This window comes from Lytechinus pictus, chromosome 9, assembly GCF_037042905.1.
Source record: "Lytechinus pictus isolate F3 Inbred chromosome 9, Lp3.0, whole genome shotgun sequence".
NCBI classification, from domain to species: Eukaryota; Metazoa; Echinodermata; class Echinoidea; order Temnopleuroida; family Toxopneustidae; genus Lytechinus; species Lytechinus pictus.
Genome location: NC_087253.1, coordinates 22,595,537 through 22,667,625, shown reverse-complemented (window position 1 = coordinate 22,667,625; position 72,089 = coordinate 22,595,537). Strand labels below are relative to the sequence as shown.

The following is a 72,089-nucleotide window of genomic DNA, read 5'->3' as shown; positions in this document are numbered from 1 at the left end:
TTTGAAGTACTCTTGAAATTTGTTTTTCTCCATGAATTTGTACACAAATTTGATTAATTTCCCTTTGACATTGTATGTACATGTATAAAAAAAAAAAAAAAAGATTAAATGGACCAAATCTATTTTTAACAGGTAAAAGTGAAAAGAATTGTGACTGGTAGTGTAAGTGTCCTACTGTATGTGTATTATTTTCCCATTCAAAATGTAACTTTTTTTTTATTTGAAAAATTGTTTTTGAAAAACTTTATATTAAAAATATAGTAAAAAGCAAATTAGATATTAAAACTTTATGTGGTACATGTATTACATTTTCATACTCAATTAAATTAAAACTTCCAACAGATGCCATTTACAAGTGTTTTATATTGGGAAATCTATAAAAAATTACCTCAAATTGTTATGCAATAGTGATATTGCATTATTCATTTCATAAAATATCAAATTTTTACCATTCCCCCCAAAAAATAATGGAAAGGGGGGGGGGGGGGTTCCATGTACATGTACCACCTACAGCCATCTCACTAGTTTTTTTTATGTTCTTTTTTTCTTAGTTGTCCAAGTAAATACCAATCATGAAAATTAGTATCTATATCCTCACATATTTCTTGATGAAAGTAAAAATTAAAAATAAAGGACTTTCTTATCCCATATATGATTTAGAGGAGCTTTTCTTTGACTGTTAAGTTTTCTTAGATGCATCATTGTATGACCCTGTTCACATTGTTTCATGCTAACGATGCTTTACATGTTGTATATAAAGTGCTGTAAAAAGCAAACTCTATGAGAGCATCTATAACAGATTTTAGAGGGCATTGCAAGTTCATCGGCTCACTCAGGCCAGATGTAGTCCCGAATGCTTGGATTGACGTGGGCAATGAACAGCTGTGAATGCCGACTTCAACATGATCTCTATATATCAGCATCGCATAATGAGATCAGAAACCAACTGGTTGAGTTGAAATGTCAGATGCTCTTTACCTGGGTTGACAAGCTTGTCACGCTATCATTGCAAAGGGCATCTATGGCTATCTCACCAAAAGGAAGGAAGTGTTATGTGACATACGCTGTATGCCGTCATAACCCTATTCATACAATATAATTACTCCTGTTTTTGATATACATGTATACAATATAGGCCTACAGTAGAGCATACCGTATCTACATAACATGTACATTGTAGATGCTATACTGTAGGCCTATAAAAACGTGTATGTCATGAAACTGAAAACGAATTAACCATAACATTTTGTGCATTTTAAAAAATAGCACCATACCTTTTTTTGCAACCAAAGTTCATTTGTGATGTGGAAGCTGTTTTTTGTGTGTCATGCTGGTCACACAGTGGGCTTATCTCCAAAACTACATGTTATGTAAAATGAGAAATCACAAATTTGAGGGTCTCTGCCTCTCCGGAATGGGAAAAATAGGAACTTGTATGGATTTCTGAATTGGTGATGCTCTGGAATAGAAATTTAGGCTGAAAATGGGGGTCTCAACTGCGGCACATACTTCCCGGGGCACAGGGCTATAAAATTACAATGTAAAGGGTTCACTATCCTTTTCCCAAACTGCACATGCATGTATGTACAAGGCTAGTCCAAAGTATAGATTAAAGAGGACATTTGTCATGTCCAAATAGGAAGAGGAAAGAAGAAGGAACACAAACAGAAACCTGTAATCTTATAGGAAGTTTCTTTGAATTCTATGAATTGGATTCATTTCCATGTACATGGTCAACATACATGATGTACACTGTACAGTCTGTGCAGTATAAAATAACACCACAGAATCAAAACTTGAAATGTTTCATAAATCTGTTTGTAAACCCTTTAATAATGGATTATTATCAAATCTTCATTCATCATTTTATTTTTCTGTGTTTTAAAGTCACTTTAAACTTGATGATTTCAGTGAAGGGTTAAATTGAACATTCACATGAAAATGTCACCACCCCCCCCCTGGCAAGGCAGCAAGTGGGTTTGAATATGAATAAAGTACATGTACATGTACAGTTGTAGGCATAATCATATAATTGCCCCTGTACTCTAAAATCACTTTAGATTTGTCTGCGAGTTAAATTAGAAACCCTCCGTATTAAAGGTACAATGTATGTACAGTACATTATCCTCTTCCAGACAAAGCACAGGGGATGATTCATCCATGTGCAAACACAAAGGCGAATCTTGACATTGGCAATTAGAGAATAAAAGGGTTGCCAATGACTGACATCAGTCCTCACAAAGGAGGACAGGTGTTCATACACAGAGCAAAAAACTGTGGTGTTACATACATGTACATGTACATGTAGGTGTAAATGGGTCTTTCCATGAAGTTGGGGTATGAATTGTGTCACTTCAGCACAACTCAAGACTTTATTACAGTAGATTGTTTGTAGGCTTTACTTTTAATAAAGGCATACATTTTGCTGGAAATTTGGGGCCATTTAGACAAAAATCCTATGAAGTTATTGAGCAAAACAGAGAATGATGCTGTTACAGGTACACAGTGTCCGTGTAGCATCGGAATATTCCACAGAAGGGGACCTTTGAAGGACCTTTGAAAGACCAAAAATTGGCTAGGTCTTACAGCAGTCTCCAAGATCACTGAAATTTGTCATCTCTGTGGAATGGCTCATATATACCCTTTTTACACACGCTAAAATTTCCTTAACCCCGTACTCTAGGTGGGGCTAAATTGCTATTTAGCCCCACCTATAGTACGGGGTTAAGCTTAGCCCACTTTCTTTTTACACAGCATTTATGCAAAGTGGGCTAACCCCACCTTTAGTACGGGATTATTTGGCCCTGCAAAAAAGCAGGGTTATCCCAGCAATTGCGGTGCTAAGAGCGATAGTACGGGGTTAAGATCGCTAGTGTAAAACGAAAGTGGGCTAAGCTTAACCCCGTACTATAGGTGGGGCTAAATGGCAATTTGGCCCCACCTATAGTACGGGGTTAAGGAAATTTTAGCGTGTGTAAAAAAGGTACGAGAGAAGTACTTGTACTACGAATGATCGACAAAAACCACTAGTCCGGGGTTAGCGAGTTTCGTGTGTGAAAAGCAAGCATTCCTTATCCGGGGTTAGAAATAACAATTTGGCATGTGTGAAAAGGAAAAAAAATAGTACGGGGTTAAGGATAGTACGGGGTTAGCGATAGTCCGGGGCTAAGAAAATCCTGTGTAAAAAGGGTAAAAGACATGTATCTCAACGAACTCTGAAATACTGTTTGATATTTCTTGTCTTACTGGACTTAGACTAATCCTACATGTATAGATATCTTTCAATGGTCTTTCAGAGATCTTTTATGCAACAAGTGATCTATCTGAATTCTTTCAGTGGACTTTTTCTTGTCTTTCAATGATCTTTCAATGATCTCTCATGAGTCTTACAGTGATCTCCACAAAATCTTGAGAGATGCCGAAACTCAAAAGATCATGGAAAGACTGATAAGAACTTTAAAAGTTCATCAAAAGACCGCTGAAAGACTGCTGAAAGACCACCAAAAGACAATTTTTTGAAAGACCGCTGAAAGACTGTTCTGAACCATTTCAAAAAGTTTTGGGAATCACGAGGACCACAAAGACCAAGTTTTTTCATCAGGAATCATGAAAGATCTCGGAGATCTTTGAAAGTCTGTTGAAAGACCCTTGAAAGATCAAGCAAGTTTCATGGTCTTACAGCAGTCTTTCAGTGGTCTTGCTCTCTGTGGAATGGTGGTAAAGTCAAATTATGGCAATTACATGTACTGTACATGTAGGTTGACCAACACTGGATACAATATGCACATTTTTAATACTTTACTTGTTAAAAAATGTCACTATGCTACTCAGTGTCCACCAAATGTGACATTTCCCTATGCTACATGTACATGGACACTGACAATTTAAAAATTTTCTTTTGAATCTATGAAATCTACAATGTAGCTAACTGAATTAACAAGTAAAACATGTATTGTTTCAAGTTTTAGTCAGTCTAATTGCATTAAACTTTTAGGACCAAATATCCCGATGCTACATGGACACTAGTCTGCAGGCGCAGACGGCAGACCCTTATTGGAACTTTGATCAACAAGCGTGCCTCCACGCAAAGACTAGAACGAGAGGGCCTTCAGTACACAAGGCATGAGTAGGCTGCACATTCAGACCCTTAACTCGAGTGAAGGGTTTGCCCAACAGACTACATGGACACTGTGTCCACCATACACTGTAATAACCTAATGGAAAATTAGTCTAAATGGCCCCAAATTTCCAGTAAAATGTATGGTCTTAATTAATACAAAGCCTACAATAAAGTACATAAAATAAATGTATAGTATTGAGTTATGCTGAAATGTCACATTTTGTGCCCCAACTTCATGGAAAGACCCAAATACTTTACATGCACATGTAGAAGATCATACCAGTCATCTACTCCAGTGTTAAAGGAGAATGAAACTCTTGGAGCAAGTTAGCTTTTGTGAAAGCAGAAAAATCAAAGAATAAGATCAACAAAAGTTTGAGTAAAATAGGACTAGCAATAGAAGAGTTATGAGCATTTGAATGTCGAGATCACTAATGCTATGGAGATCCTCCCATTGGCAATGCGACCAAGATCTATGATGTCACAGATGAACAACTCTCCCCTTTTGGACACTGAAAATATACCCCAAAACATCTCTTTTTGCTCATTCTAATGATATGACAAACGATTCATCAATGATATAATGTTGTGAAACCTCTGCACTTGTCCTCTCATAAAGAGAACACCTCACCTTGTGATAGACTCTATAAAAGTGAGAATATAAGTGAAATAAGTACTAAAGTAATGAGGGAGTTGTACGTGTGTGACATCACAGATCTTGGTCGCATTGCCAATGGGAGGATCTACATGGCATTAGTGATCTCAATATTCAAATGCTCATAACTTTCTTATTATTCATTCAATCTTCCTCAAACTTTCAACAATATGTTTCTTTGATTTTTCTCTTTGATATGGATTCAGCTGGTTTCAAGGGTTTCATTCTCCTTTAAATTTGCAGGGTTACATATACATGTACATGTAGTTGAACACCAACTTGTATTGTGTTATTACAACATCTTGGTTGTTACTTAATACACTCTAATACCACTGTCATACTGACGGCCAATGTGGAGTTACTCTGGAGTCGAGAAGGAGTTACTCCACTTTGGAGGGTAGTATGGAAATTCTAGGATTATTTTGATCCGGATTCAAAGCGGAGTTCTCAACCCACTTCGTGAAGAGGGTTACAAACGGAATTAGTCCGCAACAAAAGTGTGGTACACCTCGCCTATCTCGCACGTAAGTTCATTCATTTCATTTCCGCATGGTGGAGATTCTGCGTGCCACACCTATGGTGCGAACTCGCTTGGAAACCATAGCAGACCTGCCAACCAGTACGTTTTTGGCGTATTTAGTACTTTTTTTTTTTTAAATCAGAATTTATTGAGAAAAATCATCTCTATATGTCTCTATTTCATAAAACTTACAAAAATATGGTTATTAGATCAATGTAATTTCAGGTAACTTTTTTTTCAATCATTTTGTTAAAACCAGGGTGAGATATACACATGTTTCAATGTTTTTTTTTTTTCATCTCCAAGAGCAGTGCACATTTTAGCTTGCATGCAGCTTGAGCGCCGCGATTAGCGAGTGGGCCACGCATTTTATTATGAAATACACTTTTTTGGGAAAAAATACATTTTTTAAATCACAGAATACAATTTTTAATTCCCAGAGGTTGGCAGGTCTGCCATAGAAACGACTGTGGATACACCGCTGCAGAGCTTGCCAGTTTGAAAGGGGGTGTAATGTTGGTCCGCAGTACAAGCGTATCAACTCAATTGGAGTATGAAAACGGCATATGTTGGTGTTATGTTCAATCTCTAAGGTGTTATTTTAATACCATTCAAGGTATGGTCCTCTACAGTTTTAACACCCCAATTTTTACACTGCACATTAGATGATTTCAAGTTGGTGTTGAACTTCACGTGGGACTTGTCAAATGATATACATGTAGTGCTGTTTACTACATGTATGTGCAAGTGCGCTTTGATACATGGTATCATTACCCCTGCCGTAGCTGAGCCACCACATCGGTGCGAAAACATCAAGGAATAAATCCTACTGGGTATCCATTCACCTCACCTTTGATTTCAAGTTGGTGTTGAACTTCACGTGGGACTTGTCAAAGGATATAGTGCTGTTTACTACATGTATGTGCAAGTGCGCTTTGATACGTGGTATATTATTACCCCTGCCGTAGCTGAGCCACCACATCGGCGCGAAAACGTCAAGGAATAAATCCTACCGGGTGTCCATTCACCTCACCTGGGTCGAGTGCAGCACAATGTGGGTAAATTTCTTGCTGAAGGAAAACATGCCATGGCTAGGATTCGAACCCACATCCCTCTGATTAAAAGGCGAGAGTTGTAACCACTAGATTAACACTTATGAAACATTTATTAGATCCTATACCTACATGTATACTGTATGAATTACAGCAGTCTGAGTTGCTGGTATACTTGGATAATCCTTTAGGATGTTCAGAAATCTGAGATAAGTGTGATTTATTGCATTTACTAGATATAGAAAAATACTGGTACACTGCATTGACATGATTAATGAGAGAAGTTTGGGAGGAAACAATATGAAACTACATGTAGTGCTCTTTGAAGACAAACAACAGTCAATTAGAAACTACGCATTGGAATTTTTTCAGTGTATACAGTCAAATGAAATCTTTTGTTGTATCATGCACATATTAATGTGTCAAGCATGAATGCTCTGACCCCTCAGTATACTGGTTGCACAAAAACCTTGTTAGCGCTCGCAAACATGAATAGGCCAGTCACATCTGTCGGTTACATTGATCCAAGATGTATGTAAATAATGTGATATGAGGCATCGCTGAGACACAGACATTTGTTGTAACAGGGCCTCTGTTTAGTGCATGGTTAATAGTGCTTTAAAACAACAGTTTGTGCGACTAGAACAGATTGTACAAGTAATAATACATGTAAAGAAGAAAATATTCCTTTATCATGCCCCCCCCCCCTAAATAGACAAGACCATAGACCCCTCGGGATGTACATGTACATCTGGGCCCTGTTGCATTACTTTGCCATCCAATCAATGACCTTCATGAAATCTTTGATTCTGATTGGCTGATGAGCATTGTTACCAATCACGGTAGTTACCATTGGATGGCAAAGTTACTAAAACTTTTATCTATTTTTTCTAAGAGATCTGTCAGAGACTCTAGAGAAGTCACCTATATGGATGTGGTCTGATGGTCCGACCGAACTTCTCTCATTAATCATCAGGTTTGCCATATCTTTCTTACATGTACCAAGTCTAGACTCATTTGGGTTTAACAGAGAGAATTGATGTTTTAAAGGCCTACTGTACATGTACATTAGACAGCTTGCAGCCGTCTGTTTTGAGGAGTATACATGTAAACATTTTTTAAAAACTTTTTTTCTCCTCGTACACATGATGAGTGGAGCCAATGGAGTTCAGCAGAACAACCAATAACAGAGACCTTTTGAGAGAAGCTTTTGGTACATGTATAGCCAGGCCCACATTTACATGTAATACAGCAGATGTACGCGTACCTGTAGTACCGGTACATGTTTTTTGCCAGGTGGTAAAATTCCATTTTCATAATTGACTTTGGACATGCATCTATGAGCAAAGAATACTACCCACCGATTCAAAGCAGTGTGTGCATTGGTGCATGATACAGACATTACATTTTTGCTGAGGTTGTGCAGGTAATGGATGGTACACTAAGTCATAAAAATCAATCAAACCAAACAGAAGCCTTTCATTATAATTAGATCTATCTAGTGTTTACAATCAAACATCCTTGTTTCAGAATTATTGGACCTGTTCTCACCTGGAGTGGGAAACCAATGATTTTGTCAATTGGGATTAATCTCAGGTGTACAATGCAGGCTTCTTTCAGTTGCAGTGAGTTCATGAAAAGGGATTAAGGGGATTATCGAGGCTGAAGTCCATAAAGGGATTAGATCTGCTTGGATCAAGGATTAACTCTAAGGTGATTCAGAGTCTTGTTGATATGAATACTGACTTTGAACTGTGAAAATTGACTTCAGGAAGCAATGGCGGATCCAAGAGGGGCGCAGAGGATGCACACTGCCACGTCCTTCTGTATTTTTCAGAATTGCCCATATTGATGTAGCTGCAATTAAGAATATTGTCTGCACCCAGTCTATTTTCAAATTTGCTTTATGTGTGCCCCTCTATTTCGAAATCTTGGATCGCCACTGGCTTTGAAATGTGAAGCTTTGGAGTTTGGATCTGAGAATTACAGCACTTCAGGCCTTTAAAGGACAAGTCCACCCCAACAAAAAGCTGATTTGAATAGAAAGATAAAAATCAAACTAGTATAACACTGAAAATTTCATCAAAATTGGATGTAAAATAAGAAAGTTATAACATTTTAAAGTTTCGCATAATTTCTCAAAACAGTTATATATGCACATCCTGTGCAGTATGCAAATGAGGGGACAGATGACATCACCCACTCACTATTGTATTTTATTATGCGAAATATGAAATATTTTGATTTTCTGTTCATTGTCATGTGAAACAAAGTTTCATTCCTCCCTGAACACGTGGAATTCCATTATTTAAATATTTTGTGGTTCAAGCAAGGGGGTCTTAATTCTCGCTACCCCAAATAGCGATTTTGCCGAGATCCGGGAAAATCCCTGTAACGCGCATTGCATTATGGGATAGCTTTTCGGTATTACAACTTCCTGTTCGGAAGTCCTATGCACTGTTTTGCCATTCAGATCAACAGTGCCGTCATGCACAACAACACAACGCAACGTCGCTTTCGCTCGGAAAGTTCGTGATCAGTGCACAACCCTCTCTCTCACGCTACAGGTTAATGGCCTTTTCTGCTAAAGTCACTAATTCTGCCCGACGCTTTCCATTGCACGGTATTCCTCTGTCAGTTAAGATTTTTTAAAGTTCCGAAACTGATTTTGTTAACCATTTTGTGGTCGACGAAAAATTGAACGGAATGAATGCTGTATATATTTAGCGTCTAGTCGAATACGATCGTGATGTCAGGCCGGTCGCTAAATGCAAAATTGTAAGATATTCATTTTTTGTTTACTATTTTTATAACCAAATAAAAACATAAATAAAAATTATTTTCACGTGAAATATTAATATATTATTTTTATTTATAATTCAAATGGAATCAAAACTGACCAAATTAAATAAAAACTATTATAATCTGTACATATTACGCTGATTGGCATCGATTTCAGCGTGGTGTAAAACCATAGAGATGTGCGTTATTAGTATATATATCTCTATGTGTAAAACTCAGTATCGCGAACCTCGCGCGAGCATGACTCTGAACCGGAATCGGTGATGACGACCCGACGGAGTGAAAATTATCTCGTCTCGCGCATTATGAGATTTTTGCTCCTATTTGGGGTAGCGAGAATTGTCAAATTCGTGAAAATTTAAATATTGTATAATTCAAATAATCAAAACAAAAGAAATAGTGAGTGAGTGATATCATCAACTCTCTCATGAGTGTAGAACTGTTTTGTGAAAAATAAGTGAAACTTAAAATGTCATAACTTTCTTATTTTACATCCAATTTTGATGAAGTTTTCAGCATTATTCATGTTTGATTTTTCTCTATTTATTTAATTCAACTTTTTTTCAGGGGTGGACTTGACCTTTAACCAGTGAATGCCTTGTACATGTAGTATGTACATGTGCAGTAGGCTATTCTATTAGACTCCGGAACATATACTCTGTGAGTGTGATTTGAAGATTTATTTTTTGAATCATAGTTCAGATCACAGTCACAGTTCACACTACTACTTTCTGTTTGTAATTAATGAGCATTTGTGGCAACTTTCCGCAAGCTGCTGTATGTACATGTAAATTGCCTTCATACAATGTATGACTCCAAGTCTCCATGATGTTTGACATCCGGCAGGATGTACTGTAGTCCAAACATGGTCCAAAGTATCCAGTCCAAAGTTTCCAGTCCATGTCATTTGCTTTGCTGACTTGCTTGAACCATGACAAAAATCTGCTTGTAAACATGTACATGAACACAAATTCTTTGAATTTTGAACAGTTTAAAGAGAAATGCCAGTAGTTGCAGTAAACACTGATTTCATGAGAAAGTCTGTAAAACCAGGCTTAATTGTCAGTTTATCATCGAGGATCTAGATCTGGTACAGTTACATAAACTGAACTTTGTGAAATCTTGAAATCTACACTGAATAATTTTCACACTGAAGATCACCAACACAGATAAGCGCACGTGGGACAGTGTATTAATATTGCTTTGAATGTCGGCCCGATGCTTGACCCGAATCCTGTGCTTATTTGCTAATTTCTCAGCAATTACACAATTTCTTCCAGAATCCTTTGGCACATATTTTTTATTTATAAATACAAACAGAGTACAGACACTTTGGTGGTCATTTCATTGGATTCTGTACGAACTCATTTTGTTATCGTTACCACAACTGGCATTTACCTTTAGTTATAAACCAGTATGCATTTCCTTGTTTTTGCCTCTTTTCTATAAAAAAACCCCCACCACATCCTTTTGTTCTCTATTGGCATTTTGCTAGTTGATACACGTAACATGTAGGTGTACATGTAGGTCATTGACAGGCCACACTACAGTGTATATTCATTCATTGAGATGAGTAATAGGGATGACTTTCCTCTTATCTCTGGGATGACGATGGATTCATTAGTTGAGATTGATGATGTTTGAGGGAGATGGAGACAGCTTCTTGGTATATAAAAAGGATGGATGACTTCATCAACGTCCGGGTTCTTTATGATGTTAGCAAGTTCAATGCTACAATGTACAAGCTGTGCTTTACAGAGCTGCCACCACCAGTTATATTGAAACCAATTTGAAATTCATAATGCTGAACAAAGATTTTTATTAATATTATGTTATTTTGTTGAATCAAATGTTGAATCTTGACTTGAATATTGTGATGAACATGACGGCACCTTTTCATCAAGAGGCCAAAAACAATAAAAAGAAGATTTAAACTAGACTACATGTTGTACATACATGTATGTTTTTTTCTCACAGAATTTCTGAATCTTTTGTAGTCATACTCAATTTCTTACTATCATCATTAAAATTAAATCCAGTTGAGTAAACAATAAAAATAGCCATTGAAAATGAAGGAATGTCAAAAATTTTCTCTAGAACTGTGCAATCATCCAAACATGAAATATGGTATAATGTTAGAAATACATGTAAATATTGAAATAGATAGTGAGTAAATGCAGATGTGGACCAATACACATGAAGGCCCTACAAGTGTACTTTTACATTGTAGTATTATAAATATAATCATGAAATCTAATGAGAGTTTATAGAGTTCACTCTATTCCAGAGATGCCAAGTTCAAAAAAATGTTATGCGTGAGATTTTCATGACTTGTCGTTTCTGCGCGCGCGCAGCCAGTACTTACACTTGTACAGTACGTTTCGAAAAGGCGCACGCGAGATATGGGCTTCATCATGATATCGATCCATACTACAAAACCATGCGATGCACGCATGCGATTCTATCACGTACTAGCTGTGTGCTGACTGCACTTTCGATTCGTCTCGCGTGCCGGGGTAGACGCAACGGCGTGCGAAGACGGTCGGCCAAAGCGTATAATCTAGCGAATAATGCTACTTGTTCTCTCTTTTTTTCTGTCTGGTCCCGATGCGTGAGAAAAATGGGTGCCATGCGTGAGATCGTGAGACGGACCCTGAATGCGTGAGTCTCACGCACAATGCGTGAGACTTGGTAGCTCTGCTATGCATGGAGCTACCATGCTCTAGTTGTAGATGATTCCATCATGACTCATCCATTGTCAAATGTACAGTGGCCCAAGTTCAAACTGTTTCATTGTTTGTGGTTTTGAGTTTTAAGAATACAAATTTTCCCTAATAAGATTAAAAGGGGTTCATGAACTAAGAAAAAAAGAGAGATTATTTTAGCCTGCTTTCAAACAGGTACATGTTGGCCTAGATATGAAGCAATTATTTTCCTGGGAATCGTATAGCATTGTGCCACATTTTTAAAGGACAAGTCCACCCCAACAAAAAGTTGATTTTAATAAAAAGAGAAAAATCCAACAAGCTTAACACTGAAAATTTCATCAAAATCAGATGTAAAATAAGAAAGTTATGACATTTTAAAGTTTTGCTTAATTTTACAAAACAGTTATATGCACATCCTGGTGGATATGCAAATGAGGAGACTGATGACGTCATCCACTCACAATTTCTTTTGTATTTTATTATATGAAATAGGAAATATTCTAATTTTCTCCTCATTGTCAAGTGAAACAACGATTGATTCCACCCTGAACATGTGGAATGGGTATACTACTATATGATTCAGTCAAGTTGGTCCTTATTGTCATATCTATAAAAAATGAAATATTGTATAATTCAAACAATAAAAAACAAAAGAAATAGTGAGTGAGGGACACCATCGACCGTCTCAATTGAGTTGTGCATATCACTGTTTTGCGAAAAATAAGCAAAACTTTAAAATGTCATAACTTTAAATAGTTTACATCCGATTTTGATGAAATCTTCAGCGTTTTGCTAGTTTGATTTTTCTCTATTTATTCAAATCAACATTTTTATGGGGTGGACTTGACCTTTAAAGACTGCTACATGTACAGTGTAAATTTACACAAAAAGCCCTTTGTTTAGCATTTTTTTTGTTTTCCATTGGTAGAGTTTCAGAGAGCTTTTATCTTGGTACCGGTAAGCAAAATTACTTCCTGTATCATGACAGGGGTGGGGCCAGGTTAAGAAGCCCCCTTCCCCCCAAAAAAACATGGTCTCTGATACGTGCATATTACTCTTCTTCCTTCCTTCCCTAGTTACATGTAGCTGCTTTCTTTTTTCACTACTTTACATAGGGGGTTAGATGCCCCTTTGCCTACATGATGCCATCACTGGTTCATACATATGTATATGTCTTTGCATTGAAATGCTAGAATATACAGACATGTACATGTAGGCCTCTATATAAACATTAATATTTTGTTTTGATCTGTTTTTGTTTCAGTTTCCGAAGAGCTTTAGGTCCCAACTGTCAGGATTCATCTGGTTACACTCCTCTTCACCATGCTGTACTTAATGGCCACAGGTAAATCACTTGACTTTAAATTACAGTTATTTTAATAAACTTTTTTCAAGATAAAAACATCAAAATTGCCTTTCCAGCTACCGTTAGTATAAATAGTACAGGTAGGAATTGCCTGAGTTTACGTTTGTATTACATGAATTCCTCAAGTTTAAATGCCTTTGAATGGGATATTGAGATATTATGTAATTGTTTTGAATTCATGGATTATAGGAGATTGTCATGCCTTTCAGAGTGTAACTTTGGAGCCCAACTCTCATATCTCAGAAAACTAAACTAGATTCATTCCAAAATTGGCTGTTAAAAAAAAAAATCGAAATCTGATGGTAAAAAAAGAAGAAATCAATATGTTGAATGCTGTATCTGCCTATCTTTTAAAATTTTCATCAATATGTATGTGCAAAGTGCTGGAATAATACTCAATTTAAAATGCATTGTGTCTTTGTCAAATTTGTGACATTGTTTTGTGTTTAATACTTTGAGTGTTTGTCTGCAATCAAATAGAGAATTACGTGTATCCAGCAGATCCTGTTAATAATCCCCTAGTGCCGAACCGAAATAGATGCGGCTGTATCATTGGCAAATATCATTAGATATGAGGCTCATGACCTATTCACACAAGGCAAAAATATGATTTAAAAACTTTCTCAGGCTGCTTTTCGGCTCAAAAATTTCTACATAGTACATGTAGTATTACAGTTTTTGAAATTAACAATCTTTATAAATATTGATGACGTACATGTAGGCTTTAATAATAAGAGAAGGAAAACTACAAGCTTCAATTTGATGTACAATAATGTTTAAAAAAAACCTTGACGTCAATTTTAGGGTGTTTTCAATTGATAATATGCTAGGATCATCAATGAAAAGACGAACATAAAACTTGTTTCGCTTTTGCACAATCTTTTCTAAAATGCATGCTTTTAATCATTTCATTCAGTTTACATTTTCAAAGATGTTGTTTTATTATGATTGACAAAAGTCACTTGAGCATAACCATGGTTCAAACAGAAAAGGTTTGAAATCCAATGTTTAGATAAATGTGTCAATTGAGCATGGTCGTAATATTATGGATGTGTGGACCATGTTGCATGAAATACATGTTTAGGATTACGATATTCTTCATCTTCCAATGGTACATCATACATGTACCATGGTAACAATGCATTACAGACAATCAAAATGCACGATAGCTCAGTCAGTAGAGCGGGGGACTCGTATCCCGGTGACCCGGGTTCGATTCCCACTTGGTGCGCTAGTGCCCTTTGGTAAGGCATTAATCCTCAGTACCAGGTCCTTCGGAGAGGACCTTAAGCCGTCGGTCGTCTGGTTGCTTGCTTACAAGCATTCATGCTTTCTTAGCAATCAGGTAAAAAAATCACCACCAATCCAACAAAAAATCAAGGATCCCATTCAAGTTACCATTGATTTATTAGCAAGCTACCGTACATTGCGTAGGAACTCTTATGCGATGTGTGCGACAGGGCTCTGATACAATTTCGCAAGTTTGAACAAGGACGTCTGAACGGTTCCATGACATTTGCTCCGGCGACAATTGCTCCGATGGAAAATCTACACATTAAGCAAAACATAAAACCTAACGTCCAAAACTAAATAAACCCTAATCGTAATCATTACAATATTCTGAACCAAAAACTCTATTACAATCCTAACTCTAATCCTATGCCTTCTGAGATATTAAGACCGGAGCAATTGTCGCAGGAGCAGATGTCGTGTCACCGTCTGAACAGAAGGAAGAAGCAGTAATGAAAATCCCGATGTCGGTGGGCTGCCTAACATTTGAAAGATGTTAGATTATGGTGGTAATATTGAGGGGTGAAATTGGGGATTTCCTTCAGCTTCCGAAGGATTCTGACAAGCTTACTGGAGAACACTGGCAAGGAAATGGCAAGTCTACGTGCTATTCTCATGCGCATTTTACAGTTCGGTGCAAAAAATTATATTATTGATGATTATTTTTCATCATGTGACAACCATTCATGTCAAGTTTGTGATGCTTAACTTTAGGACCCAAGTCCCAAGACATAATAAAAGACTTTTAGGGCAGTATACATGTACTATCAGTTATACCTGTTTGGTCTTGGATAAAGTGGTGCGCTAGTGCCCTTTTTTAAAGGCATTTATCCTCAATACCAGGTCCCTCGGAGAGGACCTTAAGCCGTTGGTCCCATGGTTGCTTGCTCACAGGCATTCATGCTTTTTTTATAGCAGTCTGGTAAAAAATCTTGGTATAGAATCAGAATCTCGGTATAGAATACCAGGCCTATATGCCTGAGTATTAGCAATTCAATGGCTATACGCAGCAAGGATGGCTGAGCAGGGGACTTTTGAAATCTCGTGAGAATCTGTGTAATTTGACACCATGATCACCAACCTGCGCCAGATTGTCAAAACCTATTTTTATCTTCAATTTTTCTCTACTCTGTCCTACATGTAGACAACAGAGACTGCAACGTTTTTTTTTTTTTTACTTACGTACACAAGAACCAATCGAAGCAATGAGGCATAAATACTCTTTGAAAGAAACTTTCTTTATTAATACACTGTAAACAGATTTCTTGCATAAAAAGTTTCCTTATGAGGCAGATAAGATTATCCATGAGGCTGTTCTCACTACGTTCTTAAAACTAGTTTACTGGAAACTAGTTTAGTGGAAACTAGTTTAATGCGTAGTGAGAACGGTCGAAGCGGTCTTGGAAGCGATCTTCCAAACCAGTTTGGAAAACCACCTCGCGATGTAGTTTTCTAGATCGCTTTGCCTCGTTAAACTGGTTTTAGCGTAAGTGAGGACACAACCGTTCTTCGGGAAGCGATCTTCGCACATTTTGAGCGCGCTACTCCACACGACAGGTGTAGAATGCCTATGCTGCGGTTTTGAATTTCGCGCGAAACGTGTCACCCCACTGAGAGCGTTTCCATAGCAACAAGAGCGCTTTACGTGAAGTGATTTTGAAAACCACTTTCGTGCGATCAAGTGAGAACGCTAGCAAAGCGATCTTCCAAAGTGGTTTCCTGAATCGGTTTCCAGTAAACTAGTTTTAGAAAGCGTAATGAGAACGGCCTCCATGGCTCGCTCACTCGAGACATCCACCTAAGTGTTTGATGTTCCTTTTGTGATGACTGTAATAGGACTGTATGCCCTACATTTAGGTCTACAAATGTGTATGCAAAATCTGCACCTGATTTAAAATTTCAATAAAAAAAACCTTGTAGGCCTATAGCACGGTATTAACTTAAATAGCTTTCTTAATATTTTAATATACCAGTATATTTTTGTGTATACATGTCGGCCTACATGTACACTGTACATGTACATATATACAGCCAACACAGCTATTTTGTTCTTGAAGACCTTTAACTTGATTAGAAGTTCCTGAGCCATAATAAAGAAGGAATGTGTGACCCCAATACCCACTAGGGATTAGAGGTTTTTCATTTGACCAGGATAATGAAAAGTAGGTCACTTGGAAATGACCTTTAGGTTTCTTTACCCCCCCTCCCCCAATCCAAAAATACATGAAAGAATGCATTTCAGTTTTTGTGATGTCAGTTGTAAGAATGCACTTCAGTGCGAGCCATGTATACTGATTTGTGGACCAGTGGAACAGAAGGTACATGTACATGTAATTGAGGGAAATAGGCAGAGATTGTTTATTTATGTGTAAGTCATTGAAGCATGACAACATAATAAACAGTAACTTTTCATAAAAGACACTTCTGCTTGGAGTTGGAGGACATCCAAGAACAGGAGGATTGTTTCCTGAAGAGAAGAGAGCACACACAAAGAATTGAAATCAGGAACTGCCATCATACATGTATACCTTGGTGAAGTTGACTTGAAGACCCTTGGTAGCAGGGACAAATGCAAAATCAAAAGAAAACAAACAAGAACCAACACAACAAATGTCTTAAACAACAGAGATGTTTAGCATTCTCAGCTGCTGGCATTAAGGGGGGGGGGGGGTGTACATGTAGGTCCTGGACTTCCAAGACCAAGACCCCCCCCAAAAAAAAAAAGGAAATGAAAGAACACTAACAATATTATTAAATCTTTCCAAAAATTAGAGTTTGATTTATAAAAAAGTTGAAAGTTTTTAATTATGACTATAAAGAAATTCTGCCTACATGTGCCCCTTAATTTTTTGTTGTTGTTTATACGCCTCTGTTCTTGGCCACAATGACCATTGGAATGGGTCAGGTTTCAACCAAACATTGAAAGTGTATAAAGGTCTAAAATCAAGACTTTTCAAATTTGTCAAACTTCACATGTAATTTGTCACTATCCAATATGATTTAATACTCTTTATTACAGTTGTACGTTTATGCATACATGTGTACCTAATCCACTTGTACACCTGCCTTTATATGTGCATGGACTTGCAATACTTAAATACGGCCATTGTAAAGTTGATTGATTAGGCCTACCTATAATATATACATGTACTTGTATAGGCCTCCTGTGCTGTACATACTGTAAATGTACTCACATGCAACTTCATTGTAATGTACATGTAGGTTCCTAATCAAAACCAAAACCAACCTTCTAAAAAAACAGAGATCAATATCAGATATAAAGCAGAAAGGGGGCAATAAACCTGTGCTACAAAACAGGAAGGCATGGGAAGAAAAAAAATGATTGATAAAAAACTGTCGTAAAACTAGATTATTAGATAGGCCCCCATATATATTTTCCAAGTCATGAAGAGAGAGCATACATGTATATTCTTTCAAAATATACACACAACAGACTGAGAATGAGAAGTGAATTACTGTATACAAACAGGAAGAAACAAAAACCTGACAGTAAAACCCATGGTAAAATTAACTTCTTAATTTTGTCCAAATTGTGGGAAGAGCATAGTGTTTTTAAAGATGAACCTCAGTATATATCACAGCAGAATGAAAATCTGAAGTCAACAAGTATTTCTGTTGCTCATGAAGATTTTTGATGAAAGTCAACATAAATGATACAGAAGAGCCAGGGATTATAATATAAAGTGATGGGGGTCCAGGGGCTGTCGCGCCGGGGGGGGGGGGGGGGGGAGGTGGTTTGGGGCTTTTCGGGCTGGGGAGGGGCACTTTTTTAAAAACCATGTACAAAAATGTAAAAATTACTATCTGAGTATCTGATTGTGATTGCTGCATGGTTACTGCCTCTACTTTCAAAACTGTTCCCCGGCCACTGTGGTCGACTGTAGCGGGTAAACGGAAAGAGAATCACAGGGAGCTTTTTAAGAAATGTAAAAAATTTCTTAGTTTTGATGTAAACACGCCTGAATGATTATGCCCGATCATATGAAAGAGAAAAGAGTAGTTTCCATTATCAAATTGCAATGGGGTGGAACCAGGATTCTCAGAAAAATAAATGACAAGCGGAAAGAAAAAAAAAAATCTCCATTAAAAAAAGGTGACCTACATGTATGTACATGTATTTTGATCTTCACTTCTATTTTTAAGGGGGCACAAGAATAGGCACAACATACCTTTAGTATGGATATTCATACAAATTTTTTTATAAAAGGGAAGGGGCACTTGACCCCGGTGCATGCCCCCAGGATCACCATCTGCAACTCTGCAAGAACAACGTTATGAAAGATGAAGACGGACGTTTATTACAATGTTTTTTCCCCCTAAAATACCATAAAAATGTCCACTTTCTCTTTCTTTCAATCCAAGTGTCGGAAACATCAATCTTCCTCACTTTCATTCTTTTGTGTGTCAACATTTAAGGCATTTTCAAAGAATTTGGTTTCAATTTTTAAGAGTGGATACTTTACCTCTAAAAGAGGCCCTCACTCCCCTGGTTGAGCTTTAAGTTTTCGAACTGAAAATAGTCCACTTTTCCGATATTCTGGCAAAATATCTTGACCAGGGCCAATCGCATAAAAAAATTACTATTGCGTGGTGTACTCAGACCTACTTCATCACCAAAATGTCTGTTAAATTCTGAGAACTTCTTCGAGCTACAAAATACTATACACATATATTTTCTGCATTCATTGAATCAAAATCAAGGATCTAGACCAATATTGGGGGAAAAATGCCCTAAACTGGAAGATACCCTTTAACCATTTCCCCCTATTTTCTTAAAAAACATGTAAATGTATATATTTTTCTTTATACTGATAATACTATATTTTTGTGTAACAAAATCCAAAATAAATAGTTGGTCATCAATTGCATGTCTGTACAACGTAAGACGTGCATACTTGTATTTACTGTTTTTTTCCAAAATCCAGCAAAACTTTGAAACTTGAAACCGTATTGTCACTCTGATGTCCAATATCGCTCAAAATTTTATAGCTGCGCTTATTAATTTTTCCTCTACTCATTCAAAACAACTTTTTGAGGTTTACTTGACCTTTCAAGTTCCCCTCAAAGTCTGATTATCTCTTTAATAATTACATTGAACCACTCCTGCACCCCATTGACCGTCTCGGTTTCGGATTGGATCTGACAGCTTGTGGAAGAGCTCACACCGGGCCGGGTGAGGGTGTTTTCCTAAAATTGGAAGTGAACTTGAAGCACCTCAGTAGGCACCCCGGGGTCACGAGAATGCTTGCTATTTTTAAGAAAAGAAAGGTGTTCTGAATTAGGGCAGCTTCTTCCATGCTGTTTACGTGCGAAAGCTCATGTAAATCTTACTCTACTGTATATGTACTGTATGTTTAAAGAGCTTTATGCAGGCTTTAAATGCCAACTAGAGTTTTGGTGAGACCTCAATGCAAATGAATGCTGTTTTCAGCTAGTGAGTAGCTAGCCTATAATCTAGGCAGGGGCTTCAGCTTTTGTCTTTTCGTTTATCATGTTTATATGAGTCTGATGTTACACAAAGCGTTCGCAATATTCTTATACAGAACACAGAAGACTACAAAACGTTGGCGGCTACCGCCTATACTGTCCAGTCCTGCGTTATAGGTTTCCTTTTTTCTGATGAACGTTCGGTGGCAGTTTTTCGTTATGAAAAAAACCAGCACAGAATCAAAGGTCGATATTAAGAAAACAAGTTAAACTGCAAGACAGGAGTACATTGGAGCTGTTCAGCGTTTCATAGTGTTCTGTATCAGGCTAATTTCGCACAACAGCATCAGACTCGTATGAAGAAAATAAAAAAGCTGCAGACTTCTAAAAAAATTTGTTTCAGATATGAAGTGATTAATATAATTAATCATTCTGTTAAAAATTTACAAGTATATAGACCTACATGTATAGACCTGTATTTCCAAGCGTGACATACGAAACATTGTACATCTCTACAGATTGGTTTTGTTGACGAGCTGTATGCTGTAGAGCGAGGTCTTCGATCAATCATAGACACAATCAGATGTAAATTATTGCTGATTACCAGGCATTGTTTTTAGAGCCCATTAAGCACCCCCAGTCAGTATATTTTGTCTACCAATAAACATCAATTACCCCTGTCAGGGAAGCATGCAATCATGTCATTAGAAGTTAATAGCAGGGTCCCCAGTAGTCTGCAGGCACAGACCCTCATTGGAACTTTGATCAACAAGTGTGCCTCCACGCAAAGACTAGCACATACAAAACTTGCTGTTCCAATACAGGGTCTGCATAATCTTCCAAAAATCATTTCTCACGCTCCAAATCTGGCCCCACCTCCTTCTTTCAGAGTTACTTTCCATTGGCTAGTAAACATTGTCAATCAGCCTCCCAGGGGAACTTCTACCAGTGGCCAGTGAGAAGATAATTGATAACTCAGATAAGATTTAGCCAGTAGTTAATCCAACATAAACAATGTCCCATGCCCAGAAAACCCTCCAGGGATCTTGTGGTCTACATCCAAACGCAGAAATGAAATGGTCATTATAGGGCCTATACTGTATACTCATGGAGCAATAGCTCTATGGTATAATACCATAGGAAATAGTCACATATCCCTGCTAGAACAAATCTTCCAGTCCTAAGCAGGGAAGTACACGTAAGCTATAGAAATGTATATTTCTTGTATTGGCCCATTATAGTTTGTTCCAATACCAACAGTTTCTTTATATCTTTCTGTTGGGTCATTTTTTCACTTTATATAGGTTAGAACTTCCTTCATGTATTTTATTAGCCCTATAATAGATTATTATTATAACTAAGGATCAAGGACAAGTTCACCCAACAAAGAAGTTGATTTGAATAAAAAAAGGAAAATCCAACATTTTATAACACTGAAAATGTCCTCAAAATCGAATGTTAAATAAGAAAGTTTAATCACATTTTAAAGTTTCGGTTAATTTCACATACAGTTTTCCACATCCTGGTCCGATTTGCAAATGAGGAGACTATCCACTTTTTTGCATTTGATTATGTGAAATATTCTAATTTTTAACAAATGAAACAACGACCAATTCCTCCCTGAACATGTTGAATCAGCTTTTTTATTACCATGGTTCAGTTAACTTGGTCCTTATTGCACAATTTAAACAATAACAAACAAATGAAATAGTGAGTTAGGATTATAAACTGTCTCGTTTGCATCCCAGGTGTGCATGTCACATCACTGTTTTGTGAAAAATAAGCGAAACTTTAAAATATCATACATTTCTTATTTTACGTCCGATTTTGATGAAATTTTCAGCCTAGCTAGTTTGATTTTCCTCTATTTATTCAAATAAAAAAAATTATAGGGTGGACTTGACCTTTAAGATTTCATATAATTTGCACGAAGTCCATTTCTCTTTGGCTCTCATTTTTCTTCCCTATTCTCCACATTTATTTGATTCTATCTCATTACTCCTTAATCACTTTTCTTTTTTCTAGTTAAATATTATTACATCTTTAATTCCAATCTGTCATTATAGCCAGGGCTGTTGGCAACAGAAAACTGTGTGCAGGTTATAAATAGTAAAATTAAATTCAAATACTTAAAAAAAAAACAGTGAAGACTTTATATTCACAACTTAAAATGGCATGTAAAATGAGAAAGACAATGATGTCCCTCATGTTATACTTTTTCTTTCTTCTTCTTTCATTAAGAAATAGTTTTAACGATATTTCAATGTTTACAGATTTGACATAAAAGACCAACTTGACTGAACATATTAAATGTTAGTACCATGGCAATGCCACATGTTTAGAAGAGAACATTTTGCTTCACGTGACGATGAGGAGAAATTTGAAACATCAATATTCAATATATTAAAATACCAAAAAAAATAGTGAGTGATGTCGTCAGTCCCCTCATTTGCATACCGACCAGCAGTGGCGTACTGTGGGTCACGGCATGGGGGGGGGGGCACCAGCAAAAATTCTGAGCCACTTAGTGAGCGCGCTTCGTATGTATCTAACTGATCAAATAATGCGAGCGCGAAGCGCGAGCTGAAAATGTTGGATATTCAGACCTAAAAAGGGACTCAAATTTTTGTAATCATTAAAAGAAATAGTGAATGAGGAACATCATCAACTTTCTCATTTGAGTTGTGCATATAACTATTTTGTGGAAAAATAGCGAAACTTTAAAATGTCATAACTTTCTTATTTTACATCCGATTTTGATGAAATTTTCAGCATTGTGCTTGTTTGATTTTTCTCTATTGATTCAAATCAACATTTTTCTGAGGTGGACTTGAGCTAAAATTATGCTGGATTTGCCTATTGAACGAGATAGCACGGAAGATAACATGGAACATTAAATATTCTCATGATTCTGTTTTAAGTCAATACATGTATGCACAAGTGATTTGAGTTTTCATTATTGTTATATGAGAGATACATCATCCTGTTTTTTATTACAAAAAGTGTTCAATATCAAGTTTCCAGTTCGCTCTATCGCTTTCGTATATTAAAATGTCCGGTGTTTGAAATACCAAAACCTTTCAGCTCGCACTTCACGCTCGCATCAATTATTGTTGATTTAGATACCTATCCTGTTCATGATTCAAAAAGGTGCTTATTCCTTTGAATGTTAATTTTTTTTAATTTTATATATATATAAATTGCAGCTCCCACTTCACGCTCTCATTTTGATTGGTGAGATAATTTTGATTGGTGATTGGTGATAATTTTGATTGGTGAAATAATTGGTGAGATAATTCGGAAGTCACTGCAACACTAAGCAATCCTCAATGGGGTACTTCGGGCAAAAATTATTATCTAAACAAATAAATAAGAATAAAATTCACTGAACACAATGCTTAAAGTATAATCACAGTATGATTTAAAAAATAGCAAAGTTATTGAATTTTAAAGGTAAGCAATATTTTGTGAAATAATGCATGTTAATTGTCAGGAATATTCATGATATGGGCTGATGATGTCACATCCCCGCTTTAGTTCTTCTTATGTCATGTAGAAATCATGATTATTCCAAAATTTTCATTTTCATACGTTTGATATGCCTCCCTTATGATAAGTGAACTTGCTGTACACGGTAAGAAATAATGATGCATTAAATGAGTTGATGATCTTACTTTTATTTATTGGAACACAATATTCAAATAAACATAATATCAATGATTAATTGACATTAAATACTTCAAGAACACATATACGTAATGTATGTTTTTGTTTTTAAAATAAGAAAGATATAATATTGACATAAACAATACAAGAGGTGTCTTCATTAACATTTTTAGGTGAACTGTTGATAAGAAGCTTATTTGGGGTGAACATGATGGTGTCATCTGTAATAAGATTGCAAAAAAATGTTGGTGTATACAATAGGCATGCAGCTTTCATAGAGGAATTTTAATTTTATACCAAGTCTGGGGAAATTTTTGTAAATTTCATTTTACACACAAAAATACATGTAGCAGGAAGAATAATAAATCGCGCCCCATTCCTTGCTCATACTGAACCAACATTTTCAAATAGTATAGTACTAAAAGTCAAAGCTATAATTATAATTTTAACATGGCAATTTTCATGTATTCTTGCCACAATAATGTTTTACCAAGGACATTTTTGCAATATTTGTGTGTTAATAGTTCATTACATATATATATGATAACGAATGCAACAAACTTTCACTTGTCATCTTTTTGTATTATTCACAATGCAGTATTTTATCAAGGCCCTGCCATTTGGAATTCAATTCCAACTGAAATTCGTAAAAGCAAATCACTTAAAGGACAAGTCTACCCCCAACAAATAGTTGATTTCAAAACAGGAGAAACATCCAACAAGCAAAACACTGACAATTTCATCAAAATCGGATGTAAATTAAGAAAGTTATGACATTTTAAAGTTTCGCTTAATTTTACCAAACAGTTATATGCACATCCTGGTCGGTATGCAAATTGGCAGACTGATGACGTCACCCACTCACTATTTCTTTTGTATTTTATTATATGAAATATGAAATATTCTAATTTCTCCTCCTTGTCAAGTGAAACAAAGTTTTATTTCTCCCTGAACATGTGGAATTACCATTATTTTAACAGTTTATGGTTAAGTTAAGTTGGTCCTTATTGTCAAATCTGTAAAACTTGAAATATTGTATTATTCAAACAATAAAAAACAAAAGAAATAATGAGTGATGGACATCACAGACTCTCATTTGCAAATCGCTGAATTGTGCATTTAACTATTTTGTGAAATATTAAGCGATACTTAAATATTTCATAACTTTCTTATTTTACATCCAATTTCGATGAAATTTGCAGCGTTATGTTTGTTTGATTTTTCTCTATTGATTCAAATCAACAATTTTCTGGGGTGGACTTGACCTTTAATGTTTTCATTTTTTTTCTTTCGATCAGTATTTCAATTGATATATAGGTTTTAGTAGTTTTGTATTTTCCAGGGTTTGTTCGGCTTTTTGCTGTCTCATTTTTAGTGTATTTCTATAAAATGTTATTTCTTTCTTTTACCATTTTAAGTAATTGAGTTGGTGTTTAAGGTAAGAATGTTATGACATTAATTTTTCACAAAACATTGAGTTTAATATTTATGCATTTGTACATGAAGGCCTACCTCCTGATCATCATGCAAATGAGAGAATTACCCATGTCACACACCATTTTCATTTGCATTATCTTATGATGTGAAATATTTCAATTCCTTCTGTTTGTAATCATATATTATGAAAAATTATTAATATGATTGAACAAATTTGTACATGTGGAACCACAAAAGGCATATTGTAGATGAATATGAATTATTCGAGAGTATCTTTGATATCAAATTTAGTGAGTGTAAATTGATAAATGCTTTGCTGTTTTCCAATAATTATAGGGGAAAACAAACCCATATAAGCCTACAAACTAAAACTTGATAATTAAGATAATATCAACAAAATTGATATTGATGTTGCAGTTTTGGAGAATATTTCCCAAACTTTCTTTGCCTTCTAATGCCTATAGGATAAAATGTTATGCCTGCGCTGTCAAAAGATTATTTTTGTTTGATAAAACTTTGCTGTAAAGTGTTAATTATAAGCAACGAAAAAGGCTTTGTTTAAAAAAAACACTCTATGATCCAAAAGAATAAACATAGCAACATGCACAATTAAAAGAACTATCAAGATTAAAAAAGAGAGAAAGCAACGTTTATTTATCAGGGAGTCAGGGACCATGGCAAGACATTTGCCATATATGTATGCCACTATGCTATTGCATAATGCTAGACTGGAGTTTCAATCAGGAGTATTAGTGCGATGCAGCGTGTAATTAAACAAACACCAGTTGATCTCCTGCCCAGCAGGTTACTGGCCCAAATGACCAGCTAGTGGGAGGAGAGTTCAGAGAGGGAATGTCATGGTAACAAACTCACAATGATTGACATAGCAAAATTTGTGCCCAACTTCCAAAGATGAAGCAGACCCTGAGCGAGAGAGCCTTCAGTACACAAGGCATGAGTAGGCTGCACATTCAGACCCTTAACTCGAGCGAAGGGTTTGCCCAGCAGACTAGGTCCCCAGCTAATTCATCAGCTAACTTCAGCCATGGAGCTACTTGTCAGTAGCTTGAGCCATATGGAAGCCTGTTCACATTCGTGTACATGTATGAAGTTGTTTTTATTGTTGTTTAATTTTTAATAACACTCTCATTGAAAAAAGTTTATACAGTATGCGCCACCAAAAATTGTATGCATGTAATTATCTCACTTTCCTGTTTTTCTCATTAGATACATTGGATTTAGATTTAAACCTGAATGATTTTTATTGGAATAATCTCAGATTTAGAAATTTATATGCATCTTTATGGTCCAAATGAAATCCAGAGTTTGTGTGGTAATGAATCACAGCTGGTAAAGATATACATGTAGATATTATGATGGTATGAAATTACATCCCTATTTATATACTATACATGTATGTAATCAAATTGCTGATACCTGGGGACACTTCATAAAGCTGTTCATCAGTTTATGTACATGACTTTAACACAGGACTGGTGACCTGTTCGATTGTCCTGGATGTTCGTTCATGCAGCTGACTTTAGAACCTACATGTAGGAACATGATTTAGTTAATAGTCTTGCTTAAAGTTGTGAGTGACATATATGTAGGAACATCTTCATGAAATCCTGTCTGCGCAGTCAAAAACTGTTTGTAGGATTTTTGAGGTACTGGAACATGTCGTAGAAGCAGAGTCAATTTTATACTGTAGGGATATCATTAGCAGAACAAAGGGTCACCTGTTGTTTCATGCATAATCTACAAACAGCTATTGCTCCTGGTATTAAATTCAACTGAATTTATTCTGTCATTGAGTTATAACAATAACTCTTATTTACCCAGGGTAGCTTCTTCAGTTGAAAGCTGTTCTTCCAGCAGGGACTGCATGTTCAGTGTAAGTTTATTATTACCCTTTTGCAAGCACCTGACAAAAGAGGCATAAGGTCCCATTATTAAAGTCTTTGTTATGACTATAAAGCCAGGGATTGAACCCACAATCTCCTGTTCATGGGGTGGGTACTCTACCACTTGGCCACCATGCCTGGTTAGTTGATGAGCTGTATTTATGATTTATTTTCAGAGATGCGGTCCAAATGCTGCTCAAGTTTGATGCTTCACCGACAGTGCCTGACAACAGAGGGAGCAATCCCCTTCATCTTGCGGCGTGGACCGGTAACGTCGAGATCGTTCAAACTCTTCTCACTGTCGGCGTCAGTAAGGACCAAGTCAATGAACAGGTAATAAGAGGAGAGCAAGAAAAAGAAATAAAAAGATAAATGAGTAGAAAAAAATCTCTCTGCTTTCTTATTTAGATATGGCTGCTATATCAGGCAACACTACACAACATCGGTGAAAATCTGTTACAATTGAGCAGCATAGTTTGTGACATGTATGAATCCATCCATGTTTCAGAGCTCAAAGTTTCAACAATTACATGTACAGCAGGAAATAATTTCAATTGTAATTTTCTATGGAAATTTTTTTTTCAAATTTTAATTAATGTTTTTATCCAGATACCAAGAAAATAATCGATTTTCTCTGCGTTCAAATGCATGTACATATTGATGTTAATAGAAATCAAGGGACACCACTCCAGCTTGTTGATTTCGCTCAGAAAATATGCCACAGGTCATGGGATCATGTTCATGTGCATTTCAGATATTCAAAGAGATCTTGTTCTCTGGTCTATTTTGAGGCTGATGGTGAAAGATATGTAGGGGAACGGAAGGGGATACCTGGCACATCACTCCTTTAGAGTAATACTGGTGGTATGTCTTACCATGGACCTGTGCAGTAGGTCCATGGTCTTACCATGTACTTGCAGGTTGTTCACATGTATCTGTACTTTAATGTCATGGTGCCAAGATTTTCCACCAGGATTTTATTTTTATTAAACTTGGCCCTTAATATGCAAAGTCCATTGTTTCATCTTTGATTAGGCCTGATTAAATCATTAACAGTACAAGAAGTCATTCATTTGGCCATTCATTCATTTCTTTGTTTGTTCATTCATTCATTCATTCTTTCATCCATCCATCCATCCATCCTTCCATCCAATCATTTACGTACTCACTCACTCCCGCACTCCCTCATTCACTCACGCATGCATTCACTCACTCATTCATGCACCCACTCACGCACCCATTCACTGACCCACCCTCCCACTCACTCACTCACTCAACCACTCACTTTTAACCCACTCACTCACTCCCTCATTCCTTCATGCACCCACCCACTCACTTACGCACCCACTCACTCACCTACTCAACCACTCACTCTTCATTCACTCAATCACTCAATAAAACATCCACTCAGTCACTCATTCACACACCCATTTACTCACTTCCTCACTCACCCACTCACTCACTCCCTCATTCACTCATTCCTTGATGGACCCACTCACTTGTGCACCCACTCACTCACTCACTCATTCCCTCATTCAATCATGCACCACTCATGCACCCACTCACACACCCACTCACTCACTCATTCTTCATTCACTCACTCAATAAACACCCACTCTTTCACACACCCTCTCACTCACTCACTTATTCTCATCCATCCATCCATCCATCCATTCAATCGATTCATCCCATTATTCATGACTATAATATCCTCCCATATGTAAATCACTGTTGATGATGAAACCAAAAACAGAGATGAAGTTCAGGTTTTCCCTGTGGTTCAACACATACAATAAATTTTCAAGACATATTTCCTGTCCCTAATGTGTAGTTTGAAAGGTTTTTATTCCTCCCATCTTTCAATATTATCACTGCTGCAAAGTGGCATCTATGTTTATTTTTCTTGCCATCTGAGACCTTCCAAAGCTGAACCCAGAAAGAAACGGGGCATTGTGCTTTGAAAAAGTCGGTTCCCCATTTTCATACTTCTTCCATGAATTCACCTTGTTCGGTTCCGCTCTTGTTCAAGAGGGGGAAGGTCTTTTCTCATAGCCGCAACAAACATACATGAGGGAGAATAACATAAGTCACATTATTCTCCTATCCCGATACCCGAGCTACATTTTCTGATTTTGTTATCAATCAGAAATGCTTTTTACATTTTTCCTGTCTATGTTTATTTATTTATTTATTCATGCATGTTCACAATGTACAATGTAAAAGAATACACAGATAATATACAAATATATATAAAAGTAAACACAAGCAAATAATGAACATACAAAGGTGTTGCAACATAAGCTAAAAGCTTGACTGGTTGAAGCACCTTTAAACTGGTTTTGCATCCAAGAAAACAAAAATGTAAGAATAAGGAAGAGAGGAAAGAAAGAGAAGAATATGAATGTGATAGACTGTTATGAATGTAATTTCAGACAACGGCAATTGAATGAACACAACTTTGGTTTGAAGAACATGTAGATCATTATTGTTTTTGCATTGTCTTTTATGCATTCTAGTGTTTAAAAATGTAGCTTGAACCCCAAGTATTGATGCAGAGAGACACACACGTATGCAGATTCAGAGAGAGAGAGAGAGACAGAGGTATGAGAGGAATAGAAAGAGGGGGAGAGAGAGAGAAGGAAACAGAGAGGGAAGAAAAGAGGGAAGGTGAGGGGAAAAGAGAGGGGAATATTCTCAAGACTCCAAACTTCCCAGACAACCACAAGATTTATGCTAAGCCAACTGGAAAGTCTACCCTTACCACATTCAATATCAAATATCTTCAAAACAGACCCTTCTTTCTAACCCAAATCAAATGTACGGACAAGCAAAGAGTTCATACATGTATGGTGGTTTTTTCTTTAAAGGGGAATCCAACCCAAATAAAAACTTGATTTTATAAGGAAAAGAAAAATCAGACAAGTTGATAGGTGAAAGTTTGAACAATATTGGACAAACAACAAGAAAGTTATGAATTTTTAAATGTTGTAAATATTGGTAATCACTATACCCATGGAGACTTCAAATTGGCCGCATGTGGGATGTCATAGTGATGTAAGGCAAGGACTACTATTCCATGTACTCCAATACATATTATGGCTAAAATGTCGGTTTTTCCCAAAAGTTTTATTTCAAATTAAATTTTTCTTTCATGAGGACATAAAACAATATACTACCTGGGATATATTTAGATTACTGTCCCAGGGGAATGGGTACTTAGGAGAAAACCACAAATCCCTGATAATAAAGTACATGGCCTATGGGAAAGTTGTCCTTGCCCCTTGTCATAATTTACTTACTCAGTTGCCAATTTGAAATCTACATAGTATTTGTGATCTCAATTTTAAAGCAGCTATAACTTTCTTATTGCTTGTCAGATTGCTTTCAAACTTTCACCATTCTGTTTAATTTATTTTCTCCTTCCCAACACAAAATTTTATGGCCAAGGCTGGATTCCCCTTTAATAGATGTTTCTCCAGGATATGGGCATCAAAAAAAGAGAAAAGAGTATGATAAATGGGGGGGGGGGGGAAATAGTTACATACCATGCAACATTTATATAGCGCTTAATACAAAGCGTTGCATACTATTACTCTGGCTGTAGCACAGCTACCCTGATCAGACACTCAAGTATTCAAGAAATTCCTAATGGGTACTCATTTACTACACCTGGGTGGAGAGTGGCAAATGTAGATAAACAACTTGCCAAAAGACGTGAGTGCTGTGGTGGGATTTGAACTCCGGACCTTGTGGTTCAAAGTCCGGAGACTTATCCACTAAACCACAACACCTACAATATCAATAACTGTACACTCTCAAAATGTTTTCTGCATTTCTTTTTTTCTTTAATGTGAGTATAGCCACCGAGATTGAAGTTTCAACACATCTTTTTTACATGTATTTAACCACCAGGGTTGTAGTTTAAAGGTCTTGATAAAATACGGTTGAAACTTGATAAACGTCATGAGAGTTTCATTTAATAAAATAACCAATAAGTCCATGATTTGGGTCAAATGTGAAGGGGCACAATTTTTGTCCTTTTCTTGGGCATCAATATCCCTTATAGACAATTGCATGATCATGACTGTATCCCTTCCTATCAAATGTGAACAGAGACTCTTGTGTGGTTTACAAGTGGTTTTATAATGGAAGGAAACACTTTGTGGGTTTAGATGTAATTATTTTACAAAAAACAGATACAGTCTTTTATCAAAGGATGCATTCAATTCAATTCAATTCAATTATTTTATTTTGCACTTTCAATTTCATATTTACAATTATGATACAATTAACATAGTAACATATAATCACATTTGAAGTACATACAAAAATTGACAACATTATAAAATTACAATAGACAATTATCAAATCGAAATATAAATAATTGAAAGGGATGGAGGGCCAACTGAAAAGCAGAGCTTGTATAATGTAGGCCCCCCTAATATAGTTATTACATGTTTATAGCAACTGAATTGCTCTTTTGTAAAAAAAGAAAAAAAAAACAAAAAAAAAAACAATATTTACATTATGTGATATATACATTATAATACAAATCATATGCATCATATTAAAAAAAATATATGAATTAATCATTCATAGTGTATACAAATTATTAAAGGATTCCTACTTAGCACTGAAGGCTTAATTTGTAATTGATGAATTAAATTTTTAGTAATAATTCAGGAGAAATGATTTAAGTTTTTTTTTACATTTGTATAGAATTGCATTGTTTTATATCAATTTGTTGGGTGATAAAGGTAAATAATAAGTTCTTCATGTTTCTCCAACAATACCACAACTTGGGTAACATGGTAACTGCTGTGTGATGCCTGCAGAGAATAATGAGATCATTACAATTCAAGACAACAATATGTAGTGAATATGTAAATGTACATGTACTACAACATTGCATTTACAAAATTTTATTTGTAGGCCTACATGTACATGTATGGATTTGATTGTGATTCAACACGTTATTAAATCAAGATAGGATGTGGTTAGTGGCCATATGAGCTCTTGATATGTATGTATCCAATTTGACTTACTAGATCTAAAAGGCTTTAGGTGTTTTGGAAAGGTTTAAAAGAAAATCAAATTATTTGGGTAGTCACTTATCTGGATTTAGTCTTAATTCATGAAATTGACAGTCGTTTTATTATTGTTTTGTTGCTTCTTATTTTTAATAAAGAAAAAATTGATATTTGAAATTGAAAATAGTTTTAACATATGGTTAAAAAAAAAACCCCAATCAGTATATTTCAAATTCATTGAAGGTACATGTATCTCTGCAAACAATGAAATACTGAGCCAATATTATTTTTAAAACGTTCTTGTTAAAACCTGATTTGACATTGGCTTTTGCAATGTGGTCATTCAATATTAGAATTCTTTTGAATTCTATACTAGTACTTGAACATGTATAAATATAGCACTATGAAAGTGGGAAAGAGGTATTAAAGGTAGGCCTACCTTAATGAGTGGAGTAGGCCTACCTTAATGAGTGGAGTTGAAGTTACAGTTGTTACATTTTCTTCTCAGGAAAAGAAAAGAAATTTCAACCTCCAAACAGAGGGTCGTGGGTTCGAATCCCAGCCATGGCGTAATTTCCTTCAGCAAGAAACTGATCCACAATGTGCTGCACTCAACCTAGGTGAGGTAAATGGGTACCGGTAGGAAGTAATTCCTTAAGAAGCTGTGTGCGCTATGAACGCCTAGCTTAGCCGGGTAATATAGGAGCGCCTTGAACACCTAACAAGGTGGATATGTGCGTAATATAAATATCCTATATTATTATTATTATTAATCAATTTGTATTATTTTTGTTTTATCTATTTTCAGAATAATTATTGGGACACGCCTCTTCATTTTGCTGCCCAGTACGGTCACACTGATGTGGTGTCTATTTTATTAGAGGTAAGAATTTATTGCTAAGACCAAAGTATAGTATCATAATAATAAAACAAATTATTATACATACATGTACTTCGGTTTGGAGGATATAGCGTTATACATTTGATAAAGTTTTGGTATATGTACACCTTTAAAAATCCCTGAAAATGTACATTGATTATTTAGCCGGGTAATAATAATAGCAGGGCCAGCTGGGAGAACAGTTTTCGGAACTGAAGTGGCTACCCTGGGTAAATTTAGCGTTATTATTATTATTATTTTAAAAACTGACTGTAAGTACATCTTTGAAAAACCTTTGTTGCATTTTGATGATTTTTGGTTGTCTTTGTCTTGAATTTCATTTGATTCATTTGGCTGAATCGGAAATTACTCACACTCCAAGTACTGTTCAATTTTCACTCGTTTTGCCTTACATATCATATTAAACTACATGATACTTTTTTACATTTCTTTTAATAATCAAAATTATTATGAAATCGAAGAAAGAAATAATTTGAATGATTTGATATCAACACTAGGAATTCATAACTATCACCTTCATGTACATGTAACTTGTGATCTTACCTTTGCCACTGTCCATGTTAGATAAAAGTCTTTCGCATATAACTAAGTGTAAGTCACATAACCTTACGCTGTGAAAGATTTAGTGTTAAAACTAACACCAGTTATTTAACACCGCAAATTGAACACCTGAGTTTTTAAATAACTGGTGTGGTCGTCTTTTTACACTGGTTAACACCGCATATTTTATTGTGTACATTGTGCGGTAAGTTAATTTCATATTCTTTACTTCCTTGTCATTTATCTTTGAATCCCACATATCAAACAAACAAAAGCTTTCAAGGTATATGCATTGTTCATGGAGTTTCAATTTTGAAAGGACTACATTCATGAAGTTGTTCTTTCTAGTTTCAAGGCTTAGCACATGTACAACATTATAATGGTCATTAAAGGTTAATTATTCTCAAGTACATTGTTGTTATCAGTGTTAAAACAGCCTTCTCTTCACCTTGGCACTAATGCAGTATGTCAGGTATGTTAAAGAGAGTAGTAACTGAAGTGTTCGATGCAGTGCAAACAAGCTTTGTTGCAAGAAGGACGTTACCGAAGTGCCATGGCTACATGTATGTAATTAAAGCTTGATGAAAGAATGGGGTACATGTAAAGTGCTAATGAGCTTGTTGCAAGAAGGACGTTAGTGACGTTTTGTTTGCTGCACAGTGCTGTGACATGTTGCAGAGCTGCTGCAATATAGTGTATACAAAATCCTGAATCTCCTTTTTGATCAATCAATAAATACAGATTTAAGGAAAACAATGTTAACATGTAGGCCTGCCTATATTTACAGAGAATTGTAAGACTGATCATGCCTCGTTGTGTTACAGGGCATTCATTATTTATTCTTCATGCCTGTAGTGCAAAGCATTGCAATCACTCTATTATTTGTGAAACAGATTTGAAAATGGAAGCCATGTTCACTTGCTGATGCAGCTCCCATAGCCAAAGGACTTTCAATCATAATCAGAACGTAATGACTCCCATTAAATTAGCAAGATATGTATGGCATCTGAACTTTGTCAAGAATTCATTAGCACTTGGTGACGTAACAGTTTTGTTTAGGATAGCATAGGGAGAGGCAATGGATGAATGAATATTGGGGCCGGGGGGACAGGGGCTTGGGCTGGAGAGGGAGAGGGAGAAGGGGAGGTGGAGGGGGAAAATGGAGGGAAAGAGGGGAGGAAGAGGCAATAAGGGCAATACAGATAGAGGAAGGGAAGGAAAGGGGAAGAGGAGGAGGAGAGGAGAAGTGGAGGAGAAAGGGAAGGAAATTGGGAGGAACAGAGGGGAGGGGAGGAACGGGAGGAAGGGGAGAGAGTGAAAAAAGAAAGAGGAATGGAAGCTAGAAGGGGGAGGGAAGGGGCAAGGAAAGGGGAGGGCAGGGGATGAAAGGGGGAGGGGAAGGGGGAATGATGGATAGAGAAAAGGAAGTACAGTTAAAATCAAATGAAATCATTTCTGATATTATAAAACACACAAGGCAGTGAGCCTTGGTGGATTCACAATATGGTGCGCCATTTATCAGTTGCAGCGAACAGGCTGAAATTCGCAATGCATCATGGGAAAAAGTCGACATCTGTTGCGAGTACTAGTACAGAAGTGAATGCATCAATGCGATCATTCAGCGCTGGCCGACGCAGCTCGACCGGGGTAAGCTGTTTACTAGGGTCCAGGAGGTAGGAGAGAAATTTGCCTGCATATTTCTTTGCGCAATTTAGACCGTTTTTGGTGAATTCTTGCCATATGGTTTTCATTTTTGAAGCACTAGCACTGTGCGCTGCCTGCGCGCGACGTCAACCCCAAAGTTAGAAATTTGGCCTGTTTGCTGCAACCGATAGATGGCGCACCATATTGTGAATCCATTGAATTAAAAACTTGCTTTAAAACATTTAAAGCAAATAATTGAACTGAGAACTCGACTCTATATCCCAATTGAATTATTACAAAAGATTAAAGAAGTTAGTTTGGGAAAATTTGTACAATATGTATGAATGCCCTATTCTTGCTGACAGGGGTTACTGTACTGTTATAGGAAATATTAAAGGACTAGGCTATAGATACATTGTTTATCCCTTTAATACTGAATCACATTGAAGCAGTGTATAATTTTTATATAAATTAAAAATCACAAATAATATTGTCTACTTTATTTGCAAATGGTATTGATTTGATTTGAGATAATGTATGTAGGACTACATACATGTATGTACGGTATTTTGGCAATGAAATGGGAATAGACAGTCAACCCATGCTGTAGTGCACTGTATACCCTGACACATACATGTAGCCTTGAATAGTGTATTGTTGAATGCATAACAATGCAGAGTGAATTACAGAGATTAGTGCGTGATTTTGATTGATCTCTTTGCTGTATTGATTGCGAAGTAAACAATCCAATGGTAAACAAGTGCTTTGTAAACTGTACTCTAGTATGTTTTTCAGACTTTATACAGTGTCTTAACCCTGGTTTAATTTCCAGCAAGTCTGGCCACTTGCTAGAAACAGTCTGGCCACTCGCTGGAAATGGTCTGGCCACTCGCTGGAAACAGTCTGGCCACTATTACATACATCCTTTTAACCCATACGTCCTATTTGTTTTGGTTGAAAAGTCTTTCTTGATAACCCCACATTAATTGCTTTATAAATGCATCTTTTTTTTTCTAAAAATAAAATCCAACAAATCCAAAATAACTCAATTTCATCATTAAAGTAGAATAAATGCAGATAGACTCCAGTGCTGATGGACTCTGATAAGTGACCACCCAAACAATTGGATTTTTCTTGAGATCTTGCCCCCCAAACCCAAAAGCCTTTTAGATTTAGGGCAATTCCATAAAATGAATCAACCTTTTTGTACATCCAACCCCCATTTTTTTCAAATCCTATTTCACTTCATAAACTGACCAAGTCATGATCCTTTGAGAACATTACAGACTGTCAAAAGAACCAGAAATCAGAGACAGAAAATTTAATGAAGGTCCCATATATAGGGGGTCGGACGTACATATTTTATGGAATTGCCCTTTAGTAAATCTTTTGTATTCAACTTAAATCAAGAGCTCCTAAGGCCACTAACCACAACCAATCTGGATTCAAATTCCTGTAATTTAAAGTGTATAATTACAATCAAATACATAGGGGAAGGCGGGGTTAGTTGAGCATAGGGGCAAGTTGAGCCACCGCCCCCAGGCCAATAATGAATTAGTTAGACATTATGGTGGTGTCATGTATTGATGACCCATTACATAACCCTTAACCCCACCACATTGTTTTCAACTTTGAAACAAAAAGTACTTTTTCAGAGGGAAAAATACAAATTTCAGCCAAAAAAGTAAAAAAGGGTGTGAAATAGATAAGTGTTTTTTACACACACACTTCTTCACATATAATAAAGCATATGAACAACATTGTCAGTCCAGGTATGGATCTTCATTCTTGTCACAGTTTTTTACATGATGGATACATAAGAAATGTGTGGATGCAAAATTATCGCATTAAGTTCGGACTGGGGTAAGTTGAGCCAGCAAACATGGGGCAAGTTGAGCCATGGTAATTCTTATGGTAATGTAAATGAAAACACAATCAAACCTTAAAAAGCCATCGATATGCAGGCAGAAAAGAGCAAATTCACATGACACTTCTTTTACTTTTAGAGAATGTTAGTATTTTTAGAGAATTAGCAAGTGAAAAGACTTTAAATAAAAAATTGACATGCTGGTTCTTCCCGCATACATTTTGTACATAGTTTTTGTGGCTCAACTTACCCTCGAAGGTGGCACAACTTACCCCACAGATGGGGCAAGTTGTGCCACTTGACATCGTTTTTTTCAAAGGTCACAACGACTTTCAGTGTGGGGGTAGAAAGTTGAATATAGGTGAAAAAAGATTTCCCAATAATCATATTTAAAGGCAAGGTACTTATTTCTACAATATTATTAGTCATATCAATTCTATCATGCAAAATGCAAAAAGTGTCACAACTTACCCCGCCTTCCCCTACATATCAAATGTTTAAATGCAATTTTGGATTCCCTTTTTGCATAATGTGTGTTTTCCTCAATATCTATATGCATACATGTATAAACGCTAAACTTGAATACACGTACATGTACAGGTGTACAGTGTATATATTTTCTGATAATCTACATGTAATATCATTCACTGGATTGAATCCCCTTAGCCCCACCTATATTTATTTTTGTTTTGTTCTGATGTGTGTTATTGTATGTTTTTGTGTACAGAATGGGGCTGACCCTACACTATGCAATCGTAAGGAAGAGGGTCCCTTAGATCTAGCTGCCCAGTACGGCCGCCAGGACACCGTCCAGTTACTGGTCAGACTCAGGCCGGACCTTCTTGCCAAGATTCCCGACTCCCGGTCATTGCTTCACCTTGCAGCTAAGAACGGTCATCATCGGATCGTCAAGCTATTACTGGATGCTGGTTGTGACATAAATAAAACGGTAATATAAAGTTTGTGACATGATATTCCACTTTTAATATGTATATATAGTTCATCTTGGTGTAAAGTTGAGTTGAATAAAAGCAAAATGCAAAGAACTTATTAAAAGAAATTGGCTAATGAAGCCAGGTTTAAAAGGTGAAAATCCATTTAACAATCTTGACTATTTAAGGTTTTTATTTTGTGTATGTCATGTACGAGCACTTTGCCTTTATGTAATCCTCAAAGTCCCATTTTTTAATAGTGCATGTTGACTGAAACATTTGACTCTTTTGAAGTACAAAAACAACATGATTAATGACTTATAAAAATACCAGTGTTTTCTTTCTTTAATGTTCATTAGAAAATGGCATTTTATTGTATTTACATCACATAAGATTTAACAGAGGAGCTGCCTGCTAGTGACATCACAAAATTAGAATTTTGAAAATCCATTGCTATGTAATATTTTCCCAAACCCCAAACATAGCTTGATTTTATAAAAGTTGGAAAGTGAGATTGTTCATGCTATTAAAAAGCCCTTGATCTATCCCTTTAATTATAAAAGCTCATGTTCATTGCTAAGCAGGAAGCGCTGTTAGCAAGGAAGCCCCGCGTCGAGGACATGATGTATGTGTCTTGCTGCCGAATATGCAACGTCCTCTAGGACTCGTCTCCCAATATAGCGCATGGACAGGAATAAGAATGTTATGATCCTGGGATTATTGTTCAGAGGCCATGTAGAAACGCTACGATAAGTCATTTGGCCAAGTTGTGAACTCATCGGGCTGTTTCCTAAATTTGTAGAGTTACGCGCTGTTCCGTAAAGAGTTTCAGATGACTCTAAGTACACCGGAACTGATGCTAAATGAGACTCTTGGTCACTTAAATTCTCATTAACTAACTATTCAAAAGACGAAGAAATGTGATCAATAGAGATAGAATTATAGCTAAAAACCATTATTTTCAACTCATTATAATAGCCAAATTATGAACCAAGCAAGCTGTTTCTAAAGTTCGTTTTTGAGTTCCGTATGAATTTTCAAACATTTGGTGTTAACTGAAATTCCTGGCCACTTTAATTCTACCCAACTAAAATTATGATCCATTGAAAATAAAATTATAGTGAATAATTATTATTTTCAACTTATTTTGCCAAATTGCAAACTCTGCAGGCTGTTGTGTAAAGTTCTGCATGACTTTACAAACACTGGTGCTAATACCTTGGTCACATTTGCTCTACGGCGGCCATACGACGAGTCGAAAACAGTCTTTTTAACATTTATGTACCAGCTACAAATAGCTGGTTTGAGATAAAAATGAATGAAACGGCTGTTTTCGACTCGCCGTAGAGCAAATGTGACTGAGGTATAAATGAGCCTCTTGGCTGCTTGAATTCTTATCAACTATTAAAAAGATTTACAAAAAGTATGGTCTATGGACATGGAATTGTTTATAGTACCCCCCAGTATTTTCAACTCATTATGCCAAATTATGAACTCAGCAGGCTGTAAAGTGGAACATGTTCTTTGGTGCTAACTGAAATTCTTTGTCACCTTAATTCTTTCCAACCATATTTATTATGCAGGGTCATTCTCAGAAAAATGCTACAATTGATGGGGGAAAAAATCGTAAAAATTAAGTCTACAGAATGGGTTGAAAAATAGATATTGTGAAAGTACCATGTATGAGAAAGTGGCAACAGAAAAGGGGCAAGTCGCTGTTGCGTCAATTTGAAGTACTGACCGGATTAACTCGAGCACTGTATATCAATGTTACGGAGGTTAATCGTTTGCATTGCTCACTTATGTTACTCAATTAAATCACTTTTGAAATGATTAAATAGAAATGCGCACCATTTAGATTCAGTGTGGTATCAACAATTTTATTTACTGAAGCCAAAATGTTTGCAAGATAGAAAAAATATTCAATATTGTTTTTCAGAAGCAGGATTTTACCAAATAACATTTAACTAAAAGTACCATAAAAAATATTGCAATCTTTCGTTCAGTTTATTGTTCATAATTTGAATGAGGCAACCTTAAAATAACTTTCATCTATAACCTGAGATCCTAAGCAATGCATGACCTATGCTGGGAATCCAAAGATAGTTTACCATTAAATCCTCTCGATGGCATTTAACCATGTCAACCTTCGTTACGGAAGTTAAAATCAAGTTACAAATTGCAATACTTATTTTGTTAGCTTAAGAACATCCATATTCTCTTGGCTTGCTTCGCGAACGAAGATTTATAAAGGCAGTCCACGTCGACTGCAGGCACGCATGTGACTCACAAGGCCGATACGTGATAGACAGGCCCGGCCACAGCGGCCGCAGTCAAAAGTCACGTTTGGTGTGGCTGCTGAGGCTTCGCGATTCTTTCTGCGGCGACGTTTCTCCCTCAGGTGATCTTTTCGGGATTCCTCGAAAGAAGAGGCAGCCTGATGGACTATATGTCGCCAGCTAGCACGGTCAGCAGCCAGAGTAGACCACTGGCAATGATCGATATGGCATGTACCGAGGGACTTCTTCAGGATGTCCTTGAAGCGTTTCTTTGGAGCCCCTCTGTCACGATTGCCAGTAGAAAGTTCGCCGTACAGGGCTATCTTGGGCAGGCGATGGTCTTCCATTCTTGAGATGTGTCCTGCCCAACGGAGCTGAGTCTTCAGCAGCAGCAGCTGAACATCCATATTAATGTATTGGTATAACATTTTTCATTTATTTATTGAAGATGAATGTGGAACGCATTGCTTAATTTTCCCATCCCCCCCCCATTTTTTTTAAATGTTAAAAACAGAACAGGAAAAGGACAACTGTCATTTTTGTTGTCGTTCTTGTTCACAGTTGGAATGAGAAAACCGAATAATCGGGCCACAAAATTGTAGTTCATCTTAAAAGTTTCTGGCCCTAAGTAATCATAAGCAAGATCCTAAGCAATGCATGACCAATTCTGGTAATCCCAGGATACTTTACCATCAAATCCTCAAGTGACATTTACCCTTATCAATCTTCGTTACGGAAGTTAAATTAAGTTACAAATTGTAGTATTTATTTGTTAGCTTAGGAAAATCCATATTTAGGTATTCGTATAACCTTTTTCAATAAATAAAGATAAATGTGGAACGCATAGCTTAATTTGCTACCCCTCCCCCAAAAAAGAAAATGTGAAAAACATAACAGGAAACGGAAACTGTAATTTTATTGTCGTTCTTGTTCAAAGTTGGAATGAGAAAACTGAATAACCGGGCCACAGAATTGCAGTTCATCTATAATTTTCTGGCAATAAACAAAATATAGCAATCGCAGTCCCGTAACCAGGATGAGTTCTCTGGGTTACGAGGAATCCCGCCGCTTGCCAAAAGCCAAAATAAAGATAGAAAAAAAAGAAGAAAAAACATTAAAAAAAGGACATGGGGAAATGAATAATAAAAAAGTAAGGTGAATGAAACATAAGGCTAAAAATTCACAAATACATAAATTATTAACGGAATCTATATGATCTAATCGCGATTTATTTTTATTATTTTGTTTCATCGAGATACACAATTACGCATCCTGTTCGTGATTTAAAAAAATGACGAATAGCCAAAATGTTTGATTATCGAAGTACGTATTTTATTTATAAATTCCAACAAACCGTGAGTGTTTAAAATACCCCTTTCCATGTTTTCATGTCAGTAGGCTTATATCGATTATTTCAACGCTTTTCATGCGCAGTAAAGGGGTCAACCAGGCTGAAAATATGATCTGAACAGATAATAATCAGACAAACAAAATACTGCAAAATCGAAAATCAAAATCGAACAAGGAATAACGAAGTTATGGCATTTTAAAGATTTGCATTATTTTAGTGACACAGTTTGGTCTATGCATATCTTCATGAATATTAAGAGTTGATTGATGGTGTACATACATGTACGTGTAATCCCCACTTGTTCTTATGTATCATATTGCATGAAATTATTTTTTATTCAATTTATATCCTCTTTATTTGAAAGTGTGCTTAAATGTCTGGTTTTCATATTGGAATGACACATATTTTCAGCTCGCGCTTCGCACACACTGCGCATTATTTCCTTAGCAAGACATCCATCCTTTTTATGATTACAAAAAGTTAGTAGAATGTCCCGTCTTGGGGACTAAACCTCAAAAAGCGCGCGTTTTACCTTTGCAATAATTGTTTATTGGATATATCTTGTTCTCAAATTAAAACGTCAAAAAATTATTGTTTTCAGATCCAAAAAAATCAGTCGTGTCAATAGAGATACCCATTATTGTAATTGGTACAAAGAGTGTTTAGAATGTCAAGCTTTCAGTCAGAATACGAAAAAAATCAGCTAGCACTTTGAACTCGCATTAATAGTTTATTCAGATAACATCCTGATCATTTTTACAAAAAATGCTAGAATTTCAAGTTTTCAGGTTAAACTATACACAAGTTTTAGCTCGCGCTTTGCGCTCACATTTTTGATCGATGATACATTAATCCTCCTCATGAGTCATTGCAAACAGTTTTTCTTTCTCTTTAAGCTTATTTTTTCTCCTTCCCATCCTCTACACCATTTCTGCCGACTTCAGCATTAGACAAAGCCATGTCACCTGTTCTGGAACTAGAATCGTACTGTCAATCTCAGCAAAGTACAGCAGAGAAGTGTATTAACTTCCGTAACAGTAATTGTTACGGAAGTTAATGCGCTTTATATAGCAAAGGAAGTTAGAAATTTTAAGTTCTAAAGAAGATGCCAATATTCAAAATTTGTAGTATGAATCATTTAAAATTCCAAAAACATTAAATATCATATTTAATTCTCGGGAAATTGTTTTCGCTGGCAATTTTCCCTCTTTTCAAAGTGATGTTGAAAATAAGGTGTGTAATAATAATTTGACAATGATGAATAGCTATGATTTTTATGGGTACCTAGGTGGAGGGTACCTTATATGATTTATATCTGTATGATCCAGAGTGATTAAGTAAAGCACAAATTTGTAGCATATTCAAGAAAAAAAGTTACGGAAGTTAATGCGTTACGGAAGTTAATGTCTTTATGCTTTATGGTCCAACGTGGTCCTTATTTAGCAGCCCTAACTTTGAAAATTGTATTTATCATGAAAGGTGTCTCTTATCCTATATAATACTGAATCCCTAACAGAACTGCCAAAGTGCATATTTTCTTAAGGTGCGTTACGGATGTTAAAGCTGTATAGTCATACATTTCATTTTTTAAGAATAGTCCTTTATTTCCGTGTAATACAGGAAACACATATGATTATTCCCTATCAATTATTTATTGATGAATATCACTCTACTTGCAGACACATTATCACATAATATCATTCAGTTTGAAAGGGAGAAAAAACTTGTGGCAGTCTTCGTTACGGAGGTTAAAATGAATTTGGGACAAAGTTAAAAGTGAAATTAATCACAAACGGATCATTAAGTACTAGGATAAGCGCAGTATGTCAGACGTTTACACCAAGCTGCCCTCACCAGACATTAATGTAGGTAAGAAATACAGACTACTTAAGAAAGAGAATGATAGTAAAATCTAAAACTGACCCGAGACAGCGTCGATTCTAACAAAAAGCAAAAATAAAAGGCTTTTGTAAAAAAATTAGAGCTTTATTAGTCACTGGTTGCATATGCTTTGTGGAGCTAGTCTATTATTGTCCTTTTCTTGATAATATTTTTGTAGAAAATGTTCAGGGTTGTGAAGCTAGCGGCCATAAGATAGTCGAGACACGGTTTTTGTGAATTGTAACATTTTTTTGAGAATGACCCTGCAAGCTGTTTCTTAAAGTTGTTCATAAGTTCTGCATGACTTTGCATACTCTGGGACTTGTTCTGCAGTGCTACGTTAGATTTTCGGTCACTTCAATCCTCATCAACCATTAAACAGATGGAAAATATAAATACCTATTATTATTAAAATATGATCTATGGAGATACATGTATATGCTAGTTCAAAGCCAGTAATGTCAGCTCATTGGGCCAAACTGTGCGTTTTGAAATGCGTACATTCTGCCTTTGAAAATTTAACCTAAATGCAGCCCCTGAAGACACTTAGTACGAGGCGTCATTAAGCAAGTGGCAAGCTCTTGTATTACTTCCACGTGGCAACAACTGTTGTAGTCATCTGTTTAGGGATTATGTTTGGTATTCGGAGAATCATTAAAATCTGCCTTTGTAATGATTACATGTCTGATTTGTTGGCAGAAAATTTATTTTGCAAAGATTGTTCGCAGGCAAGTAGGAATATGACGACCAGGGAAATTTCCTTTTAGCACTTAAAGAGGCGCTTTTCTGATATCGCTTTAAAAGCAAAATGCATGTTTTAGATTGTGTAGTGTCAAAATGCATTGATGACTGTTGGATCACACTTCGTCCATTATTTTTTTGAAAATATGGATTTTTTCTAATATCATTACCTTCTACACCTGGGTGGAGAGTAGCAAATTCCTTGCTAAAGGATGCGAGTGCTGCAGTGGGATTTGAACCCCAGACCCAGTGGTTCAATATGCAGAAACTTCTCCTCTGAATCAAAACTCACTAGATTAATAGTGTTAGATTTATTGAAAATTAATATTGCTTTTAAATATTCATGAGGTACCCAAAACTTCTTTTCAGAAGTCTTTGCACTCGACACTTAATGTAGCATAATTATCCTGCCTTTAGCTGGGGAATAAATTTCTGCTGTTACCCATGTACATGTGCCACACCATATGAATTTATTGTTGGACGAAATTACAAGTACACCATAGCTGAGATTTGAACCTACAACATTCTGTTTCAAAGTCCAGAGACTAATCCACTGGGCCACAACGCTCCCTCCACAAGACTGCATGCAGGCTTTGAGACGGTGAATTGCCAATTCGTCTACTGCCAACTCGTCCACTTACAATGTACCACATTTAGTGTAATGCTATTCCGTCCATCAACATTTCGTCTAACAACCATTTAGTCCAATAACCATTTGGTCCAATCATCACTTCGACTAATCACCATTTCATCTATTACCATTTCGTCTAATAATCAGTTGGTCTAATACCCATTTTCTTTTCATTAATTTTGCACAATTAACACTTAAGTTTAATTGGACCAAATGGTACATGGAATAAATGGCTATTGGACCAACTGGTTATTTGACGGAATGGCATTAGACTATGAAAGTAGACCATGTGGTGAGTAAACGAACTGATGATAGACCAAATGGAATTAGACGAGTTGGCAATTGGATGAATCGGCATTAGACAAATTGGAAATAAACCTTTAAGACCACTCCCTTTAAACTGAAGCGGTGGTTAAAGGACAAGTCCACCTCAACAAAAAGTTGATTTGAAAAAGAGGAGAAAAATCCTACTAGCAAAACACTGAAAATTTCATCAAAATCGGATGCGAAATAAGAAAGTTATGACATTTTAAAGTTTCGCTTAATTTCACAAAACAGTTATATGCACATCCTGGTCGGTATGCAAATTGGCAGACTGATGACGTCACCCACTCACTATTTCTTTTGTATTTTATTATATGAAATATGAAATATTCTAATTTTCTCCTCCTTTTCAAGTGAAACAAACTTTTATTTTTCCTGAACATGTGGAATTACCATCATTTTAACAGTTTATGGTTAAGTTAAGTTGGTGCTTATTGTCAAATCTGTAAAAATTGAAAAATTGTATTATTCAAACAATAAAAAACAAAAGAAATAGTGAGTGATGGACATCTTCGACTCTCTCATTTGCATATCGCTGAGTTGTGCATTTAACTGTTTTGTGAAAAATAAGCAAAACTTAAAAATGTCATAACTTTCTTATTTTAAATCCGATTTCGTTGAAATTTGCAGCGTTATGTTTGTTTCATTTTTCTCTATCGATTAAAATCAACAATTTTCTTGGGTGGACTTGACCTTTAACTTCCCTCATCACTTGAATGGTTTCTGTTTAGACCAGTGGGTTATTCAAAGTGAACAATCCCGTAAGCACTTGTATCTGTAATACTCACAAAAAACACATTTACCACACAAAGGAAATGCAACTTCCTGCTTAGTATCGAGCTTTAGAAAAAATTAAGCTATTAATACTAGTTAACCAGGAAAATAACAAGTGATCTACTCTCGAAATTGGCTCTGTTTGGGGATTATGTGACACCATGTGGTTTGCAAAGTGAACACACATACATGTACATGTAGGAGACTTCTGTCCAGCCTCAGTCATACTTTAACTATGCAGGGAAAAAAAATTACATGGGGGCTCAGGGTGATTTGCGCCCCCAAAGTGCACTATTAAACAGCCCTGGAAAAATTCCCAATCACTGCAATGCTGAAGCTACCCAATGTACAGCAGATTTAGGCAATACTGTACGTTATGAGAAGAATTAGCCCCTCAAAAAAATACTTTGCCTTTCACTACCACGACTACAGCCTGACAACTACATGTACTTGTAGGGCCTCGGGGGGGGGGGGGGCACTCAATGTGTTATGGGACATGCCACTTGCTGATCCCCTTTTCAAGCCTCGAATTCCATTCTATAGACACCAGGTTCCACTCAACAGCTGCCCAGCCCTGCCCCAAAACCCCCATTATGAAACTTATGTTCACTGAGAATGTGCTGCTCTGACGATTCCCCTCTCAAAACTTGATTTCCATTATCTAGATACCAGTTCCACTCAAAAGCTCCTCAACCCTTCTCCGAAAACCCCCATTGTGAAACTCATACTGGTTGCAAAGCGCTATAGGGGAGGGGCGTGGGCGGGTAAGGTTTAATGCACTAATGACATAAGAAAATCAACATAGTTTGTTTGTACGGTATGTAAAACTTGGCATAAGGCTTGTCAACTGACTAACTTAATTATGGAAAGTGAGGCAGTGTTTATCAATGTTTATCTGTGTAATGGTAGCATAACAGTATACAGAATCAAGGAAGCTGATTAATTACTAAAAATAACACATTTGAAATAAGAATCAAGAAAGAAACCGTGTTGAAGTACATGAGTGAACTGTATTTTCAATAAGCGCAGCAGGGATACATTGCTTGGGGGCTTGTTAAATGTCACTTGCCACAATTTTTTAAAGCTTTTTTTCTGACATTATACATATAAAAGTCTGTTTGTTTTATTTTCACCATGCATATAAAGAAACAAAAAATAAATTGACAGGATATACATGTAGTGTAACATTAATAATGAATTAGAAGGATGTAAAAATGAAGTCATCAAACATAAATTGTTACTCATAATCAGATGATTTGGCGATGTTTTGAGGTTAATGTTCTCCGTCTTCCTATTATATTTGATCAATGGAAATGAGTCATAAAATATGAAACTAATTGTGATATCCTCATCCATCTATTACATGTACATCAAAATTTCCTATTTTGTTATGATAAATCAATATTTTTCAGATGACTAATTCATTTAGAGTAATAATATTCATTTTATGAAAATCCAGATGAACTAAAAAAAATACAAGAACACATCGATCTGTTTTTAATCAAGAATTATTAGTAACAAAAGACCTTTTAGCCAGTGAAGTTGAATTGAATATCACAGGCATTTATGCAGTATAGCACCATCAGTGCATTCAATGAATTACTCCTGTCGGGTACCCACTCTCCTCTCCTGGGTTGAGCGCAGCTCAGTTTGGGTAAATTTCATGCTGAAGGAAAACATGCCATGACTAGTAGTTAGACTCATGACTGCATGTCCATGTAGTGTCAGAACCACCAGGCCAAACCTTATGGAAATATGAATTTCCAATATATTAATGAGTTATTTTCTTCTATTTTAGGGCATGTACAGGAATCTGAAGATATAAAAAGATGTATGAAGGTTTAGAAGGTCCTGGGTTCGAATCCCAGCAATGGCGCAAATTTCCTTCCTCACCACATCTTGCTACATGCAACCCAGGCAAGATAAAATGTATACCTGGCAAGAATTTATTGCTTTTCTTTTGGCGTGAAATACTTGTGTGGAGTAAATGGCTCACCTAGCTAAAGCAAGGATAGTATTGCAAGTCACTTTGGAAAGGCCTACATGTAGAGATGTTAAATATTAAATGGTACATAATGTGTGTTATACAAGAACGGAATATTATTATCATAATCATTTAAATCATGAAATATGTTTATTTCTATATTTCTTAGACTAAAACAGGTACTGCCCTCCACGAAGCGGCGGTGTTTGGGAAGATCGATGTCGTCAGGGTACTCCTAGAGGCCAGGCCGTCGATCGACGTCGAGATCGAGGATGGGCACAGTGAAACGGCACTACAGAAGATCGAATCACATTCGTCCAAAGTCTCTCAAGAAATATCAAAGATGATTATGGGTAAAGAAATGTTTTGATAATCCCCCTTCTCCTGAAATTGACATTTACCCTTAAAGTCCAAACATTACCTAATCTATAGACAACCACTTTTTATATTATTAAAGTTTAATGAAAAAATGAAAAATCAACAGGTACTTGGCTATGGAGGATTATCATATTGTTACTGGGGGTGTTGAGAATTGTCACAGCACCCCTAGTAACAATAGATAATCCTCCACGACCAGGCCCTGTCTAATAAAGAGTTGCGATTGATCCCATCAAACACAACTATGGACGGCCAGGAATGTCACCATCTAACATGCAAATTTGTTCAAAATATTTCCTAGATACGATGTATATTCATACATTCATCGTTCTCTTGAAAACTCAGTGTGATTCTCTTTGTTTATTGATAAGGAAATTGTGCATATTTCCTGTAGAAAAAAATTATGGTGTGGATGGATTTCCATACAGTTAAGATTCATTGGATCAATCGTAACTCTTTGTACGACGGGGCCCTGGTGTCTGAAAATTAATGAATTTAACTTAAAGGGGAATGAAACCTTTGAAATAAGTAGGCTTGTGTCGAAACAGAAAAATCAAAGAAACAGATCAACGAAAGTTTGAGAAAAATCGGACAAACATTGAGAAAGTTATGAGCATTTGAATATTGCAATCACTAATGCTTTGGAGATCCTCCCATTGGCAATGCGACAAGGATGTGTGATGTCACATGTGAACAACTTTCCCTTTGATGGACTATAAAATATCCCCAAAATGTCTCTTTTTGCTTTTTCTTATGGTGATACAAACTCTTTATCCATGACGTATTCTTTGAAAATCTGTATTACATGCCCTCCTATAAAAAGAATGTCATGATCTACTGATAGATGTGATAAAAGAGGCAATTTAAGTGAAATATATACTAAAGTAATGGGGAAAGTTGTTCACAAGTGACATTACACATCTTTGTTGCATTGCCAATGTGAGGATCTCCATAGCATTAGTGATCACAATATTCAAATGCTCATAACTATCTCATTATTTGTCCTATTTTTCTCAAACTTTCGCTGATCTGTTTCTTTGATTTTTCTGTTTTCACACAAGCTATCTTGTTCTGAAGGTTTCATTCTCCTTTAACAATTTATATTTGAGCTAAAATGTGAATCCTGCACTGGATCCATGGTTTGAGAGAGACATGCCTATTTCCCTCTTCAACCTCCCCCCCCCCCCTTTGATGCCTTTATTATTGTGTGAAAAGGAATGGGATGTAATGAATAGTGGTTTTATGCAACAGGTAGCAAGACTGGGAAAAACTGATCAAGCTTGACATCTGTTCCTACTGTCACCAGTAAATCTGTTATTCAATCAAGCGTTAGTTTCTAATGTTATATTTCATAGAGAGTTTCTGATTAACATTGTATAATGTATAGTGTTCATGCCTTTAAAGTATAGTCTGCAAGCAAAGACCCTGATTGAAACCATGATCAAAAAGTGGGTCTTCACACAAGACTAGTATCTTATAATATTTACTGTTTAAGAGGGCTTTAAGTACACAAGGCATTATAGGCTGCATATTCAGACCATTTAACTCGACTGAAAGGTTTGCACAGCAGACTAGTCTGCAGGCAAAGACCATGATTGAAACTTTGATCAACGAGTTGGTCTTGAGAGAGGATTGGACAACTACCTTCTGTTAACCTTCTCTGCACAAGTCAGGGACATAAGGCTGAATGCCCTGATTGAAACTTTGATCAACGAGTTGGTCTTGAGACAGGATTGCACAAATATCTTCTATTTACCTTCTCTGCACAAGTCAGGGACATATGTGTAAGGCTGCATATTCAGACTTCGTTCCTTGAGTGGAGAGTTTGCACAGCCAACTGCATATTTCCAGCACCTGACCAAAATCATGTGCCACGTCTTTTCTGCAGGATACCTACTCAGCTTCTCTCACAAAGGCATTCCTGCATTCCCCATTGTTTTGAGTATGCTGGAATGTAAACTGTTGATTCGGCTATTGCCAACTCGTCCACTCATCACATGGTCTACCTTCATTTAGCCTAATGCCATTCCATCCAACATTTCATCCATCAGCCATTTGGTCCACTAACCATTTGGTCCAATAATCACTTCGTCTAATCACCAGTTCGTCTATGACCATTTTGTCTCATAACCAATTGGTCTAATACCCATTTTCGTTTCATTCATTTTGTCCATTTAGACCAAATGTTATATGGACTAATTATTGGACCAACTGGTTATTAGACGAAATGATGAGTAGACTTAATGGCAATTAGACAATGTGGATAGTGGATGAACTGATGGTAGACCAAATGATAGTAGACGAGTTGGTATTTGGCGAATTGGCATTAGACCAATTCAGGGGCAGATCCAAGATTTTCCAAAAGGGGGGGGGGGGCAAATTTTTTGGAGGAAATGACAAGCCCCCCCCATAAAGGTTTTCAATGACAAATTAAGGATATATCGTACCCAAAAAAATTTGACAAGTAAAAAAAAAAGGTCTTCAATTACAAGAGGGGGCAAACCTCTGTTTTCATGGCATTTTTACATTACAAATTTTTAATTTTGCTTCTCAAACGGAGGGGCATGTGCCCCCCCCTGGATCTGTGCCTGGACCAATTGAAAATAAACCTGCTGGAATGGGAGTATTTCAAGTAAAAAGACACTGAGTGAGATTCCTACTCACTATTTCTCACAGCAGCTTTCACTCATTCCCCATTGTCTTTTTTTTCTTCTGTATGCTGGAATTGGAGGATTTTCATGTAAAACAACAGCACTGAATGGGATTGCCACTCAGCAATTGTTTTGTGTGTGCTTGAATGGGATGGTCACAAAATAAAAGACGCTGAGCAAATTTACTCCACAGCGGCTCTCCCTTCATTCGCTGTTGTTTTATGTATGCTGGAATGGGAGGAGTAGAAGTGAGGGATGATAAAAGTGGGAATCTTTGGGAGCATTTCATCAACATTTTTCATCTGAAAATCTGACAACTTTCCTAGATTTTGATTGGCTGAGACACTCATGGTAACTGTCGAATAAAACAAGACTTGTCAGAAAAAACATCTGACAGGTCCTTTCATGTACATGTAACACTCCCCTGGTAAACATCTTTCATATTAGGCTTTCCCACATTCTGGAATGGGAAAATTAGAAGTAAAACTAAGAGATGCCGAGAAGGGTTCCTACTCAGCGTCTTTCAAAGAAACATTACCTCATTGTTTTCTGTTTGCTGAAATGGGAAGATTAAAAACAGTAAAGACACTGAGCGAGATTCTCCCTCTGTGCCTTTCATAGCAGCTTTCCTGCAATTCCCCATTGTGTTGCCAATGGCGAATGGGTGGATTACAAATGAAAAGACGCTGAGCAGGAATTCCACTCAGCATCTCTCATAGCAACCTTCATGCATTCTCCATCGTTTTGTGTATGCTGCAATGAGAGGATTTATAGTGGAAAGTTGCAGAAGAATCTTACCCCGCACTTTTTGTAGCTCTTTCCTGGCATCCCCCATGAAGTGAAAAGACACTTGGTGAGATTTTGCTAAAGACACAATAGCTTGGACTTTTACAGTAGACCTGTGCTTTAAAGACATAAGTCTGTCTACCCCTCTTAATAACGTACGTGTATGCATCATACAGTGGCATGATGCTGTAGATACTATAAGTGGCAAACCATGCATAACTATGATGAGCAGCTGTTGCTTTTTGGAAGGACATTTTTGGAGAATACTCTCGGCTGCTTTTTCAATCAAGCGTTTTTGTTGGGAAAATCAGTATTAAAGTGTGAACGAGTCAAGATGAGTTGCATATAGCGTGTTACTATAGATAGCTTGTAGACATGGAATAACATGTTCTATGTCTGATCGTGCTTGGCAGCTGTTCACACCGTCTCCGCTCTCACGTCTCATTGTCTGATCTCATTCACACCATGACTGATAACATCCAAAATAAAACGTTCTAGTGCAGAGTGCAAGGACAGATAATTCATAAAGGCTCAAATTTGAAAACTGTCAGTGTGAAGTGTTGTGGCCTGGTAGATTAGTCCCCAGACTTTGATGAGAGTGTTCTGGGTTCAAATCTTAGCCATTGCGTGATTTCCTTCTTTGTGGGCGCGTTGTGGTCTAGTGGTTCTGACAATCGCCTTACAAACAGAGGCTCGTGGGTTTGAATCCTAGCCATGGCGTGTTTTCCTTCAGCAAGAAACTTATCCACACTGTGCTGCACTCAACCCAGGTGAGGTGAACGGGTACCCGTCAGTAATTCCTTGCAAGCATGCACTGAGCACCGGTGATGGTAGCTCGAGCTACAGCCGGGATAATAATAGCAAGCGCTTTGTATCCACAGGCATAAAGCTCAATATTAATCCAGCTATAATTATTATTTGAGAAATATATCCATGTTCTGTTGTACATACTCGACCAAGGTGAGGTAGTGGGGTATCAAATAGTAATTCATTCTTTGAAATGCTGATGGGCTTAAATGGGAAGTACACCCTGACAAAAAGTTGTCGTAATAGCAGAGGAAATAATAAAAAGTATCGGTGAAGGTTCGAGGAAAATCTATCAAAGATGAAGAAAGTTATTAGAATTTAAATTTTTTTTATTTGTGATGTCATAAACGAGCAGCTGCCCCAAATGTTATGTAATATGAAATGCAGAAATTTAATTTTTTGATAGTTTGTGATGACTTATACTTTATTTTCTTTTTAATGATCGCTTGTTAAATGATTTTTGTATCATATGCTGAAGGTACAATAAAAACAATTAAAAATTTTCTGAGAAAATGACACATTTCAATAATTTTTTACCAGTTTATACAGTGCGTCCCAGAAAAAACGAAACCGAGATTTAGCGATGATATATCATAACTTAATCATAAATACAATAGACAAATGACCTGCCAATGTAAAGCTTAGAATCTCCTCTTTCATCTGATATTACTTAGATTATTCCTCATTCACGCATGAGTGAGCAAAAACAATTTGAAGAAAGGATATCAAAAACTCATTTGGCGGGGGGTGTCTGAATTTCAAAAAGAAAATCACATGCCTAAAAAGTTCAATATCTGCTCTTTTATTTGATACCTTAATCACAGAAAATGGTCAAGAAGTAAAAAAGTTATGTTCCCTCGAAACAATGCTTGTATTTCCATAATTTCATTAAATAAACGTGTTTTCACCGGTTTCCCACAGAAGCTATCGCATGGTTAACAAAAGACTTAATGCATGGCTGATCGTCAACAAAACAGAGTGTCGAGTGAGTCTGAACGCTAGCCTGTAAAACCTCTTCATTTTATGAAATTATTGAAATTCAAGCCTTATTTCAAATAACCAGAACTTTGTTATTTCTAGACCATTTTCTGCAATTGAGGTATCAAATTAAAGAGCAGATATTGAACTTTTGAAAAATGTGGTTTTCTTTTTGAAACCCAGATAGAGCCCGCCAAGTGACTTTTTGGTATCCCCTCTTCAAATTGTTTTTGCTCACTCATGCGTGAATGAAGAATAATCTTAGTAATTTCAGATGAAAGAGGAGATTCTAAGCTTTACAATGGTAGGTCATTTGTCTATTGTATTTGTGATTAAGTTATGATAAATCATCGCTAAATCTCGGTTTCGTTTTTTCTGGGACGCACTGTATATAGGAAGCTGCTCGCATAGGACGTCACAAATCAAATGATTAAAATTCTAATAACTTTAATTCTTTGATGGATTTTCCTCAAACCTTCGCCAATATTTTTTATCATTTTTCTGCTAATTTTTCAATAAATTTTTGTCAGGGTAAACTATTCCTTTAAGTCAGGGTAATGACATCCAAGACAATTCCCATCGGAAGCGCATAGAGAAATTAAATAGTGCATGATATGCTCTATAAAAGAACTGAATATAGTATCATTATTATTAACAAGACTCAAAATGCAAATATTATTCCACTTTCTAATAGTAACTACTAAGGCCCCAGACGTCATGGTGCAGGTACAGGACAATCCAAGACTTAGAGAGTGCAGTGTATTTTGTAAGACAGAAGAGATAAAGAGAAGTAAAAGACATTTAATAAAAGAAAGTGAAGACTAAAAAAAGTGCTAAGAGTCAAAGAACATTAAGGGTCCAATTTTCATACTTGATCAGTGGACAGCCCCCTAATCCCCTGACGTTCAAGTTCACGAAAATCAAAATGGTCGCACTTAATATCCTCTTGCTTTCAATTGCTTGGAGTAGACACGGTTAGGAAGGAAAAAATGTTTTGGTTTAGTGACTCAGCTGCCAACGCTGGAGTTGGTTGGCCTTCTTTTAGCTAAAGTTCATCAACGCAAGGGACATGAACCTTTTAACGAAGATCAGGTTTGGTGGCTTGACAGTTCATGGTACTCCTCAGCGTCTCCCCCTAGTCTGCAGGCACAGACCCTGATTGAAACTGATCAACAAGTGGGTCTCCACACAAAGACTAGCACATACATGTACATTGTATAAAACTTGCTGTTTCAATTCAGTGAGAGAGCTTTCATTACACAAGGCATTAATACTTAGGCTGCACATTCAGACCCTAAACTCAACTGAAGGGTTAGCTCAGGAGAGAACCCGCTATAGGCTCCCACCCACCCCCTCCAGGCCATTTCCCCGTAATACTGGCATTAGATATCTGATGGAACTTCTGTAAACATGCTTTTCTGTCATGTGCATTTCTATGTCAGCTTTTTTGTGCATCATAGAAGCTGTAAACCTGACTCTTGTTTTGTTTATAAATTGGAGACCTGTTATGAGAATGGCCTATTCCCTGTTTCTCTAGTCATTCATTTTTGGTAATGGGAGAACTGAAAGCAAAAAGACCAATGATCTATTCACTTTCTCAAGTCATTCATTTGTTTTGATGTAAGGTAATGGGCATGGCTAGTCTACAATGTTGACAGCTGATGTTAAAGTCCATTTACAGTATTAACTGTTTTGGCATCGACATGAATATTGATCTGAAGAAACTTTAAAATTTGTCAGATTGTACTTCTTGATATAAAAGATTTGTGTCTGCAATTAATAATAATGGTATTATACTGATATAGGATTTGTAAAGCCCACGTATCCAACTTGTTAAGTGCTCAAGGTGCTCCTATGTTACCCCGGATGAGCTAGTCTACTGACTTTTTTTATTAGGAATTACTTCCTGCCAGTACCCCTTTTAAATATATCTCACCTGGGTTGAGTGCAGCACGATATGGGTAAATTTCTTGGTGAAGGTAATCACGCCATGGCTGGAAATCAAACCCACGTCCCTCAGATCGAAAGACATAGTCTTTACCACGTGACCATAATGCCTCCAAATTACACTCAAATGAATTTTTTTTGTATATTTCAAAGGTACAGTACAGTCAGCAACCAAACGTTTTGACCCATTGCAAATTGACTCCTGCCTTCTCTTTTATAGTAGAATACTCGGCATGCATTATTCCTAATGATTGGTCAGTCCTCACTAGCAATTATATCTTGAAACATGATACGGATACATGTAGGTGTATCTTTGCTCGGTCAAACATTGATCAGCAGGGAAAAAATTACATGGTGGTTTGGGGCAATTTAGCCCCTGAATTGCTCAAGAGAGCCCTGGAAAAATGAAAAAAAAAGAGCCCTGAAATCCCCATTCTTTATAATGTTACTTTAAAGCTGATGTAATGTGGCAGATTTAGAAAATAAGTTGTGAAAAGTGCCCCCCCCCCCAAAAAAAAAAGAGAGAGAATAATTTCATACCTGTTGATCTGTATTACGTCCAGCCTATTTTTGGTCCTCATTTTTGTACTATTCAAGTTGGAAACATTCTATTGTTTTCTCCTATTGCTACTCACTTGTTTTATACTATGTTGATACTAATATGTCTTGCACTGTAAAGTGCATGAGAGAGCTTTTTCAATTATGCGCATAATAAATTAATCTTTAATATTATTATTATTTAAAGCAGTAAACTTACAATTGTGTTTGAGGGCTTTAAGACCAAAATGGGAGATACATGTAGCCTGAAACATCAGAAACTACAGTACAAAACTGGAAGTCTTGAATAATGATTGATGTATATCCAAGTCATTTTGTCCATACATGTACAGTGCACATGTATGTATTTATGACCCCCAAAGTGACAAGCTGAAGCAAAACAAAATTATTTCAATCATATTTCATGTCTTATCAAATCTTAAATTTGCCTTTAACATCTGAAACCACATGTACTCTGTAAAAAACTGAACGTCTTGGTTATAAACAGTGTATGATTGATATACATTTTACATGTATTAAATCAGGGAATAAATGACATGGATGCTGGAGGTGATTTAGTCCCCGAAATGCTCAAACGAGCCCTGGAAACTGAAAAAGAAGTCCTGGAAATCCCCATTCATCACAATTTGAAAGCTTATTTAATGTTGCAGATTGAGGTAGTAACTTGTGAAAAATAGCCTCCCCCAAAAAAGAAAAATTGTTGTGTTTGATTCTGCTATTGAGGAACCCCCATGACTAGCTTTAAAAATGAGTTAAGTTATATTTGAGGCTTCTGGAAACTGGAGTTGGCTTTTGACGTGGGAAACCACATGAACCGAGCATGATGACTGGGTTAAGAGTGTATGGTTGATAATATAGGTCATTTGATCTGTTAGTATTCATGGAGCCCCAAGTGACCTTTTCCTGTTTTTGAAAATCTCGCAGTCAGAGTTAGTGTTCAGGTTTTTCGAAGGCATTGTTTTTCACAGTATGGTGTCTTTCATGTGCAAAGTGTTGGGCAAAGTTGATAAAGAAACTATACTAGGTTGCCCATAAACAGTCAATGGGCAGCAACTCATTGATTGTTTGTTGTAGAAGGTTTTGTACGGTGATACCTTGAAGCTGCCTCAATGAGCATCCCTTATTGTAGAATAGTGAAGATGGGTTTAACCTCTTAAGGACGTTCCACAGTTAAAGTGAAATCCATGTCATTTTCACCAAACTTTGCACATAGATACCTTAGAACCTTAATATTCGAAATACGCAAAAATTAACATAGGTCCATGTGCTTGATTTTTTGCTGTAGAGCTTCAAAGTTCACCCAAATTGATGTTCTTAAGTACTGCGCATTCAAAAGAATTTGGCATTTTTAGACCTCGCAAGAATACTACAATGAGTTTAAACCTCTATTACTCAGTCAAAATACATGAAAAAGTCATCAAATTTCGCAAGAGAGTTAGTAATTGTATCGTTAGAATGGAGAATCTATTTATGGTGCTATTTGTTTGCAACTTTAAGTCTAACAGCACAGTCAGTTCTTAAAAATGGCGTAAAAGATAACAAAAACCCAATCTCAAAAATGTGAAATTTCAATAACAGACTACAAAAGTACAATAAATGCTGCACTTTATTCAAAATCCATGTCATTTTCACCAAAATTTGCAAGGTTGTAGAGGAAGCTATACCTAAGAGGTGCAAACATTACAAAATAGGGGTTCATGTGCTTGTTTTCAAACTATCAGCATTTTTATTAGTGCAAATGTGCTTTTTAAAACACCAAAAATGCGCCAAATGCTTTGTATCTATGTGAAGAAAAATCAAAACCACTCTACTATTTATTCAAACTCGGGGTCATATTCGTGATTCTTGGCAGTACTGCAGAGTAAAGTATTTTGAAATTGTAGAGATATTTTTAAATGATCCATGGAATAATTCCAGTTATTTAGCTTCATAAAATAACACATCGGATCTGCAATTAGGGTGCAGATGATGAGAAAAATCAACTCATACCCACAGCTAATTAATCACCTGTTCATCCACTGTGACGTCAGTGCGCAGAGTGTAAAATATGCGCAGATCATAATGCGCACAAACATAACTGGAACGTCCATAATTCTGTAATAAGGGCTGTAATTCAAAAAGTAAGAATAACGATCAATAAAATACATGATAAATTGTCAAAACAATGAATGACAGAAGAAGAGTTTTTCTTGTAAATTATAACGTTGGAAATGCTTTCCAAAAACAATGCCCAAAGATTTGGCATTACTGTACCTAAAGCTGATGGAAATCATACAAAAAATACATGAAGTGAAAGACCATCCTTTGTGCCTAAATTGATATCACACATACTAATGTTGGCATAAGTAATTAAGATAGTGACGCCTATAAACTTGTCTAATGTTTGTGCAAAATCATGCTTTGATCGAAACTTTTGCAGCTTAGAGTTGAGGAAAGAGGAGTGGACTCCTGTCACAAGGAAAACTTGGGTTTTGTTTTTATGAAGACTTATCATGGTAATAAAGTCACAGTTTCTAGAACAAGTTTACTGTTAATGGCAAATCAAATGAAATGGATTTCAGAAGGTTTAAATTTCAAATTTGTTATTATGACAAGTTTTATGAAACAGGTCCCTGGCCTGAAACAGACTAGTTAAATAGGGATAAAGTGTTTGTCTTCTATACTCATTTTGTCAGAATTAATGATTACTTTTATCTCCACAGCTCACATACGAGGGGAGCCCTTACCAAAGCCAATAGAATCATCTCCATCAACACCGATGACCGACAGCTCGGACTCTGATCCAAACAGCCCCCTTGCCTACAGCTACGTAACAAACTCTGCATCAAATCCATCCATCCGTCCCAACCCTGGCCTCGTTGCGCATGGCTTTGAGGTCATCGACCACGCTAACATTTATGACAACGTCCCCGAGGATCGGTCGGCGCTGTATGCCCGTCACTACCAGACACATGCAGAGCTTCGGAGCTCGTCACCGGAGGGCGTCCTGAGGCGAGGCGCGTCCAAACTGCAGCGGTCATCTCCACGCCGGTCATCACCACCAGACCAGGATCTGTACATAAATGTGACTCAGATCAATCAGCAGCTATCAAAGCTGATGCCGCCAAAGAAACCTCAAAGGAATTCTATCGGGATCTTGTTGGATCAGAACTCAAATGGTAACAGCCCCCAGATGGAGAGAAAACAGGATCAGGAGAGATCGGCTAGTCCCATGCATTTAGATGTGAGGGGGCCTCATTCAAGACAATCTAACACATTATCAAGCCAAGGTGAGATGAGCATTTTTGTCACTACCATGGCCATTGCTATTTGTTTGATTATTTACCCTGACGGTAGTGATCAATTTTCATTGAACATAACTAGGTCTTTTCAGATTCGGACTGCCCTCATTTAAAATAACCTTGTGAAAATCTATCAAATTTCCTCTGAATATTAATTTTGGTTCCGACCCACCTGCTCTTTTCATATTCAGACCTCCCAGAGTTCTCCTTGGAGTTAGCCTGCCCTTATTGAAAATAACATCAGGAATTTTTTTAATTTTTAGTAGATATTTCCAACCTTTCTCTACAGATTCGGAATACCAACATTGAAAATAACCTTTTGAAATTTCATTCACTTTCTCAAGTCATATATATTAATTTTTTTGAAATCCACTTATTCTCTTCAAATTCAGACTACCTACATTGAAAATAAAAAATGAAACGTGTGAAATTGCGTTTTTTCAATAAGGAATCAATTTTAACTTGTTGCTTACTGTATCCTGCAATTGCCATAGGTTTTGTACAGGGACTATGCGGTTTCAGTAGGTAACAGATTGATTTTCCCTCATACCTGAAAACCTGATCTGAAATCCACCTGTTAACTCAGGAATCGGACCACCAACATTGATAAAAGCATTTTAACACTTACCGTGTTTACATGCTGCATTGGCTCGCGATGCACACCTGAGAGCCGGTGCACACTCGCCTTTTTTTATGTGTGTCGCGATCAACTTGCACTGGCTCGCGATGCAGACATGGCAATTTTGCTCCGCCAGAATAGTAGGATCAGAACCATGAGCCGGTGCAGACACAGCAATTTTTCTCTGTGTAAACATGAAGCCGAGTCTGCACCGGCAATTAGCGCCCGTTTCATGATGTGAATTTTATCCACTGATCTGTGTTTTTGCCCCGCGAGCTGATTCTGATCCGTGAGCTCAGGCAGCGTGTAAACATAGTAATTGTGTTTCTTTTTCATCATATGAATATCTAAATCTTAAATCTATAAATATCTATCTTTATTCAAATCAACATCAACCCGTTATCTTTTCAGATTCTGACTGCCCTCCGCCGCTTCCCGACAGGAACTACTACGACCTTGATCAAGCGGGGGAGTACACGCAGCTCAGACGGGATGCCGTGCCACCGAAGCAACAACAGACACAACACCATCCACACCCGCCACAGCAGCCACCACCGAAGCAGCAACTCATGAAAGATCAAGATTACAGTACTGTCACTCCTCTCCAAGATTATGTAAGCGTTTGAACTACAAATTGCCACTTGGTCACTCCCGCTTGGTTTACAATAATTTTGTCAGGAATAGCCAGATATAATATCCAAGTAGTCAGTTAAAGTGAATAAAATGACCCCTGCAATCAAAATAGAAAAAAAAGAAATCAATATACATGTAAGCTATTTTTTGCAGTTCTTGCACTTGCTAAGCTCCACCCTTCGATAAAAGGGTATGACTTGACTGACGCATATGATGTCAATGCCAGACAGTCCTCGCTTTTGCTGTCATAGAGATCGTACACTTAATGATCTCAGCATATCATAAAATTGACGGAAATTCATAATTATGGGATTTGTCAGATTAAAATTATTCTTTAGGAAAACGTTTTCTTCTCATCATAGCTTAAAAACTCCTGGTAAAAACTGTGGGCAGATGATTTTTGTTACCAATATCGAGTTAATCTTTTATTGTATTAAATTGAATTATTATTCATAAGGTGTTAGATGTCTTACTTTTCATGTTAATAATCCCTTCATCCCTTGCAGGACATCATGAACGAAGGAGTAAGTAACACGTCAACAGAGGAAACCAGCGATGACACCCATGGGAGTCTCTATGAGACGCTCTCCAACGCTCAGAGCGGGGTAGTCACACCTGAGGTACCCTACCCCCCGTACGAGATGGGCTCGAAACCACCCCACCCCCAGGTCCAACTTCACATACATGAGCCAGATGATCATGTAAGTCAATCTGTCTAATGATAATAGTTTATTAATAAAATAATAATAATATAGGATTTATATTGCGCACGTATCCACCTTGTTAGGTGCTCAAGGCGCTCCTATATTACCCTGGCTGAGCTAGTCTACTGATTGCGGTGCTCACAGCTTTTTGAGGAATTACTTCCTGCCGATACCCATTTACATGTACCTCACCTTGGTTGAATTCAGCACAATGTCGGTAAATTTCTTGCTGAAGGAAAACATTTCATGGCTGGGTATCGAACCCACGTCCTTCAGATTGAAAAGACAAGTCTTAACCACTAGACCATGATGCCCCCACTAATGGTTATTGGTAAGGACCATAAGACAAGCATTTTACATATCTAAGCGCTCCAAAGACTTATCATTACCCCAGTCGTTGGATTCAATTGGTCATTCTTGCACACAGTGAAAGCACATCCTCCACTCCCTGGGGAGTATTCCATGTGAGGCGCTGACAAGGCCAAACAAGCTACAATGACTTTCTGATTCAACTTTGTACCCATCTAGCACCTGGGTGGAGAGTGACAAAGTGTCGATTGATGCCTTGCCTAAGGACAAAGACAAGTCAAAATATAAACTGCAAGTCCTAAATTTGCACTTTAGACAAATAAGAGCGCGAAGTGAAAAGAGGATGATGGAGCCTCTTTGCATGAGTGACTGGAGGTGCCGTTCGGGGGGAGAGGAATGCCGCGCAAGGAATTCTGTGTGTTATTGTCTTCGGTGTAGCCATTCATGTGGATGAATAGCAATAGATTAAAGGGATGTACCCCAGTTTTAGTAAACTGTTTGATTTGTGGAGGTGTGTTTGTTTCTATGTTAAGAAGTGAATGGGTATGCTTATAATAGACCAGTTCGTAGTTACTTCATGGACAATTTTGGTCAAATGACCTTTCATTTCTTTCATTATGATAGGCAGATTTCAAAGCAAGATATTACGTAAGCTTGCCTTACATAGCAGGATGAAAAAATCGAATAGACCAGGTGACTAGAATAGCACACCAATGAACCCTTTATGAAAGTATTTGTTGCATTCCCACTTTGAATGCACATCATAGCATGTTGCACAATGTACTTGGCAAACTGTGAAATATCAGTCGTTCGTGGACGCATTGTTTTTTTTTGTGGATGTAAATGAAAACCACAATTCAAAAGAATGTATGAATAATCAAGACATCAAAGTTAGTGCTTATCTTATTAGATTTTAAACCACCATGTCACTTTAGTACAAATGACCTTCCTCTGATCATGCATACATGTAGAATCTTTTGATCATGCGCAGAAAGGAACTACGAACTGGCTTATTCTATTAAATATAATTTCATTTTATACAGAATGATCTGGATAGCACCGGTGATGGTGGCGGTCAGCTTGATGACGAAGAAGAAGATCTTGATGCGTATGAGTTCTTGTCCAATGCAGTGACCGGTCATGGTCAGCCGAAACCTAAACCAAGGATAACCCCAACCAGTTCTTCCTCGTCTTCTGTGCCTTCTACCGATAGTGGTAATATTCTCTATTATACGACCTCTGAGACTGTAGAACTGTTATACGATTGGTTAAATTTTGATCACATGAAATTCTAGTCTGGCAGCATATGCCATTATTCGACTTCTACTCCAAAAACAAACTGGGGCATGTTTCATAACTTGATCCATATTTACTCAAATGGTCAAGATCATCATTAGAAATTACACATCAAGTTGAAAGTTGTTCCTTGTGATGTCAATGATCACATGAAAGTAAAAAATCAAATTTGGCCGATTTTTCAAGGTAAATGACACCTGCTTGCGGATTGTTCAGTGGATTGCTAGGCTAACCTCTAGAACACAGTGAGCAAAGCTGTGCAAATGGAAACAGTTTGCCACAAAACGGCTATAAATAGTGAGAGAAAACAGTCAGAAAACGGCAAGTTGCCAAGTGTGAACAGATTGGGGGAGGGGGCTGATTAAGCTCCCTCAACATTTTTTTGTGATAATTTTGTAACACTATTATATTTTATTTTTTCACTGAGACTTCATGATCCTTTTCATCTCATCTCACGCTTATCTTGACAGATAGGTTTTGTAATTGCTAAATTTTATTCTCTCTCTTGCTATATTTGTTTCCAGCCTCCGTCTCACATAGCAAGCCTAAGCCGCTCCCTCGACGGAACAAACCGGTCCCTGCCAGACGTTCCCCCGGGTCGATGAGCTCACAGCCCAGCACACCCTCAGAGGAACTGACCTCGTCGTCTGACCAATGGGGAGGTGCCTCGTCTGACCGTCCAACCACCCCTGACCAACCCCCACCGTCACCAAACACCGCTATGATGGGCATTCGAGCTAAACTTGGAGCATCTGAGGTGAGTCAATTTTCAATTTTATTTCATCATGGACCCATTTCATAAAGCTTGTTATAATCACAAATTTGCAATGATAGTTACAAGCTATTGAAATCGGCCAATCTGATTGGCCAAAAGTAAATTTATGATAGATGCTGTGCATTTGTTATTATAACTACTCTTTGTGAAATGGGGCCAAGGATTGTGCATTTGTGTGAAGGGTAATTCCATAAAATAATCAACCTTATTGTACATTGTAAAGTCCAACCTCCATTTTCTCGTACTTTTGCGTTGGATTTCTTCAACCGCGACAACCTGTGATCGTTCTGATAGCGGGTTTATCATAAGCTTGGCAAGAGCAGGGGCCCATTTCTTAAAGAGTTGCAACTGTTGTAACTTTGCCATTATGACAACTACCATGGCAACAGGGCTCAACAGCCAATCAAAATAAAGTTTACCATGGTAGTTGCCATAATGGCAAAGATACAACAGATGTAACTCTTTATGAGACGAGCCCCTGGACTGAAAGTCTGATCACCATTTATCTCAAGTCTTGTGTGATAGCTTTTGTTTTTTCGAGACAACCTGCGCTCGACACAAAGTTAGTACTCGTTCAGACAGCAGACTTATTATCATGATAAGAGCGGGACTGTATGTCTGACCACCATTTATCTCAAGTCTTATGTGATAGCTTTTGTTTACCTGCTACAACCCACATATGATATACATGTATGTTAGTGCCCGCGTTTTGACAGTGGATTTATCGTATCTTTGATGAGAGCTGGACTTTATATCTGACCTCTAGCTATCTCAATTCTCAATTTACATCCAATCTTCTCGAGGTACGTGTATGGTTGAGAGCTTTTCATATTTTTTACATGAATTACAGAAAACAGAGACAAATCATTCCATGAATTTCCCCACGTATGGGATCTTATGTAATGTACAAACTTTAATAGGGAATATCTCATAACGGGATTAGTAGTTACTTTTTTTTTTACACCTTGCTGTTCAAGTGATCTGAGGCCCTTGGTAGAAACAGTTACACTAAAGAAAAAGTTACTTTAAATTTCAAATGCATGCATCTGATTGGTTGAAAATTGAGTTGTGTTTGATTGTGACTCTTATGAATCTAGCCCCTGATGATGTTTAGTGTGATTGTGAAATGGTGATGCTTGGTGCTTGGAGGTGAGGTGTCTGTCTCATGTTCGTAAACCTGTCCTTCATATGACTTTGACCCTGTTCTCGGCTACTTTCTTGAACTGGTTTCCATTAAACCAGTGTAGGAAACCAGTTTGGGAGGTAACTTTGCGAGCATCCTCATCACCATCTCCTGAACTGGTTTCCAGAACCACTTTAAGTAAAGTGGTCTTGATGCTATGGGAACCCTCTCAGTTGAGTCGGTATTTTGTGTGAAATTTGAAACCAATCTGCACATAGTGTGTACTGAGAAGCGTGCCCAAAATGCACTCAACTCCCGTACTTCTGTGTGAAGATCGCTGCCAAAGAACGGTTGTGTCGACCTATGTTTAAACCAGTTTTAACGAGGCGGAGTGCTCTTGAAAACTACATTGGAGGTGGTTTTTCCAAACTGGTTTGGAAGACCACCTTAGATCACTTCTATGATGGCGTCGAGCGTTCCCACTGTGGCGTTTGTGACAAAATCAGTGTTGCAACTGAGCCAATGAGTGTACATTTGTATGTGAATTTGATTGCGCAAGCACCGATTACGATGCAGTTGTTGCCATCTGATTCAACTTCTGCGATTAAAGATGTAAAGACATCTTCACTATACCAAAGACACGCCTGTGTCGCCTGTTAGGCCCACCAGCCACCAGCTCTTTTTTATATTTCACCAACTTTCATCATTTGCACATGTTAGCAGTTAATACAAATCATTGAATTTGTCTTTATTTCCTTTGGATAGAGTTTAATGTAGCTAAATTCAGAAAAATTTAACCCCGATAAGGGTCTAGGATTAAGTTTGATTAAAATTTTTATTTCAGTTGATAACTGCTATCAAGGAAAATAGTTTAGTCCTGAATATATATATTTACAAGAGATATTGCTGATATGAGTACATTTATTTCAATTCAAATTTTCATGCCTTCTGCACAACAGGGGATGGCGATACTAATTCTAACACTGCAGGGCATGGGGCTTGCTTCACAAAACAACTTATTATGGTAACTTCTATGGTAACAGCACTCAGCAGCCAATCAAAATCAAGGTTTCCATGCTCTACCATAATATTTAAAGTTTTATAGTTGTAAGTCTTTATGAAACAGGCCCCTGATTTGCGTACAATCCAATTTCTTCTTAAAGGAGAAGAAAAAAAGAAAATGAGAGAAATAGATCAATGAGAGTTGGAATACAAATTTTATTTAAAGAGATATACTTTAAAGCTCAATTTTTTACTCCCAACGCAAAATCTCTGTCTCATTTTATGAGCACTGAGCTACACAACCGGTTTGTGCATAATTGGCGTATCGGTATATTTAGATTGGAGTACTTTCAGTTCTTGTCTTCCAAAAAAAAATGTAACAAATATGTTCATAAAAAGAACAGAAACTTGCGCACTTTAAATATAACATACTGTACATGTATGTTTTGGTTTGGTTATTGTTCAATTTTATTTCATGTTTTGAAAGTCTATTTTAGGAGTATATATCATCAACGTTAAGTGATCTATTTCTCTCGCTCTTGCTCACACAGCATTATATTCTGGCGGAATCTCTCTTAGCTATTAATTGGTACATTGCTTCTTGCTCACAAAAGTACCCGATGCGCTGGCACCTAACTCCATGTATGTTTGTCTGTGTCTCTTTGTTCCCCTATATCTGTCTGTCTCACCCGTTCACCTTCCCTGTGACGTCTGCAACCCTTCCTCTATCTGTCGCCCTCCACTGTCCGTTTACCTCTGGCTATGTTACCGTGGCAACAGCCCAGCTCCAATGCTCCGGTGGAAGGGAGTACGGACTGTTAAAGTAAGATCTGATCTTTTATTTTGCTTCATCTCACGGCGCTTGCTTTCTGACACCTCACCTAACCTCTCACTCTGCATCTTCCATACCAAACCTCACAGGATCTCGGATGATACTGTCCTTCCACTTCTTGCTGATATCATTTCTTTATTCTATTCGCATTTAACTACATACATGATGATATGACATTGGTTTAAAAAGATACCATCCACTTTTAATGAAAATTATGTTATCGGTAACAGATTATAATTCAGATAGGGACAACATAATCTGTATGTACCTACCCTTAATACAGGGTCTCAGTTGATACTGTTCTTCCTCCTCTTGTTGATATCATTTTGCTATTCTTTTTGGCTTTTAACTACAAACATGCAGTATGATGTGCTCGTTTTTAATTAAAAGACATCATGAAAACTGTGTACTAGTAATTCATAATAGATCATCATTCAGATGTAGCATACATGTACGTACCAAACTTACAGGTTCTCCAGACGATACTCCTCTTACACATCTTTTTTATATCAATTCTTTGAGTTTGGTTCTAACACATTTTCTTGTTACAGCAATTTAGTTATGTCACGACTAGTGATTTAGTCAGGTAGGGATTATACTTCCTTGCCAAACATCACATTATTTTATATGATGAATAAAGAGCTTGATTAAAAAAAAGATACAACATCCACATGTAATTATTGAAACATCAAGTCCACCCCAACAAAAAGTGGATTTGAATTAACAGAGAAAAGTCAAACTAGCATAATGCTGAACATTTCATTTGAAAGTTTAGCTTGTTTGAAAAAATGTTATATATGACGAGCCATCCCAAAATCAATAACAATAATTCACCCAAAATGAATTTTGAGATTTTTACTTAGCTTGAAAGACCACACACATCCTAAGCGTTTGTAATGATATATAGCTTTAATATAAAAATTGATGAACACAAGTACTTGATTGAATGCAGAAGAAATTCAACTTGAGCTTCAAAATCTTTAAGCATAATAGAGAAATTACATTGAGAGATTTTTTGCAACTCAGAGAGCTTGTTTCTATTAACAATTAATCATTTGGATGTATTGTATGATAATTGCAAACATATTTCTCTGCATTGTAATAAAAGTCTGAATTTGAATCATATCATTATTGATAGAAAAATGATTGCAATGCATGAAAGGGGAAGATCACCCTGAAGGAAAGTTTATTATAAAAATAAAAGAAAAGAGAAAATAATAAAAAATATTGGTGAAGGTTCGCTGAAAATCTATTAAAGATTACGAAAGTTATTAGAAACCAAATAATTGAAATTCTAATAACTTTTTAATTTTTTAAAAATATTTTTCTCAAACCTTTGACAATATTTTTGTTTCTGCTATTTTTACAATAAACTTTTTGTCAGGGTGAACTTTCCCTTTTAATGATGTTATGCAAATAACGGATTATGTATGATGTTAATTGCATATTTTGTAGCCATCTGCATGTAGCTATCATATGACATGTTCATTGTATGAACACTTTGAAAGTAATACATTACATTAGACAAAACACACAGAATAGAGATTATTTTGCACATGGAATGTTCAATGTAAAAGGACTTCAATCCTGAAAAAGATTAATTTTATCTGCTGCCATCTGGTGACATTATTCAGTACAGTCATCACAGCATCTTCTTTCAAAATTTATAGACCTAAATGTGTATACACCTGAATTTACTAAAATAAGTGTAAAGACAAAGTTGCTAATGGTGATTTGAAAAAAAATGTTTTCTTGTAATCAAGGAATTTTCTGATAAACTTACCTGCGTGAGGTTAACTGGCATAGCACCTAGAAATGTGATAGGTTAAAAATGTAGTTCTGAAGAATAATTTGTGAGGACTCTATAGGTGGGAGAGAGGGGTAAAATAAGATATTTAAAGTGGATTTGACGAGGTCAGAAAATAACAAGATGATGTGGGCGAAATACTGAGGGGACTTGTGCAATTTTTTTTTTTTTTTAAACAATTTTTTTTGTAAAGCTCATTAGATAAATTGCAGAATGCCCATGTACTTTATACAATTACTGTACAATCAGTATAATCTATCCATCTTCTCTTTCAAATAGTCTCATAAAAGAAAGGGAGCATAGATTTTTATTGCCTATAAAATGAGCAATCAATTTTCATGTGCATTATCATAACATTATATAGCTTGATTTGATTATAGCAATGTATGTACCATATCTTTGTACTGTTTAACTTATCTCAGTTTTATATATTTAGGATGCTTTTAGTATGATGGGGAAACTCATTTTCTCCCATGACTACCATTGCTACCTTGCTGTGAATACCTTAGATTCAAACCAGAGGCTTTAAAATTAGTCTGAAAAAATAATATTTGTATAAGGTTTTTTTATTTCAATTTAAGGTGAAGGAGAAAGGGAATAAATATTCATTTTTTTTTCAATTTAAAGGGGAGAAGAAAGGAAACAAGTCGTATATTAGATTTTAAGTAAGTTAATGAATTTACAATTTTGAATGTGAGCAACAATGTTTACACACAGTAGGTTGGGGCATTTCTTATACATGTATATCCATCAAAAATGTCATAGCCCTTTGAAGTTCATTTATGATTTGGTAAATGTTGCTGCATCCAAGGTCTGCTTCATGCTTCAGGAATATGATGTAATCGTTGTCAGGAATTTGTTTTTCAGATAAAGCCTATAAAATATTTTTTGGAAAATAACTCATTAATTTCGAGAAAGAATAAAAAAAAGTTTCAACAACAGTGTTGCCCAGTTGCCATACATGAACAATACAGAAATTACAATTTGATAATTGGTATTAGTTGGAAGAAAAAATGTGCCATTGCTGGGTAGTATGTTTGTGATCAAATTTTTTAAATACTTTTTTTTAATAATTAGAGGGCAAGTCTTTCCTGATATGAACTCGACCTTTGATAATAATAATAATAGAAACAGAAAAATAAGAGAAACATCATGATCTAAGTTTTTTTATACAAAAATCCATTAAATATTAGAGTTTCTGATGTGAAAAATGAACCCTTTGATGTCATATATTAAAGGTGAATACTATAAATTTCAATTTTTAAATCTATAATTTAAATTGCTGTTATGTGAGCATTCTCATCAAACATATTTCATTTGCTTGAGTGAAAAGAAAAATACATTTTGCAAATCATAATAAATCCTAAATATGAACCATAAAAAAAGGGAAAACAGAAATTTATTGAATGCATATTACATTGATATGGCAAAGCTGTTCGCATGTGAAGTCACCAAATGAAAAAAACAAAAAACAAACTTCAAACATCTTTTTTACTTTTTCATGTATTTTTGACAAACCTTTATGGTATCATCTAGATATTGTTTTTGAAATTTTGAATAAACTTTTTATCAAGGTGAAATCCCCTTTCTAAATGTTGGAGCAGATGCACTAGATACTGTATTTATTAGCAAAATGACCATGTTTTGTAAGTTGTTAATTTAGCCCCCCCCCCCTCCCCCGATAAATACATTTTTTTAATGTCAGATATTCTGTGAAAGAGGCAAAGAGCCCAAGTAGTGTGGAAGAAGAGCCCAAAAATATGAAAGGGCCACTTACACATACTCTATAGTCTTTGGGCATATAAACAGAAAAAATGAATGTATCCCAATTTCAGGCTATTTTCATTATGAACTTTATTGCTACTGAATTATTCATAAATTGTAACCACACTAGTCTTATGCATCAGACTCTGCACTTTTCAGAAAAGCGGACAAGTGAGTCTGTGAATGGCTTTATACACAGACAAGTCAACTCACTCTGACAGTAGTCAGAGATTAGTCTGCAAGCACAAACTAAATTTTGAACATTTAACTGATAACGGCATGTCTAGTATAGAGACTAGTCACACTACACTCCAAACATCCTGGCCCGTATTCTGAAGTAAGGTTTAACTTAGACCATGGGCTAACTCTGCTAAAATTATGGGAAGCCAAAAGTGTCAAAATTTTTATTAAGTTGTATGTTTCTTATGTTTACTGTGCTCTTTCCTAATTCATTGATGGTAAAGACAATCACCTATTTCTACTTCCTAGACAATTATGAATGATTTGAGAGCCAAATGAGCTGAAATATGACATCTCTACTCTTAGTGATTTATGTAAAAATTCGGCTATCCATACTTAAACCACAACTTTAAACCCAAGTTTAAGTTAAACCCGACTTCAGAATACGGGCCCCTCTGTGTATCAAATTGTGTAAAGCACTTATAGTGAGTCTAGTCTCACTATTTCAGACTATTCCGAAGGTCTGTGCCTACAGACTAGGCAGAGAGTGCACCATGCTATCTGTATACATGTCTATCTCTCGTTCGAGCCACTCACATTTCTGGTAAAGGCATCTCCGAGCCTGTTGATGTCCCATCACTGGCATTCCACCGCGAGAGAGCAAGAGTGAGTGAACAACAAACGTTCCGAGGAAGAGAACGAACGAACGAGCGAGAGAGGGAGAGGTAGTTAGATGTGAGAGGGGGCAAGCGTGCTGTGTTGCAAATGTCATTGGATACTACGACCCGGTAGCATGCGATCCTGTGGGATTTAATATCTCTTGTTTGTTTGGACGGTACACTCACGTGTGACATTATTGGAATTATTCTACACAGTGCAGTGAAGGGCTCGGTGAGTGGATTCAAAGAATTAAATTCATGGTGTTGTAATGTTGGTATTTCTCCTCTTTATAATGTTAGTTGTTTCCACGCTTGTGTTAGGGATAAATGATAGTTTTGAAGTTATGGATGCCCCAAATTCAGCTGTATTGCTACTTTTGTGATTTAAAAGGGAATATAAAGTTCTCTTTTGATATTTGGATATATAATATAAATGATAAGAAATAGCATACAAGTTGTACTATGTTTTGGTAAAACAGAATATTTACTATCAAAGGAAACTCAGCTTGTAAGATGTTGATGGAATTGTAAGCATTGTATTACATTTTTTGTGGTTTTTCTTTGCAAAAATTATGGAATTTATTTGCCAAATTGGTGGTTTATTTAGCCGGACAGATTATATGCAAGAAATATAATATTTCCTATTTGATTTACTGTGTACTTAGTGTAAAAAAAGTATCATGTATTTGTCATATTGACCTGCTACACAAGTAGGATTTGCCTGTTATATTCCAATACCCATGTACTACTTTTTTATCATTTAATGTTTATCTGCTATTTATAGTTCATACTGTAAAATAAAATGTACATTTGATAAAAAGATGGTTAATTTATTACCAAAATTAATAAATGTATTGTACAGGTTTTCTATATCCACAATGTACATTGCAAATATTAGTGGATGATAACATTTATACAAGTTTTATGTTCATGAAATAAACTTTACATTCCTAACAATGATTTATTTTGATAATAGTTGGCTGTCATTCAATATTTCAGTTTGGGCTAAAGATCAGAAGAGTCTTAGAATTATCATTATCATTTTATTTAAACATACATTTAACACTAAATCAGTCAGGAGTACGTACATGTATACAGTACATAGTGCCTGCTTCATTTATGATAATGATGATGTTGATGGTGTTGATGAACT

General features: G+C 36.5%; 2 protein-coding genes across 2 annotated transcripts; both read left to right on the top strand.

The window, feature by feature from the left end:
• The first annotated feature begins 27,146 nt into the window (after positions 1-27,146).
• LOC135155535 (ankyrin repeat and SAM domain-containing protein 1A-like) lies at positions 27,147-41,660 on the top strand. Its single transcript, XM_064104940.1, has 3 exons — positions 27,147-27,301; positions 32,807-32,881; positions 37,678-41,660. The coding sequence occupies exons 1-3, from the start codon at positions 27,158-27,160 to the stop codon at positions 37,906-37,908; spliced, it is 450 nt and encodes a 149-aa protein (XP_063961010.1). The 5' UTR covers positions 27,147-27,157; the 3' UTR covers positions 37,909-41,660.
• A 1,675-nt stretch (positions 41,661-43,335) lies between these two features.
• Positions 43,336-69,786, top strand: LOC129268564 (uncharacterized). The gene is made up of 8 exons (XM_064104413.1): positions 43,336-43,381; positions 48,027-48,200; positions 58,655-59,221; positions 60,264-60,466; positions 60,992-61,186; positions 62,542-62,713; positions 63,319-63,551; positions 66,475-69,786. Exons 1-8 carry the CDS (start codon positions 43,336-43,338, stop codon positions 66,514-66,516), a joined length of 1,632 nt encoding a protein of 543 aa, XP_063960483.1. The 3' UTR covers positions 66,517-69,786.
• The last annotated feature ends 2,303 nt before the right edge of the window (positions 69,787-72,089 follow it).

Excerpts from the sequence above, each read along its gene's own strand:
- LOC129268564 (XM_064104413.1), top strand. The coding sequence starts at position 43,336 with ATGTCAGACGTTTACACCAAGCTGCCCTCACCAGACATTAATGTAG. Across the intron at positions 59,222-60,263 it reads TAACACATTATCAAGCCAAG|ATTCTGACTGCCCTCCGCCG; the intron begins GTGAGATGAGCA and ends TTATCTTTTCAG. Across the intron at positions 60,467-60,991 it reads TCACTCCTCTCCAAGATTAT|GACATCATGAACGAAGGAGT; the intron begins GTAAGCGTTTGA and ends CATCCCTTGCAG.
- LOC135155535 (XM_064104940.1), top strand. The coding sequence starts at position 27,158 with ATGCTGCTCAAGTTTGATGCTTCACCGACAGTGCCTGACAACAGAGGG. Across the intron at positions 27,302-32,806 it reads AGGACCAAGTCAATGAACAG|AATAATTATTGGGACACGCC; the intron begins GTAATAAGAGGA and ends ATCTATTTTCAG. Across the intron at positions 32,882-37,677 it reads TGGTGTCTATTTTATTAGAG|AATGGGGCTGACCCTACACT; the intron begins GTAAGAATTTAT and ends TTTTGTGTACAG.